Consider the following 71,672-nt stretch of genomic DNA (forward strand, 5'->3'; position numbering starts at 1 on the left):
ACTCCCGGGTGAGAGTCACGTGCGCTAGCCAGTCAGCCAAAGGGACATCCTCTTGGTCAAGTAGCCAGGGCGCATGATCAGTCAGGATACAGTGACAGGACACTCACACTGTCACAGTAGGATATATATGGTGTTCTTTGGTTGACTTTCCTTCTCTGAGGCTCTGAGCCTGAAGATCTTGACATCATGCACAGACTCTGGCCATTTTGCCACTATGTTGGAAATGAGCATGTCTGCATTGCATACCAGCTGAAACATATCAGGAATTGATGGTGACACACAAGAGTTCTGTAATGTGGGTAAGAGTTAGGATGACTGTAATGTTTGAAGAATTAAAGGGGGCACTACATATACTTTAATTTTGATTGTAGTTGAAAAAAAGGGCATTAATAATATGTGATATGATGTTCTCCATGGGCACATGAATCCCTGGTGGTGCCCCCGGAAACACATCCATATTGGTACAATTTAAAAAGGAAAATCATGATGATTAACAAGGCTGCCCAGACGTTTGCATCCCACTGTTATTCTGATGAATATGGCTTACAGCTTACGTAAACCCCAAATTCTAAATCTCAGACAATTAGAATATTTTGAAACGGTTAAATATTCTAGGTTCAGTGTCACACTCAAATCAGCTAAATCTTAAGCTTAATCCACAACATAAGCAAAGGGTTCCTGAGCCTTTAATTGGTCTCAGTCTTGGATTACTGAGATAAATGGACCTTTACACCATATTCTAAATGTTCAGGTTTCACCCCACATCAGTAACTATTAGAATAATGCAGGACTTGAGGCTGGACAAGAATGATATAAAACTTGAGGATAGGCTGAAATTGTGAGGAAGCAGGGGTTAGATCAGAACAATTTGTAGAGATGATCAGGTTAATAATTCCTGACATGTAAAACCTTGGACCTGACATCTGACAAACTTTGTTTTGCTGTATTTTTCGTTTAGTTTGTCCTGAAGCAGAGGGAGAGGTGAGGTCACATAGATTTGGTTGACAGTGTTGTAGACAATGTAGATAATAAACTTTCATCATCTCTCTCAACATGTTGTTTACATAACTTCTTGTATTTCATGTCATAGAAACAAGCAGTAAAGTAATCCTCTGTGGCTCAGAACAACTTAAGGTGTGAAAGTCATTAGCCGAGATGATGATCTCCTGCTGAAGGCAGTTTTCACACCTGTGGTCTTTTGTGTCAGGAGAAGACAACAGTGTAATTAGAGGTGCTAACTGCAAGACAAAACAATATTAGGAGTGATGAAACAATTTCTAAAAGCATTTAGTTTTTCTTAAAGTTAATAGTTTACTGACAAAGGTCATTCATCTTGCCCCATACAACTATTGTGGTTTTCTGTAAATTAAAAGGACCATGAACAGTATCATACATCACAAAGGACATTATCTTCTATACAACATTAAAACTCTGAGCTGTCATCTGATTCTAATATGTAATGTGTGTTTTTCAAATAAAATTGTCTCATTTATAAAATACTTATTTTCTATTGATTACATTAGTACTATAATCCCAACAGGCCACTAATGCATTCTGTGAAAATACGTTTTAACAGCTTTATCTCAGAGGGTAGTAATGATAATGATAATGACCCGCACTTGTATAGCGTCTCTCAGATTAAGGACTCCAAAGAGTTTTACACTACAGTGTATCATTCATCCATCCACACACTCATTCACACACTGATGGTGATGAGCTACGATGTAACCACAGCTGACCTGGGGTGCACTGACAGAGGCGAGGCATGTAATAAAAATTACACGAACAAGATTTCTTTTCTGTCCAGAGTTTTGTCTTCAGCAAGTTAAATTTCCAGTCACTGTGGCTGAGATCAGATGACTGACTTTGCCATTTGCCATTATTGCATTTGTTTGCTTTTAACTCATTCACTGCCAGCTGTTTTCTGAACAGAAAGCCCGACTGCTAGCGTTTCAGAGCATTTTTACTGTTTTTTGAGGAGTCTGAATGTTGTGCTCTATGACCATGTAAACACCAAAACCACCAAAAGACAGAGTAGACTCACTTCATACGCCAGGAAGAATCAGCGTGTTTCTTTTTCAGTTCTTTCATCTGTTGTGGAAGTGTGAGCTGCAAAAGCTTTTCCGGTTTGTGCCTCGCTTTTTTAATAGCGGCGTCCTGAAAAGATCTCCTAAGTCAGGGGTGCCCAACCTTTTTGGAATCAAGAGCTACTCTTTCTCTCGGCAGTCTGCTGAGAGCTACCATTTGGCCCGAAGATGTGAAAATTAGAAATGAAACTATTGGTCTATTTTATATGCAAACATACATCAGTTTACAGATACATAAAACTTATTACAGGTACTACCTTTGTGGGACTTCTGACACTGGGAGGTTGTAGCTAGTTTCTCATAGTCAGGGCAGTAGGAGCTGGTTGCACGCCTTAGGCAGGCCAAAAGGTGTCCATCAGTCATGGTAGATCTGTACTTTAATTTGATGATCTTCATGTGGGAGAATGCAGATTCACACAGATAGGTGGATCCAAAAAGCGCTGTCAATTTGAAAGCACATCTTCTGAGCTTGGAATATTTTTCCTCCAGGAGTGTCAGGTTCGTTGGCAGATCTGAAGCGTGACTGAGAGTTCTGTTGCCCAGATGCGGAGAGACGGAGATAACCAGCGTGGTTATTTCCTGTAGGTGTAGCTTGAGGGTTTAGAGGGCTGGTAAGCCTGGAGACTCGATGCAAAGTCTGGTGAGAACGATGACTGAGCAATGAATGAAACGCCGGCACTTCCTTAAGTAGTGTCGGCGTGATGACGTCAGTCGCCACGTTAGTGGCAGGAATGAATGGAATGCAGTCAGCTGGAGGAGTTCGTGACAGGACCCCCCCCTCTAGGGACGGCACCCGAAGTCCCAGGACGGCGGGCCCAGAAGTCTGTTAGCAGGGCAGGATCGACAAACGAGCTTGTGGGCTCCCAAGAGCGTTCCTCAGGCCCGTACCCCTCCCAGTCCACGAGGTACTGCCAACCTCGTCCCCGGCGGTGGGCGTCCAGTATCCTGCGGACCGTGTAGGTGTGATCCGCCTCAACACCGCGGGGCGGAGGCACCCGGACCGGTGGAGGGTGGAGAGGAGAGGAGATCACCGGCTTAAGCTGGGAGACGTGAAAGACCGGGTGGATCCGGAGAGTAGCCGGGAGGCGTAGACGGCAGGTGACTGGATTGATGACCTTGAGGACAGGGAACGGACCCAGGAAGCGAGGAGTGAGCTTCCGGGAGCCAGCCGGCATCCTCAGGTTAGCGGAGGAGAGCCACACCTGGTCGCCAGACCGGAAGACGGGGCCAGGCCGGTGGCGGTGGCGATGCTGACGGGCATACTCCGTGTTGGCCCGGGTGATGGCCGCACGGGCCCGGATCCAGGCGAGCCGACAGCGGCGGACCAGCGTCTGGGCAGCAGGGACCTCCACCTCGGGCACCTGATGATCAAACAGAGGAGGCTGATAACCGTAACAGGTCTCGAAGGGAGACAGACTCGTGGCAGAGGAGGTCTGGAGGTTGTGTGACAATTCCGCCCACAGGAGGAAGCGGGGCCAGGTGGTCGGCTGGGACGAAGCGAAGCAGCGCAGGTAGCGTCCAAGCTGCTGGTTAGCTCTCTCTGTCTGACCGTTTGTCTGCGGGTGGTATCCAGAGGACAGACTGGTGGAATTACCGACCAGGCGACAGAACGCCTTCCAGAAGCGTGAGACGAACTGGGGTCCTCGGTCGGAAACCACGTCCTGAGGGAAACCATGGAGCCGCACCACCTGTTCCAGGAGCAGTTCGGCCGTTCTCTTGGCAGTGGGGAGGCCGGCCAGGGCCACTAAGTGCACGGCCTTGGAGAAACGGTCCGTGATAGTCATTATAGTGTCCAGGTGGTCGACCACCGGCAGTCCCGTGACAAAGTCCAGCCCGATGTGTGACCACGGCCGTTTGGGCACAGGGAGAGGCTGCAACTCTCCAGCGCCGGGTCGGTTGGAGGACTTGGAGCGAGCACACACATCACATACAGCTGTAAACTCGCGGACGTCCTTCCTCATGGACAGCCACCAGAGAGCCCGACGGAGGAACTGGAGGGTACGGGCTTGTCCTTGATGTCCCGCGAGCCGCGAACAATGCCCCCACGTGAGCGCCTCTTGCCGGCAGGAGGCGGCAACGTAGAGACGGTTCGGTGGGGTCTCCGGCGGCGCTGGATCGCCAGGAAGTGCCGCCTGTATGGACTGCTCCAACGGCCATTGGAGGGAGGCCAGGAAGCGTTGAGTCGGCAGAATGGTCCGAGGCTCCGGGGGGGGCAGCATCTGGTGCAAAACGCAGAGAGAGAGCGTCCGCCTTGAGGTTCTTGGAGCCGGGCCGGTAGGCGATATGGAAGTGGTACGGCTCGAAAAGGAGGGCCCACCGAGCCTGACGTGGGTTGAGCTGGCGGGCAGTCTGTAGATGAATGAGATTCTGGTGGTCGGTCCAGATCAGAAAGGGATCGGTGGTCCCCAGGATCCACTGCCTCCATTCCTCCAGCGCCCATTTTATTGCCAGCAGCTCTCTGTCGCCGACCCCGTAGTTCTGCTGTGTGGGGGAAAACTTCCGGGAGAAGTAGGCACATGGGTGGAGTTTAGAGTCTGGACCCCGTTGCGAGAGAACGGCCCCCGCTCCCACATCTGAGGCGTCCACCTCCACGACAAAGGGCCGGGTCTGGTCCGGGTGGAGGAGGATGGGTTCCTTAGTGAAACGTCCGACCAGCTCATGGAAAGCACGGACAGCCTCTGGAGTAAGGCGAAACGGGCGAGGCTGATTGGTGGTTTTGGTGAGTGAGGTCAGTGGTGCTGCGAGGGAGCTGAAGTTGCGTATAAACCTCCGGTAAAAGTTCGAGAAACCCAGGAAGCTTTGCAGCTGCTTCAGGGTCGTGGGTAGAGGCCACTGAGCTACGGCCTGAACCTTCTGGGGGTCCATCTTCAGGCCCTGGGAGGAGATGGTAAAACCCAGGAAGGAGGTGGACTCCTGGTGAAACGCACACTTCTCCAGTTTGCAGTAAAGTCCATGGTCCAGGAGGCGAGACAGAACCGCTCGAACATGACGGATGTGCTCTTCGGCCGTGCGGGAGTAGATGAGGATGTCATCTAGATAGACAAAGACCCAGCGACCCAACATGTCTCTCAGCACATCTGTAATGAACCGCTGGAAGACGGCGGGGCTGTTGCAGAGTCCAAAAGGCATCACCAAATATTCATAGTGGCCAGTGGGTGTGATAAAAGCGGTCTTCCACTCCTCACCTTCCTTAATACGGATGAGGTTATAGGCGCTGCGCAGATCCAGTTTAGTGAACACTGCGGCTTGTGTGATGGCGTCCAGAGCGGTGCCCATGAGAGGGAGAGGGTGACGGTCCCTGATCATTATTTTATTTAACCCTCGATAGTCTATGCAGGGCCGGAGATCCCCCTCCTTCTTCTTAACAAAGAAAAACCCCGCGGTCCCGGGGGATGTTGAGGGTCGGATGAATCCCTTCTGCAGGGCATCAGTTATATAATTGTCCATAGCCCGGGTTTCTGCCGGAGAGAGGGAGAACAGGCGACCCCGAGGGGGGGTGGTGCCGGGCTGGAGCCTGATCTCCATGTCGTAGGGTCGGTGAGGAGGTAACCTGGTAGTGGGTTCTTTAGCGAAGACCTGAGCGAGGTCGTGGTATTGAGGAGGGATGAGCGTCAGGTCTACGTCTGTGGGAGTAGCTGCTCCAGTCCGAGGTGCAGGGGAGTCCCGGTGGTTATGGCAACCCATGCCCCAGGCCAGGACTTTACTGGTGGACCAGGAGATGTGAGGCTCATGGCGGCAGAACCAGGAATGACCCAGGATGAGTGGCGTGGCCGGAGCCTGGATGACCAGGAAGTGGAGGGTCTCCCGGTGTTGGTCAATAGTCATGTGGAGACCCTGAGTTCGGTGGGTGAGAGGGTACGGCATGATGGGCCGGCCGTCCACAGAGGTCACGGGAATGGGTCGGTCGAGGGTGGTGAGGGGTATCTTGAGCCGAGTAAACAGTCCGTGATCGATAAAACACTCCGCAGCCCCAGTGTCTAAAAGTGCCTCCAGTCTGGTCGGGCCTTGGTCCAGGTGGAGGGAGACCGGGAGAGTGGTTCGGTGTGGAGCCGGAAAGGTGGAGACTCCGGGTGGGACAGCTCCTACTCCGACCCGGAGGGACCTTTTCCCGGTCGTTTTGGGCACGTGCCACGGTGGTGACCCAAATCCCCACAGTAAGCGCATCTTCCCTCCTGGTAGCGCCGTGCCCGTTCCTCAGGGGGAAGATGTCCCAGCTGCATCGGCTCCTCCGTCAGTTGGTGAGCCGGCCGGCGGGGTGACGTCCTGGTGTGTACGGGGGCTGACATGGTGCTCGGCCGGTTCAGGATGCAGCGGTCCAGTTGGAGAGCCAGATCCACTGCCAGGTCCAGGGAGGTTGGGACCTCGTGCCCGATCATGCCCTCCCGGATTCTCGGTGACAGTCCCTCCAGGTAAACGGCCTTTAGGGCGGCGTCATCCCACCTCAACCGAGCTGCTGTCGTCCGGAAGCGAGAGGTGTACTGAGCCGCCGTCTGGGAGCCCTGGCGAAGCTGAAGCAGCCGCGTCTCGTCCGAGACCTCGCTGCTGGGGTGCACAAAAGTCTTTTTCATCTCCTTTACAAAAGTCTCATAGTCATTGCAGGCAGGAGATTTCTGATTGTAAAGAGCCGCCGCCCATTCACCGGCTCGACCTGTCAGCAGTGAGGTCAGCAGGGCGACACGAGAGCAGAATGTGGGGTAACGTGCCGGTTGGCACTCGAAAGTCATGGCCAGGGTCGCCAACATGCCCTCCGGGGATCCCCTGGTTCCGTCCCACTTCTCTGGAAGGCTGAGGCGTGGTTCCATCCTGTCAGGAACAGCTGCGGTCTGACGTTGCAGAGCGGTGGTCAGCTGGAGTACTAGCTCGGTGAGTGACTCGATCTTAGTTGTTTGGCGATCAGCTACGGCACGGAGCTGGTTCATTTCTGCCGTATGCTGATCCAAGGTTGCGCGCCGTTGAGCCACTTCGGCACGCAGACGCGCGAACTCCGCTGGGTCAACTTTGGGCTCAGTCATCCTGTCAGGTTCGTTAGCAGATCTGAAGCGTGACTGAGAGTTCTGTTGCCCAGACGCGGAGAGACGGAGATAACCGGCGTGGTTATTTCCTGTAGGTGTAGTTTGAGGGTTTAGAGGGCTGGTAAGCCTGGAGACTCGATGCAAAGTCTGGTGAGAACGATGACTGAGCAATGAATGAAACGCCGGCACTTCCTTAAGTAGTGTTGGCGTGATGACGTCAGTCGCCACGTTAGTGGCAGGAATGAATGGAATGCAGTCAGCTGGAGGAGTTCGTGACAAGGAGAAGGTTCCAGAAGTGTCGGCTCATACCAGATGCTGCACTGGATTTAATTACAATGTCATTTGTGAGTGTTAGAACCTCATTTTCCACAGCAGAGCTTTCTAGGTTGAAAAGGGTATCTATTTTGGAGAGCATCTCTACAATATCGATATTTCCATTAAATGGAAAACACAAGAAGCTAGCAACAGGTTCGATAGATGAAAAATCAGTAAATTGCCTTTCGAACTCAGTCAAGATGTTCTGAACTTGCTGATGGTATTGTTCAGTGTCAAGTTGTTTGACATCCCTGCTCTGTCTTTGTAGCTCAGCTTGCATGTAAAGGAAAGTTGCGTAGGTCACAGCATTGGAGTCTGTTAGAGAGCAGTTGTAACTCGCTTTTAAATGTGGTCACAGAGCTGATCATGTTTATTACGTCTTTACCTTATCTTTACCTTGTAGTTCTGTGTTGAGCTTGTTGAGCAGACTGGTTAAATCAGTAAGAAACGGCAGCTCCACAGGCCACTGGTGATCTTCAAGTTTTGTAAATTCTGCATGCTTTGAGAGCTTCAGAAAATCCTTTATTTCAGTCAAGAGCTCAATAAATCTTGCTAAAAATTTGCCTCTGCTTAACCACCTAGCATCTGTGTGCAGGAGCAGATCTGTGTGTTCTGCGCCTGTTTCCTCTAAGTAAGATCGGAACAATCTCCTCTGCAGACTTCTAGCCCGGACAGAGCAAACAATCTTCATTGCAACATCCATAACATCCTTCATGGTTAAAATCTTCCCACAGAGAGCTTGCTGGTAAATGATACATTGATAGTTGAGGAAGTCTGGAAAAGAGTCACTTTGCCTGCACAGTGCTATGAAGCCATTGTTGTGGTCCACTATTGCAGGAGCACCATCAGTGGGAATGGAAATCAGTTTGAAAAGCCCGCTGCTCTTCACAAAATCCATAAAGACTTTAAATATGTCTTCGCCTCTTGTTTTTCCTTTCAAAGGAAGGATTGTCAGCAGCTCTTCGCTTGCACTCATGTCTCCAAAGAACATTCGGATGTAAATGCACAACTGTGCCACATCCATCATGTCATTTGACTCATCAAACTGAAGAGAAAAACTCTCACACGTGTCAATAGCATTCTTCAAATGTTCCTCCATGTTTTCTGCCATTAGCTCACATCGCCGAGTTACAGTGTTGCGTGACAACTGCATGTCCTTAAATAGCTCAACCACTTCATCCTTGTTTTTTAAGTTGTGGAAAAGCGAGTCTGCTGCCTCCAAAATGGGCCTCTTTAAATACTTCACCGTCTTTGAAAGACTTCTTGTGTTTAGCAAGAACATGACTGACACGATAAGATGCAATGGTAGAAGTTTTATACAGTGAGGAACATAAGTATTTGAACACCTTGCGGTTTTGCAAATTCTCCCACTTAGAAAGCGTGGAGGGGTCTGAAATTCACATTGTAGGTGCATTCCCACTGTAAGGGACAGAATGTAAAAAAAATCAGGAAATCACATTGTATGATTTGAAAAGAATGTACTTGTTTTGCACTGCTGCACATAACTATTTAAACACCTGAGAAAATCAGTCTTAATATTTGGTACAGAAGACTTTATTTGCAATTACAGAGATCAAACGTTTCCTGTAGTTCTTGACCAGGTTTGCGCATACTGCAACAGGGATTTTGGCCCACTCCTTCGCAAAGATCTTCTCTAGATCTGTCAGATTCTGGGGCTGATGCTGAGCAACACGGAGTTTCATGTATTATGACATTTTGAGCAACAACAACAACAGCAAATTAAAATATTATCACCACTGTAGGATCTATCGTTATATTTTGTCCATTTTGACCTTAGTTGTGAATATCGTGACATTTGGCTCATGAAAAAAACACTGTTCGTCCCATTTTTGTTCTTTATAAACTGGAGAAACAGCACGACACGACAAAGGTAAAATAACACCAGTCAACACTCACTCCCTCCCTTGGCTCTACTCTACACACACACACACACACACACACACACACACACACACACACACACACACACACACACACACACACACACACACACACACACACACACACACACACACACACACGTTGTCGGAGCAACCGACTGACCGATAGCTCCAAAATCCGACAGAGGAGAGGTTATATTGAAGTTAATCAGGGACATCAACACAATTAACACGACCAAAACTGAAAAACTCCACACAGAACATTTAATCTGTTACTTATTAAATTCACGTATTGATGTTTATTTTACAAATGCGATATTTGATGAAATATGCGTGAACAAGCCGTGGTTGATTAGTTATACAAATCCTGATGATTTGTCAGACAGGGTGAGTGGGTGTACAAGAGTTTTTTGTTGACAAACCAAAAACACGCAAAGCGCCGTGGCTGCATATGGAGATGCATTAGTACTTGTGATTATTATACGTATTTATCTTTGGGTCATAAATTTAACATGTTTTTTTGAGTTCGTTTTTCTTTTCTTTGTTGAGTTTCAGCTCCCTCCAATGATTTTCGATTGGATTTAGGTCTGGAGACTGGCTAGGCCACTCCAGAACTTTGATATGCATCTAACGGAGCTACTCCTTGGTTATCCTGGCTGTGTGCTTCGGGTCATTGTCATGTTGGAAGACCCAGCCACGACCCATCTTCAATGCTCTGACTGAGGGAAGGAGGTTGTTGCTCAAAATGTCATAATACATGACCCCATTCATCCTCTCCTTAATACAGCGCAGTTGTCTTGTCCCCTTCGCAGAAAAGCACCCCCAAAGCATGATGTTTCCACCCCCATACTTCACAGTAGGGAAGGTGTTCTTTGGATGCAACTCCTCCTTCTTTTTCTTCCAAACACGGCGAGTGAAGTTTAGACCAAAAAGTTCTACTTTGGTCTCATTTGACCACATGACTTTCTCCCATGCCTCCTCTGGATCATCCAGATGGTCATTGGCAAACTGCAGACGGGCCTGGACATGTGATGACTTGAGCAGGGGAACCTTTCGTGCAATGCATGATTTGAAACCATGACGGCATAGTATTCTACCAACAATGACCTTTGAAACTGTGGTCCCAGCTCTCTTCAAGTGATTGACCAGCTCCTCCCATGTAGTTTTGGGCAGATTCCTCACCTTTCTTATCACCAGTGATACCCCACGAGATTGGATCTTGCATGGAGCCCCAGTCCGAGGGAGACTGACAGTCATCTTTAGCCTCTTCCATTTTCTGAAAGTTGCTCCAACAGTTGATCTATTTTCACTAAGCTGCTTGGCAATTTCCCCGTAGCCCTTTCCAGTCGTGTGGAGGTCCACGATTTTGTCTCTGGTTTCTTTTGACAGCTTTTTGGTCTTGCCCATGGTAGTAGTTGGAGTCTGACTGACTGTGGGGTGGATAGGTGTCTTTCAAGAGCTCAGACAGGTGCTACTAATTAAGATTACTAAGTGGAGTAGAGGTGGACTTCTTAAAGGCAGAGTAACAGGTCTTTGAGAGCCAGAAGTCTTGCTGATTGCCAGGTGTTCAAATACTTATGTCCAGCAGTGCAAAACAAATAAATTCTTTACAAATCATACAATGTGATTTCTGCGATGGACTGGCTCTCTGTCCAGGTGTACCCCCGCCTGGTTGCCAGTTGGCCGCTGGAGATAGGCACCAGAGCCCCCCCCCCCCACCACCCCCCACCCCCCCGCGCGCGGCCCTGCGTGGATGGAGGAAATGGATGGATGGATGGATGGACAATGTGAATTCCTGATTTTTTTTTTTTTTACATTCTGTCCCACACAGTGGGAATGCACCTATAATGTGGATTTCAGACCCCTCCATGATTTCTAAGTGGGAGAACTTGCAAAATCGCAAGGTGTTCATATACTTATGTTCCTCATTGTATTTCAAAGTAGGCTTGGTGAAAAGGAATTGCTGGGCTATTAGCTGTTGTTTTAGCTCACTGACCTTTTTGATGCGTTGTGGAGAATTGGGAGGGAAAACCATCTCATACTGCTTGTGCAGAGTCTTGAAGTGTCGCTCCAAGTTACCTTTCTTTTGTATAGCAATGCCGATTTTGCAGATCAAACATACTGGCTTTTCATTTGAATAAACAAAAAAAAATTGTCCTCCCACTCCGAATGAAAATGATAGTTTTCGTTTTTTTTCGCTGCTGCCATGTTACCGCTCTTTTCACTCACTTCTAATAAAACAGCTGCGACACTTAATTTAGACACGCCCCAGTGCAGGGGCTGTGATGGACAACAAAAATGTGACAGACTTGCGGATGAGTTCAAGGGCATCATGTAAAGTTATTTTTTTTAATACTGGATAGGCAAATTAAAATATTATCACCACTGTAGGATCTATTGTTATATTTTGTCCATTTTGACCTTAGTTGTGAATATCGTTACGTTTGGCTCATGAAAAAAACACTGTTTGTCCCGTTTTTGTTCTTTATAAACTGTCAGGAGAAACAGCACGACACGACAAAGGTAAAATAACGCCAATCAACACTCACTCACTCTCCCCCTTGGCTCTACACACACACACACACACACACACACACACACACACACACACACACACACACACACACACGTTGTCGGAGCAACTGACTGACTGATAGCTCCACAATCTGACAGAGGAGAGGTTATATTGAAGTTAATCAGGGACATCAACACAATTAACACGACCAAAACTGAAAAGCTCCACACAGAACATTTAATCTGTTACTTATTAAATTCACGTATTGATGTTTATTTAACAAATGCGATATTTCATGAAATATGCGTGAAGAAGCTGTGGTAGATTAGTTATACATATCCTGATGATTTGTCAGACAGGGTGAGTGGGTGTACAAGAGTTTTTTGTTGACCAACCAAAAACATGCAAAGCGCCGTGGCTGCATATGGAGATGCATTAATACTTGTGATTATTATACGTATTTATCTTTGGGTCATAAATTTAACATGTTTTATTGAGTTCGTTTTTCTTTGTCATAAATAAAGTTATTAATAACTTGGATCTTCATTAATATTTTTATCTGCTGGTCAAACAAGTGGAACGGCCCATCTCAGCCTCCTGGCGGCCCTACTTCCGAAGCTACATCCGTGATCTAACAAAACGTTCCTCAGATCGACTGGTTGGGCAGACCTGTCCTAAGTCATGAATTGTCTGCTTCCTGATCATGTGACGTGTGACACACATTGGTGAAGATCAACTTTAGAGACGTTAAGTCTACTCTAAAGGTGCACAAGCTCATTCCCAAGCCCAGCCCGTTAAAAAACCCATTTGAGGTCTTCAGTCATTAATGGCAGCAAGCAGTTAGATTTAGAATGGGGATTTTAGTCGTCAATAGCTGTGAATGAATTAAGAATGTTCCGGGGTGCTTTTGCTTTGTATTTTTGGTCTTCATCCAGCCAGTGCTAGTTTTGTTAAGTTTGACTAAATAGCTTCAGCTCCATAAATTAGAGGGATCTTGGAAGGTGTGTGGGAGTTCGCCAAACCAATCTACACGTGTGTTGTGGATTTGGAGAAGTCGTTCGACGTCCTCTGGGGGACCTGTGGGGGGGGTACCCTGGGAGGATGGGGTGCTTGGCCCTCTGATACGGGCTGTTAGGTCCCTGAATGACTGGTGTCAGATCTTGGTCAGCATGGCCGGCAGTAAGCCTGGCTCGTTCCCAGTGAGAGTTGGATCCCGCCAAGGCTGCCCTTTGTAACCGATTCTGTTCATAACTTTTATGGACAGGATTTCTAGGAGCAGCCAAAGTGTTGAGGGGATCTGTTTTGGTGGCCTGAGGATCATGTCTCTGCTTTTTTCAGATGATGTGGTCCTTTTGGCTTCATCAGAACATGATCTCCAGTTTTTGCTGAAGCAGTTTTCAGCAGAGTGTGAAGCGGCTGGGACGAGAATCAGCTCCTCTAAATCTGAGACCATGGTCTGGAATTGCAAAAGGGTAGAATGCCTTCTCCGGGTCAGGAACAAGGTCCTGCCTCAAGTGCAGGAGTTAAAGCGTCTCGAGTTCTTGTCCACAAGTGTTACCACCCATGGCTGTCTGATTTTTTTGTTGCAACCCCACTTTGCACCCCCATGTGCTCAACAATGTCTGCTCCAGCACCTAGGACCTCTACAGGTACGGCTTCCCACGCCGAGACCTCTATTTTGGTCCACGGTGACCCATCTGAGACCGAGGCTCAAGACGCTCTGTCACAAGCATCTCCAAAGTCACAGTCCATGAAGTAGTATCTGGGGTTGAAGTATCCCAAACCTTCTCATTTCAAGCACTCCCCTCTGCTAAAAAATTCAGTGAGTACTAAAAGGAGCCCAAGTTTTGCATGTTGAAGCTTCAAAGGAAGGGGGGTGGTCCCACTCAGGTGACCACCGCCCTCGCCCGAAGTTTTATACATGATACAGTTGACTCTGTCTGAATTAATATGAAGTGTTAAGGATTGGCTACATATGTATTAAATGATCAATAAGATGTGATGTTCCAAACAAATATGAAATATCAATCTGATTGGTCTTTGAATGAAACTTTAGTTTGTTTTACTTATTCATGGAACATGCACACTTCATATTAATTCAGACGGAGTAAAGTATATACACGTAGTTTTTAAAAATGAATTTATTTCTATTTCCCGAAAGTAATGATTGTACAAGGCAAGGTATGAATGGTGTGACAGCTGCCCTGCTGTCACACCTCAAGTGTTGTGGTGGATGGCTGCTTATACTGAGCCAGGATCCTCTGGAGGTTTCTTCCTGTTAAAAGAGAGTGTTCCTCTCCACTGTCGCTAAATGCTTGCTTAGTATGAGGATTGCTGTAAAGTCACTGACACTAGTCAGTGACTTGATGCAATTTGCTGGGTTCCTTATATATGAAATATTTTTTTCTGATAGGCTTAATGAACTGACCTGGATTGGAATGTTTATTATGTGAAGTGCCTTGAGATGACTCTTGTCGTGATTTGGCGCTATATAGATAAAATTGAATTGAATGTTTAAAGTGACAGTGTGTATTTTTCCTGGTGATAGGGGGCAGTAGATACCTAAGTCGTTGCAAGCAAGCAAGCAGTATTTTTGTGTTGGGGTAAGACCTTTCCAACGGATGCCCATTAGGGTCAACAACCCCTAGGGAGTGCAAACTTCAGCAAAATGACAAGCACATCAGACTCCCTTTCATCACTGGCAACAAGTGAAGAGGTAAATGTGTGAAACAAAAATATTTAAGAATGACAAACGTTTTGTAACCGTTTCTTACAAATCCAAATGCATTTTGTCCTCACGGCCTCCTGTAGAAAGAAACATGGCATCTAATAAGGCATCGTTCAGATACAGACATGTTCCCATGTATTTTGGACCTGATTTTTGTGGTTATATGTTACAAAGCCGCTAATAGTTTCAACAACTCGGCATTATTTAATTCATTTTCAACAACATTTTGATAGATATTTCCAGAAATTAATGGTAAAAACTACACATTGTCTGTTTAAGGTCTTGGGCATGACCCAACCGGTTTTGAACCAGATCTCCCAGTCCCAGGGTGGACACTTAACCACTAGACCACTGAGAAGAGAACCTTATGGTAGAACCAATCATAGTTAACTCAGAGTCATTCATCTGTGTTACTGTAGTTGTTGTAGTGTAACAAAACTATGCTTCGAAATGAAAAATGTCATCCAAATTTGTGACATTTTTAACATAGAAAGAATTAACATTTCTTTCATAATGATTAGAAATGTCAAATATCAGAACATAGAAAAAGTCTGAAGATAGCTAAGATACTTCATAATAATAATAATTCATTTAGAGAAAAGTTTAACTGACACCAAAGCAATAGAGGGTGGGTACAGAAAGAGTGTGACGTGCAGCCAGAGGAGGAAGAGGAGGGATTGTTGTGTATAAAGCTACAGGACTGAAGATTTCAGCAGGCTCCTCTCTGGTGATGGAAACTCTGAGAGAAATGCAGCTCTGTGTGCCACACCTAAACTCCTCCTGCAGGAAGCCCACCCACCCTCACTCTGCAATTCTGATGATATACATTCTGCTTTCGTGCATTTCTTTTATCACCGTGGCTCTAAACCTACTGGTCATCATTTCCATCTCTCACTTCAGGCAAATACTAGAATCATTTGTTTAAATGACAGAATCTGTTTTTGTCTTTTGTTTGTCTTTTTCTGATGCATTTGATCACCTGAAATTCAATTAAAATTAAACTAAATGTTTTGACTTTGCGATAACTGCATGTCTGTTGATTGCCTTTTCCCTCTCCAGGCAGCTCCACACTCCCACCAACATCCTTCTCCTGTCTCTGGCTGTCTCAGACCTCCTGGTTGGCCTCTTGCTGATGCCAGTTGAGATCATCTACATTGAGATCTGTTGGTTTCTGGGTGACATCCTGTGCACTCTGTATTACATTTCAGATTACGTCATCACCTCTGCTTCAGTAGCAAACATGGTTCTGATTTCCCTTGACCGTTATTTAGCCATTTGTTACCCTCTACATTATGCCACCAAAGTTAACAAGAACCGAACCCAGATCAGTGTCAGTCTGTGTTGGATCTGCTCTGTTGTATACAGGCTTTTCCTTTTGCATGATCACCTGGAAGAACCTGGTAGGTCCAACACCTGTTTTGGTGAGTGTGTGGTCATCGTCAGTAACATTGCAGGAGTAATTGATATGATTTGCACCTTTATTTTACCCATTGTTTTCATCATAATCTTGTATTTCAGAGTATTTGTTGAAGCCTTATCTCAGGCGCGTAGGCTGCGTTGTAAGGTTACAGCTGGCAAACTGGCTTCTGTAACCATCAGGAAACAAGAGATGAAAGCTGCCCTGACTCTTGGGGTTGTTGTAGTTGTGTTTTTGTTTTGCTTTTGTCCATACTATTTTCCATCTTTGGAGGGTCATGACACTTGGGTAAATGCTTCATCTGTAGCCTTTGAAATATGGCTGGCACATTTGAATTCCTGTTTGAATCCTTTCATCTATGCCTTTTGCTACCCCTGGTTCAGAAAATCCATTAAGCTCATTTTGACACTTAAAATACTGCAGCCTGGCTCTCGTGATATCAAAATAATCCACTAAAGACAAAGTGACTAAAGAGAGTGTCTCCAGACTTTTAAGTTGACCTGAAAATATACATTTATTATTTAAAAAACATAAATATTGACAGCCATTTGCGACTCCCAATGTTTCTTTAAGTTAGACATATTCATTTTGAGACTAGAAAGCACTTTGTCACCAACATAGCATGTACAGGAGAAACTCAAAGTTAAGAATAGCATTCAAAAGTTCATTGATTTCAGTAATTAAACTTAGAATGAGAAACCATCTAAAGCACAGGTGTCAAACTCAGGCCCTCGGGCCAAATTCGGCCCACAGTCTATTTTTATATGGCCTGCAAGATCAAATATATATTTAAACTGGCCCGCCAGCTGATTTTGCCACAAAAACTACAAATCCCATAGTGCTTTGCAGCATTAGCACATCTGTCTAAGCGCCCCATCCTTTCTGTTTACAGTCATTAGCATCCACGCAACTACTCGGCGTCTGCAGCGTTACCTCCTCACTCTGGGACAAACTGAAAACATTCCTCTTACTCAGCGCCAAGTTTATTCAGCTATTTGCCAACTTTGAAGACCAGAAATGGATTTTAACTGCTCACATATAAAAAGCGCCAACCAACTGCCAGACCGAGATGATTTAACTCCGGTTTAGCAACACGCTCAAGTCAGTATGACCAGGGGCGCCTCGATAAAATTTTGATGGGGTGGCCAGATGGGGCCAAAGAAATTTTTGGGTAGCATGGCCACACCTTGGGGGCGCCATTGAGTACGACTCTGTAGCTGCTGCAATTTTTGTCTTTCCTCTCTGACACACTGACAAAACAGTGTGGTCAAGCTGCTCAGACTCTCCACGTTCAACAGCACATACCTATGTGAGCAACTGTTGTCTGTGATGAAGATGAACAGAACAACACAGGAGTCTCACTGTTGAACTCCTTCCTGAGCTCAGAACACAACCCCAGAGACGCAGGTGTCTGCCTGGAACAGGTGAGCATCACAGTAAATCGGAGTGGAGCAAACTGAGCTTGAATTATTGTAGTTTTTACGCACTTTTTCTGCTCCAAAGCATGAAAGTTAATAGGTGAGATAATGCATTTTCATTTAAGAAAATTATATGTATTTTTTTTTGTTGGCCTGTGATATATTTAACCCACTTCAAAACAGTAATTGGAAAGACTACAGATAGATGAATTGAATAGAAATAGACTAGAAAATACCTTTATTGTCCCTCAGTGGGGAAAGCTTGGTGTGACAGCAGCAATACCATTCATTACAAGAGCAAAACCGGAGAGTAAAAAATAAGAATAAAGAGTAAACAACAAGAAAACAGAAAAACTTAAAAGATTCAAAATATTTTAATAATAAATAAATGCTGTGTATATAAACAATTTAAGGAGTAAAAATCATTTTTAAAATGAGACACCGGTAACAAATACCACTGATGTGTGCTTATTTTAAGTCGATTTGCTTGTGTGCAATTTGGTTATTTCACATTCAGTGTTACTGCAAAAACGAGTTTGTTCCCAAATGAAAAGGTTCAACCATACATACCTGTAGATAAAGGAAAATGTGCATATATTAATAAAATCTAAAATACTGAGTTTGGCCCACAATTCGTCCCAGTTTTTCTTTTTGACCCATTGTTGAGTTTGATATGAAGGCTCAGGAACCCTTTGCAAGTATTTTGGATTCATTAGCTGATTAGAGTGTGACACTTTGAGTCTAGAACAGGGATATCCAAACTTTTCAAGACAATGACCAAAATCAGGAAGTTGAAACTCCTCATGGGCCACAAAATAAAAAAATAAATATTTGTAAAAATGCTAAGTATAATTTTATATATTTCCTTTGCTCTGCTCAAAAACATCTAAACTATATATATTAGTAAACATTTAAACAGAAATAATAAAGTATATGAATTTATATCAACAGGCTCCTGAAGAGACTTAATTCCACAATTCTAAAAATGCTAACAAGGGCAAAATCACTCCTGGGGCCACACTTTGGACACGCTTGGTCTAGAATATTGAAACTTATCACAATATTCTTACTGTAACAAATAAAAAGCTTGAAATATCTGGCTTTGCATGTAATGAGTCTTTTTGTGTCTCAAAGGCCTTGGGCTCTCTTAACTCTCAGAACTGCTTTTAACAGAAGAACCCCTCGTGGGCTCTGCGCTCCGTTGGCAGCCATCTCCTGGTTATCCCTAAAGTCATCCCTAAAGTCAAGACACATACTTATGGAAAAGCATCTTTCCAGTATGGCCCTCGCCTCAGAATCAGGCTGCCAGAGGACCTCAGGACCACAGAGAATATTCATGTTTTTAAGAGCAGGCTCAAGACCCATCCTTTTAGCTAAGCTTTTAACTGTTTATTTTATTATAATTTGATTAATTGCTTTGCATATTTTGATAAATTACATTTTATCACATTCTACACCTACATAATTGTAATATTTATTATAATTTAATTAATCATTTATTTACTTGTACTGTCATATTGGCTTCTTTTATTTTTATATTTTGTTCTCTTTCTTAACATTCGTTTCGATGTCTCACTATGGGATACGCCCCTCCGCGGATTCCTCAGAAGCACTTATCTCAATACGCCAATCCTGATTGGCCAGTGACCGTGACGTACGCGTCCCCCTGCTACTATAAGTAGCAAGCGTCCCAACGCACGCACTATTCAATCACCTCTTCTCGCTTCGGTGGTCGCTTATCTCTGAGGTAAGTTAGCTCAACTGTTCACAGACGGAGCCTTCTAATATTCTCTCCGTCGCCGAACGTTAACTTACCGTCCTTCTGTCCTGACCTTCACCATAGGCTCGGGGCATAACGAGCAGCTTCACACTCCAGTGCATCTGTTCGTTCTATGCTAACACACCAGTTAGCCAACATGGAAGCCGCTCCTCCCACCAGAGGAGTCGACGGTGCAGGAGCTCGCCTCTGTACCTGTGGGAACAAAATCTCAAGCAAAGACCCGCACAGGGTCTGCTCGAGCTGCCTCGGGCTGGAACACGCCCAGCTGGCATTGGAAGTCCCCGGGTCATGTGAGAGCTGCGCTTGCTTCACCCTGAAGAGCCTTCGCCGGCGGCTAGCGCGCCAAGCTAGCCTGTCGGGGAAGGACCCTTGCCTGCCGGCCCCTGGGCCACCGCCTGGGGACGCCAGCGAACATGTCCTCCCGGAGCCGGAACCGTGTGCCGAACTCAGCTGGGGCTCACAGCTCGAACTGGCCGGTCCGAGCCTCCCCGCCGAGGATGTGTTGGAGTTGGACTACGGAGACGACGAGGACACCTCGGAACTCCTCATTTCAGAGGAGGACGAGGAGGACGACGTCTTTCTCCCCATCGCTCAGGCCTCCATGCCTAGCTTTCCGTCCTCTCCCAGGGATGGAGCGGTTTCTCCAGCCGCCCACCTGGACATGCAGTCAGTCTGCCGACGCGCTGCGACCAGGCTCAACATCCCTTGGCCCACCGTGGTCACTGAGGCTGTCAGATCCCGCTACAAGGGAAAGAAGCTGCCTCAGGCCACGAGGGTGGCAAAGCCCCTCCTCCCCGCCTTCCCGGAGCTACTCAAAGAAGTGGGGTCCTCCTGGGACAAACACCCGTTCAGCTCCAGGTCTCCTGTCCAAGGAGCCTCCTCGCTGGACTTCGAAGGGATGGAGACGGCTGGCATGCTTCGCATGCCGCCGATGGAACCGCTGGTTGCAGCCCACCTGCACCCACGGCTCTCGGCGACTTCCTCCAGGCCTCCCGCTCTCCCTGCGAAGGCGGACCGCTTCCAGTCGGCGCTGAACGAGAGGGCGTACAAGGCTGCCGCCATCTCGGTCCGAGCTTTGAATGTCTCCTCCATGCTCTCGGCGTACCAAGCCGAGCTCTGTGAGGACATGAATACGAAGCCGGACCCGGAGGTGCGGGAGGAAATCACCGTACTGACCGACATCTGCCTGCGTGTGCAGCGCTGCGCGGTCCATGCTACGGCTAAAGCTATGGGCATGATGGTGCTTCAAGAACGTGCACGATGGCTGAACCTCACCAACCTCTCTGAGAGAGAGAAGGAGGACATTTTGGACATGCCAATCGTGCCTGAAGGCATTTTCGGCTCTGCCCTGGCATCAATGCAGCAACGGTGTGCGGCTAAAAAGAAAGAGGATGAAGCCCTTCATCTCTGCCTTCCCCGTAAACCCTCACAGGCGCTGCCGGCTCGGCCGAACCTGCCTCAGGCAGCTGCCCGAGCCCAGCCTCAGTTCCGGATCCCAAAGCGCCCGAAGCCTCAAGCTGTCCAACCAGCTCCTTCGGGCTCAGAGCCTCGACCAGTTTGGCCTCAGGGATCCGGCAACCAAGCTGCTCCGCCACCGGGACAATCCACCAGACACGGCGGTCAGCAGGTGAGGAGGAAGAAGTGGGCAGCCTGTCGGAGTTCTTCCCTCCCGACGCTGCAGCTGGCGGTTCCCCGTTCGCCAGCTCCTCCTGTTGGATGTTGCCATGGTGCTTTCTCCCCCCCCTCACGGAACCCCTCCGGCAGAGTTCCCGAGCGGTCCAGGGTGGGGCCAGGACGTGCAGCCGGCGGTGCCGGCTCAAAGCACACGTCACAAGCACTCACATTGTTTTTCACAAACATGTCACGCTCAAGGAGCATTAAAAGGTTCGCTGTCGCATCCAGACAAGATGTCAAGGGCGCAGCAAAAATCAGTATAAATGTCACCCATGAGCGGTTCCAGGCGGGGGCGGCGCCACGGGTCGTCCCCGTAAGCCTGGGCCGTCAAAGCACAAAGCCCCCGCGCATGCGCAGTGGCTGCCACGAGCACCGCTGCCCCACAACCTCTGGAGGGAGCTGGTGCTCCGTGTGTCACGGCTGTGTCACCGCTCTCCACTCACAGGGAGGAATGGACAGCGGTTTCTGCTTCACGTTGGGTGCTGAGAACAATTTCGAGGGGTTACAGGCTCCAATTCGCTTCTGTTCCTCCTCGATTCTCCGGCGTAGTGTTCTCCCACGCCCAGGGGTCGTCAGCTCACATCCTTCAGGGAGAAATCTCCTCCCTGCTGGAGAAGGGAGCGATATGCATTGTGCCTCCCGATCGGTCTCAGAGCGGTTTCGACTCCAGGTACTTCCTGGTCCCGAAACGGGGAGGGACCGGGATTCGCCCGATCCTGGATCTGAGGGCCCTGAACCGATGCCTCAGAAAGTACAGATTCAAAATGCTCACGCTCTCATCCCTTTTGCGTCTGATTCACCAGAGCAACTGGCTCACCTCAATCGACCTGAGGGACGCATACTTTCATGTTCCCGTGTACCCTCCACACAGGACATTTCTGAGGTTTGCCTTTCAGGGAGTGTGTTACGAATACACCGTGCTCCCATTCGGCCTCTCGCTGAGCCCGAGGGTGTTTGTCAGGTGTACGGAGGCGGCGATCGCCCCTCTGAGAGGGAGGGGCATTCGGCTGGCCACGTATTTAGACGACTGGCTCCTGCTGGCACGGTCCAGAGAGGAGACAGCGTCAAACACGCTGGTTGTGATCCCTCCCTTGTGTGGTCTGGGTTTCAGAATAAACTGGCAGAAAAGCGCTTTCCTCCCCTCCCAGAAAATAACCTTTCTAGGTCTGAATCTGGACTCAGGTGCGTTCACGGCCCGTCTCTCGGCACCGCGCGTGAACGCGCTCTCGTTCTGCCTGGCGCGCTTCCGCCTACACAGTTCGGTGCGGTTTGCGTTATGCCTCAGGCTTTTGGGTCTCATGGCGTCGGCTATTTCAGTGGTACCACTCGGCCGTCTACACATGAGAGATTCTCAACGCTGGGTGGCTTCTCTGGGTCTCTCTCCAGTACGCCACAGAGCGCGCAGGGTGACGGTCTCTGCAGCGTGCGTCACGGCGCTCCGCTGTTGGCGTCACCCTTCCCTCTTGGCACAGGGGGTGCCTTTGGGGTTGGTTCTCGTGAGGAAAGTGGTCACGACAGATGCGAGCCTGTCAGGTTGGGGGGGGCTCCTGGAGGGTCGCTCTGTCAGGGGTGTGTGGAGCAGAGAGCTCTGGGGGACACACATAAATTATCTGGAACTCCTCACGGTCTTTCTAGCCCTGAGGCGCTTCCTGCCTTTTCTCTCCGGCCATCATGTCCTAGTGAGAACAGACAACACCTTGACTGTGGCTTATATAAACCACCAGGGGGGGCTGCGCTCCGTGCGGTTACACACGCTGGCACGCAGACTGATCCTATGGTGCAGCAGGCATCTCCTCTCAATCAGAGCCACCCATGTCCCGGGTGTTCTGAATCGGGGGGCGTATCTGTTGTCCAGAGGGACACCCCTGTACGGGGATTGGAGCCTGCATCTAGCAGTGTTGGAACAGATTTGGATCCGGTTCGGCACAGCCGTAGTGGATCTTTTTGCCTCCAAGGAGAATGCTCACTGTCCTCTGCGCGACCGAGACGCTCCACTCGGCGTGGACGCGCTGGCGCACGACTGGCCACGGGGACTGCTTTACGCTTTTCCCCCAGTGGCCCTGATACCACCCACCTTGCTGAGGGTACGAACCCAGCTCCACACTCTCATTCTGGTGGCCCCATACTGGCCAGCTATGCATTGGGTGGCGGACATTTTCCAACTCCTGGAGGGCCAACCTTGGAAACTTCCGCTTCGCAGGGACCTGGTGTCCCAAGCGGGAGGCTCGATCTTCCACCTTCGTCCAGAACGGCTGGCCCTGTGGGCCTGGCCCCTGAGGGGTGCGGGCTAGTGTCAGCAGAGCTGCCCCAGGCGGTCATTCGAACCATTCAGAATGCTAGGGCCCCCTCCACTAGGTCCCTATATGACTGTAAATGGAGGGTGTTTGAAGCCTGGTGTCAGGGCAGGGAGGTCTCACCCTTCCAATGCCCGGTGAACGTCATTCTGTCTTTCCTGCAAGACTTGTTGGATGGGAAGAAGGCTTTCTCCACCATTAAAGTGTACCTAGCAGCCATTTCCTCCCGACACTTGGGTTTTGGGAAGAAGCTGGCAGGTCAACACCCCCTGGTGTGTAGCTTCATGAGGGGCGCGCGCAGGCTTCTCCCTGTGTCTCGACCCCTGGTGCCCTCATGGGATCTGTCCTTGGTGCTGTCGGCCCTCTCCGGGCCTCCATTTGAACCTATGGACGGCCTGGACCTTAAGATCCTGTCTCTTAAGGTGGTGCTACTCCTGGCTTTGGTATCTGCAAAGCGAGTTAGTGACTTACAGGCTCTCTCTGTGCACCCATCCTGCACCCAGTTTGCACCCGGTGACATGAAGGTGTCCCTGAAGCCCAACCCTGCCTTTGTGCCTAAGGTGGTGGGCTCCTTTTCTCCTATTATCCTCACAGCTTTCTACCCGCCACCCTTCTCCTCTCCTGAGGAGGAGCGGTGGCACAAGCTGTGTCCGATTCGCGCGCTCAAGGAGTATGTGAATCGGACGGAGAACCTTCGCAGGGGGGACCAGCTTTTTGTGTCATGGGGTGGGCCTCGTAAGGGGAAACCCGTCACAAAGCAGAGGCTTTCCCACTGGATTGTGGAGGCTATTTCTATGGCTTACTCCTGTCAGGGCATTCAGGCACCTGTTGGGCTCAGGGCCCATTCTACTAGGGGCCTGTCTGCTTCTTGGGCCCTTTTTCGGGGGCTGTCAATCCAGGAGATTTGTGCTGCAGCAAGTTGGGCTTCTCCACTTGCATTTGCACGCTTCTATAAGCTTGATGTTTCGGTCCCTGCAATGACTCACACGATTCTGAGTGTGGGGTCTTTGGCGGGCCAAGACGTATCCCTGTAGGTTGGTGATCGCTGGATAAGCTGTCTGGCAATACGGGAGTCTCCATATCCCATAGTGAGACATCGAAACGAATGTTAAGAAAGAGAACTTTAGGTTACTGTCGTAACCCCGGTTCTCTGAGTAACATGAGTGAGATGTCTCACCAGACAACCCTTCTTGCTGGGCGAAGCGAGAAGAGGTGTTTATCTTGAATAGTGCGTGCGTTGGGACGCTTGCTACTTATAGTAGCAGGGGGACGCGTACGTCACGGTCACTGGCCAATCAGGATTGGCGTATTGAGATAAGTGCTTCTGAGGAATCCGCGGAGGGGCGTATCCCATAGTGAGACATCTCACTCATGTTACTCAGAGAACCGGGGTTACGACAGTAACCTAAAGTTTTATATTATTCCTTCTTCCAGTGTTTCCTGCGTTGGGGGCCCTCTGCTGCCTTCAATGAAATTATTATAGATATGTGAACACAAGGCAAAATCTGTACTGGCTGGACAAAGCTGTGTAAAAATTTAGAAATTAGTATTGGTCCAAAAAATCTGAATCAGTGCGTCTCTTAAACAAACCCAACATAAATGCTAAATCCCATTTCAACAGTAAAAGAAACTGAGAATCTATTGACATTCAAAACAGAGCTGGTTTTTAATTTATTTTAGCAATTATATGGTACCTCATTAAAAAAAATTATTTGTGTTGTGATTATTAGTCAACGAATAATTTGTAAGCTTTTACTTACTTTTTGGATTCTTCAATAAAATTCGTAAATATTTGCCGATTTTATTACGCAATTAGGATATCCGGAGATATGCCTCGGGGCACCACCCTTTTTAACAAGGGAAAATGAATCCAAAACCTCTTATCAATTTATCTGAAGTTAGTAAAATCCGTAACGAGCTTCAGTTCATTTTATATCAACACAAACAAACTCACTTGAGACAAATGCTTAATTGGCAATAACATTTATTAACTAATATACCCACTTCAGCTCCTTCCAAAGTGTTAGCTAATTAATATCCGCCAACTTATTTTATCAAATGAATAACAAGTAATTAAACAATGGAATGATAATATGAAATACTAATCTGATAGGTGGGGTAACAAACTGGAGGTAGTTGAAACAAAATGGCTGGTCCCTTTGTCTGAGGGAGCAAGGACCCGACCATGTATGTGGGATGTGTGTGTCCTCCCAAACACTGAAAACCAGAATACGTGTGTGTGTGTCCCCCCAAACACGGAAAACCAAAATGTGTGTGTGTGTGTGTGTGTGTGTGTGTGTGTGTGTGTGCGTGCGTGCGTGGGCAACTTTCACTTTAAACTTCCGAAGCACGTTCAATCACAGTAAAACTTAACAAACTTCAAAACCGCTTCACAAAGATCAATAAACAAAACAAAAGATAAATCATAAATGAAATATCTAATAGTTTGTCAGCCTGGCCACAGCATAAAACTTAAGATATTAGACAATGACAAAAACAAAACAGCTTACTCTTAAGATGATCCGATGGCGTGTTTTGGTACGGAAGAGAGACCGTATTTTACTTTGAAAGCAATCGCGCGGTTGACTGTTTATTCTTTTGGGCTATAAGAGTGATCGGGAGAGAGAGAAAAGAGAAAGGAAAATAAACTCTTGACTCATCAAACCCGAAGCATCCCTCGGAGTTCAAACTAACCAGATGGCGGTTCCGTTGCTTTTCCGCGGCTCTGCCTCTTGTCGTGTCCGGAGCTGTAGCAGAACGAGCATCTCTTCAAACACCAGCTGAAGCTGGACACAAAGAGAACTAGGTTTAGTTTTTGTCTTTCTTTTATAAACTCGGCTGTCTGGCGGCCTGGACTCTGTGAGTTCCAGCTCATGCGCGGAACTTGTGTTCCGGGGTTCGACGCCGCTTTGGTGACGTCATCACGTTGCTTCCGGTAGCAGGGAATCATGGGAAATGAAGTTGTTGCTGGCGCTGATTTTTAATATGCCTATTTATTCACGCTCCAGGGCGTTTTTGGCACAGTCTTTTGGAGAAATTACTGCATAGTAATTTTCTCATGAGGGCAGACCCTCAACATTTGTTTCATATGATTACTGATACAGCATGTTTTTCATGTATTGATGTAGAGCAGCTTGGTATTTGGAATTAATATATATATTATTATACAATACTGTGCAAAAGTTGTGTGAAATATGCTGTAAACAAAAATACTTTCTGAAATAAAAATCATGATGATTAATCCTCTCAGTCTCAATAAGTTTTGATAAAAGGACGAACAACTAAGTCCTTCCGGGGCACTTCTGAGTTTAAAAAAATGCTCATGAAATACGTATGTGGAGTAACCAGGTAGGTAGTTTTTAACGTTGCAAATCTGCAATGCGCTCCTCCAGAGGGTTCATTTTTCAGTTTACAAAATACAACATGAGTGACCCCAAACATCCAGCCAAAGTCATCCAGAACTATCTTAAGTGTAAAGAAGAACAAGAAGTCCTGAAAGTGATAGTCTGGTCGCCACAGAGCCCTTTTTTTATTACCATGGAGCGTGTCTGGGATCACAGACAGAAGGGTGTGAAGAAGTCTACATCCACAAAAGATCTCTGGCTACGATGGTTTGGACCCAGGAACATTTTATTTAGATTTGTCTTTGTTCATTCACTGCTTATTGTTGATTGATGAAAATAAAAGATTCATACTTATTTTTGAAAGCATTCTTTGTTTACAGCATTTTTCCACACCTGCATAAAACTTTTGCACAGAACTGTATATTGCGATCACTTGCTAGTAGTATTTCAATTTTATTTATTTATTTTTAGTTTTCTAAATCATCAGTGAGAAAAGTGTAAACAAATCAAGTATTTGCTAGCTTAATATTTGAAATGAAAATCAGTGTATTAATAATTTTTAACTGTTCTGACACATGGTTGAAGTGGTAGGATCTTGTTATTGTTTTTGAGTAGCAGCTATTTGAATTTAATTATATAAACCTTTACCATCCCACAGATGAGACATTGAGGTATAACAGAGCTCTAATAACAACAAGAACAGAGGACAACACAAATGTTTCTCACTTAGGTTTATTGATTGGTTGTAGACCTGTCAACAATTATTACTTGTTTGTCTTGTAAAACGTAAAAAATAACACTTATTGTTTCATATCCCCCACCTGGTCCGTATTCTGAGTTTTGTCTGAATTTTCAGACTGATACTGCTGAAGTGGTTAAAGTTGGAGAGTAACAGCTTAATTAGTGCTGTCAGTATTAGACTATTAAACTAAATTGTTCTGTTTCATAATGTTAACAAACCAAATATCTCTTCATCATCCTCGAGACAGCACTCAGAGAAAATGTGTAATTTTTCGTTACAACCCCATCTTCTCCGATTGTTATTTAATTAGCTTTGAGTTAATATTGAGTGACTTCACAGAGTCAAAGAGAACATTTCATTACAGTGGATGCTGTAACTAAACTTAAAGAATAACTTCTTCAGGCCCACAGGGCAACAGTGATGAAAGAGACCAAAATTGGACTTTTTCACAAACTGAAACCAATCCAGACAGTGAACTCGTGTCTTTTTAACTTTGATTGTAAAACGTTCTGAGCTTTTTTACAATAAAAAAAAAATCTGTCTAAGGCTAATAATTGAAGTGCAAAATGTTATAAAGCAAACAACTTGTTAGTGGATAGAACAATTTTGCTATCCGTTTCACTCTACTGCAGGTGTAAATCAAAGGATTTAGAATGCAGAACCTGACATGTAAAAATGACTTTGACAGCTCGTCTGAACCACGGGTAGAATAAAGCATAAATAAGTGGATTTAACAAAGAGTTGGAATAAAGTAGCCAGAGTGCAAAAATTGAAAGCTGGGCATTTGTAGACATGTCCTCGCCCACAAAAGAAGGGAAATAATTAGGACTGAAACATATCACAAACATCACCACAACAACACCAAGAGCTGTGGCTGCTTTTCTCTCTGACTTCTTAGCAGTTACAGGAACTGAACCCCTCAGAGTGACAGATGCAATATGAGACCTCATGGCTCGAGCCTGAGACACCGCCACCACAAATACTCTCATGTACAGAACTATGATGATTGTGATGGGGCCGATAAAGGTTAACATGACATCAAAAACACCTGTTAAAAACTCTATTAAAAGAACACACTCCCCATAGCAGGAACTATATCTGTCTGGGTGCTTCAGGTGGTCCTTCAGTATCACTCCATTATAAAGCACAGAACAAAACCAACACAGACACACACACACTTTAATTCTCCAGTTGGTGACTTTGGTTTGGTAACGCAGAGGGTCACAGATGGCCACATATCGATCAGCTGATATGAGCACCATGTTTCCTACTGAGGCAGAGGTGATAATAAAAGATAAATAGTTAAACACTCCACACATAAAACTACCCAGAACCCAACAGCCTCCTTTCTGAAGGATGCGGATTGGCATGAGCAGGAGGCCAACAAGGAGGTCTGAGACAGCCAGAGACAGGATTAAGAGGTTTGTGGGTGTGTGGAGCTGCCTGGAAGAGAAAAGTAAAATTAAGTTGAAAATCATATTTTATGTCAGCTTAAAGGGTGTGTGCTGTTGGCAGTGTTGTGGCTTTTCAGCAAATAGGTTGCTGGTTCAAAACCCAGCTGTGGCCTTTCTGCCCTGAGTTTGCATGTCATCCCCATGCATGTGAGTTTTCTCCAGGCATTTTGGTATCTTCACTCAGATCAAAACATGTTGCAGTTAATTAGTGAGTCTAAATATTCCCTGTGTGTGCATGAGTGTGTGAATGCTTGCCTGTTTGTGTCTGTAATAGCTTGACGACCTATTCAGGGCATCCCTCACCACTTGTCTGATAACTGATACGGCACTCAAAAATAAGTGAATATGTCCAAACAGTAGCAAAGTGTTAGGGTTAGTTGCCATTATCATTAACTTCTGAAGAGCAAGACAAGCTTAGTTCATCAGTTTTACATTCACAAGGGACAAAAACAAATAAAAATGTCTTCAATATTGTCAAAAATTTCATAAAATATCTCATAAAACAGCAGTTGAGAAGATAATGTATCAATAACACACTGGATTAAAAAAGCACCACACGTGTATTGTTGTTTTGCAGCAGAAGAAAATTCATGTTAAAGTTGACCTACCAAAACTTAAAATCTAAAAAATGTACCTGAAATGGGAGATAGAAATGATAACCAGCAGGTTGAGAGCCACAGTGAACAAAGATATGCAAGACAGCAGCACATTGACAAAAATATTCTCAGCATGTTGCTGCAGTGGCTTCCTGCAGGAAGTGTTAAGTAGTTGTGGGAAACAGAGTTCAACATCAGGCAGAGTATTCATAATCGGAGAGCAAAGCAAATGAGAGGCTGTTGAATCCTCACTGCTGTCTGATTAAAGTTATGGATGAAAATGCTGAGTCATCCTTTCCTGTTGATCCACTCCAACCACACAAACAAAAGAGCTGAGACAAAAAGTGTTTTCATTAAACAAATACATCAATCAGTTACATTGTTGACAATTCCCCTTCACAATTTAAATTGCTTAAGTTGTGATGTGTCTTACTGCTGGTGTGTTTCAGTGTTCATCTATGTTTTTATTTTAACTGTATAACACTTTGGTTGACAGAGTTTGCTATAGAAATAAAAGTGGAGTGGAATCACATTTCTGGACTGGGCTGTTAAAATAGTAATTAAAAATCAATGTTCTAACTAACAACAATTAGCTTGAGTTGTGAAATTCAGATAGTAGAGAATAAACTACTGGTTTTACACCAAAAGTTGGTAATTATTGTGTACAATTATTGTAACAATTGCCTTGTATCAAACTGATTTTTGCAGTTCCCAGTATTCAGTTCAATTAAGTTCAGTTCAGTTTCACTTCATGGTCAAATCTGCCACATGTGTACAGACAGAATTGAAAACGTGTTTCTTCATTTTCCTGGTGCAAACAGCACTATACGTACTGTACAGACCAAAAGTTTGTACAAATCTTACTCATTCAATGTGTTGTCTTTATTTTCATGACCATTTACATTGGTAGATCTCACTGAAGGCATCAAAACAATCAATGAACACCCATGGAGTTATGTACTTGTAGCCTCCGGAAATGGGCTGTTTTTCAATCTACAGGTCACCTCTTCAGTATCGGGTCATTTGGAGACATAAGTCTTAACTGGTGCTTTAATCTGCAAGAAGATACTGTTGCTTCAAGGTCCTTCCAGGCTCACTCTTATATAAGACTAGTTTTTATTCACAGCACAAGACAGATGAACTTTCAAAATTAAACCATAATGAACAAGATGAGTAAATAATCATTTGGTTGAATGAACAATAATGGTTGAAGAAGAATAACAATGTTTTGATTAATCTGTGCTTAAATTACTGTGGTTGAAATTAATATTATTATGTTAGGTTCAGTAATTTTAGATTTAACAAGTGAATCACTATCTGCTGACAGCTCACACACTCAGACACGTAACGATGACAAGGTTAAGCTAATATCCTGACACATTGCTTCTGTTCCACCAATCAGAACTCCTGTATCTGTCGCCAGGCGTCTTTTCTGAGGTTTGTTGGTAAAACTCTTTCTGCATGTCAAATTCTGATTTGTTAGTAAATCAAAATATGATGATTATGAAAACAGGACTCCACCGTGAGTCAGTTCTAGTTTTTGTGAGTTCTTGAGAAAGCTACGGACCGGCCATCCGGAGCAAACCTCTTTAACCCAGAGCATCTTTTGACAGGCTGTCAAAAGCCTGTTGCACACTACCGCTGACTGCAAGCGGTTCCTTCAGAATAAAGCTGAACCAACTTCAACTCCTTAAGAGTTATTCCCAATGTGCAAATAACAACTGTCGTGACCTGAAGACAACTCGAGACCGGTCTAGTCTGCACTGTGGTTGCTTCTACGGACTCTACGTACCTCTGGGGTCCCCGGACCTCAACATTCCAGATCTACCATGGGGGTCTTCGATCAGGGTACATAGACTCAACAGATTGTGCCTAATGTGCTTTTGATAAGAACCAACTTTGTTAGTTTAATGCAAACCAAATTCACTCCCACTCAGAGCTCAGTTTCTTCAGATACGAGAGGTTCTGATAACATCACATTCACACGTCAGCACACCTCACATTCCCAAGGGCGTCAGTTTGTTTTCAGAATTGCTGGGGACAAAAGCCATACACTTGAGTGGGGTTTAAAAATTGCTGGGGACAATAAAGTAGGCTAGCACAGGGGTCGGCAACCCGCGGCTCTGGAGCAGCATGCGGCTCTTCCATCCATCTGATGCGGCTCTCTGTGCTTGTAAAATAATGAATGGATATATAAATAAAATGCTTTATATTTTACTGCATTAATTTTACATCTGTATGTCAATTCTAAATGTAAAGATTTTCTGCGTAAACCTGAACATTTCCAACCTGGTCTTACTGTGAGACCGGGTTGACGCGTCACGCTTGTGCGTAATCATATGCGCTTCCTGAGCTGAAGACGATGTGAGATTCTGGGCTTCTCCTCAGACAGGCTCCTGGATGTGTCGCCACATTGGAGACAGGAACAAGCTATTCAGCCAAAGTTTCATAATCAGGGAACATTTTCTAAGTGACAAGTCTCGCTTCAGTCGGAGGAATCTTCCCGCATGTGCTCTGGTTCTGCGACGCGCTCCAAGCCCCTCTGCACATCTTCAGCTCGCTGTGGACCTTATGTAGTGCATGCTGACAGCGAGCTGCGCTGAGCAGTGTCCAGCTCAGATGTTCAGATGGGAATCTTTTCTTGAGTGATCTGCGATTTAAGTGGGATAAAATGTCAGTTCGTCTGCATGCATCGGGGTAATTCTTTCTATTCTTTCTCCGTCAAAATAAACGGTCAAACGGCCAAAACGGGAACTATCCGGTCAACACAAGCCCTGCTTTTAACTGTTCTGTTTTCTTGTGAAAATTGTTGCAAAGAGATAAAATTAAACTTGATTAACACCAGAGCCAGGCGTACTGCGCCGTTATCTCCGTCACTGTAAATGAGGGAAAAACAAATTGATCGGATCCTTTTCTGACCTTCCCCAGTTTAAACTGTTCAGAATACAAATCCAGGCTCTGTCTCGTTAGATTGGTGCAACTACTGAATGAAACTACATTAAACCATGTTGAAAAGAAAAGGATCTGATTAAATCGTTTCCCCCTCATTTACAGTCACGAAGTACAGCTTATACGCGTGGCTCTGGGGTTAATCAAGTTTAATTGTTTCTCTTTGCAACCAGGGACGAAATTTTGATTTCAGAAGTGGGGGGGACACAGCAGGCTTGTGCGGATTTTGGGTGGGGGGTGTTATGTAAAGACCCCTTGACACGTCACGTGCCCATCTCAATAATTTTTCCATCCTCTATATATATATATATATATATATATATATATATATATATATATATATATATATATATATATATATAATATATATATATATCAAAGTTAAAAAATGTACAACTCTATTATTATTTTTATTTATTATCATTATTGAAGTGCAGTTTTGGCTGTTGACAATGGATAGGCCATTGTATTTATTGTTTTGGGTCTTTTTTTTATTGTTTTTGGTGCAACATTTTCTAACAGGGAGTGAGATTCCTTTTTTATTTAATTTTTGTTTGTTATTTTTATTCATTTAGAAGTTCTGGTTCTGGACATTTCAATGTTAAATGAAGGTTTATTTGTTGCATTTTAAAGGGTGTACTTGCATTATTATGATATATTAACATTATATTAGTGGTTATTTTGGTCTAGATAATGTTGACAATGATTGATATCGTTTATCATCAACAATTTGTTGGACAAAATATCGTCCAGCAAAATGTGTTACTTTCCCAGGCCTAGTCAAAAGTATAAAAATTATTTATACATAAACGGTCCCTCCTGAGATCTGGCCGTTTGTTCATTTGCTGTGTTAGAGGACATGCTGAACTAATGTTTTACACATGATCATCACCCTAACATTTGAGTGTATAAAAGCATATTAAATATGTTTTTTTCCCTTAAAAGTGTTTAAACAGTTGTTGCATTTCAACACACAAAAAATAAATGGAAAAAATAAGATAAATCTAATGAAAAGTGTACATCTTTGACATTAAGCTTAAAAAAATCTGTTGATGATGATGATACTGTTCATTTTTCAGAGCTTTTTAATGTGAACATATACATTGCAATAGATAAGTTTACAATAAAGTTAAATGATAAAAGTTTTGAAGTTACACTTCTACTACTACTAGTAGTAGTAATAATAATTATGATGATAATAGTAATAATAAAAAAAAAATTATAATAATACGAATAAATTGTGTCCGAGGAGTCAGTTATGTGGAGGAGATGCGTTTGTAAAAGTTAGTTTTGAGTATGTTTGTGAAGGAGGAGGTGAGTCTGAGCTTAATGCAGGGGTGTCACATGTTCCAACTTACGTTTTGACTTTGAAAGAAGTCTCTTATATCCACTTTTCGTTTTCTTGACATGCTGCCTCCTGGCTGTGCCTAACTACCAAAGACTCACAAATGAACACTTATTCAAATGTTATGTAATGGAAGCTGAGCTGAGCTCTGATATTACACAGCGTCTAGTTGACGATGTGACTCAGTACCGGTGTTCCCTAGCGGCTCCAAACTAGCAAAACAACGTGAGCACGTTCTGACTGTTTACAATTTGGAGTGACAGCAGCAACAGCCAATAATACGTTAGCAAGTATCAGCAGAGCCAATAGATTAGCTTTTGGGCGGGTCTAATAGGAAACCGGTTTCCGTTTCGGTCCTAGTGCTCAACCAAATCCATTTAATGGAGCGTAATATTGTTTTTGGACGGAAAAAAGTGCAGGGGACCAAAACTGCCTTTTGAAAAAGTGGGGGGGGACATGTCCCACCCGTCCCCCCCCCAAAATTACGTCCCAGTTTGCAACAATCTTCACAGGAAGGCAAAACAGTTAAATGGCAGGTTTCAGATATTTACATTTGACTTTTATTTTGACGGATAAACTCAAGGATGTTGGTTGTTTTGAAAAAATTACCCCGACGCGCACTGATGCACACACAGATGAGCTGCTTTAATCGTTACGCACATCGCGGAGGTAACTAAATCCACCAAGAAATGATTCCCATCAGAACATCAGAGCTTTATACTGGACACTGTGTTCAGCGCGGCTCGGAGCGCCCATGGGGACAGTGAGCTGAAGATCTGTAGAGGGGTTCGCAGAGCAGTGCAGAACCACGGCGCATGCAGTAAGATTTCCTCCCACTGAAGCGGTCTGGAAACCTGGTCTCTCTGAGGGATGTGTCACTTGTAAAAATTTTCTTTTTATGAAATTATGAAACTTTGGCTGAACAGCGCTTGTTCCCGTCTCTAATATGGAGACGCATGACGCATCCAGTCTGAGGCAGAATAGCCTCTTCAGCTCAGAAAGCACCTATAGAGACATTTGATCACGCACAAAGTTCATGTGGAGCAGACGCGGCCGGGCCATGGCAGGTGAAACGTTCCTAGCCTACATGAAGTGAAACTGTTTAATTGTAACATTAATACGTTACTGGACACGCTGGTCTGGTTGGTTAGACCAGTGTTTGAAGTGGAAAACACACACACACACACACACACACACACACCAATTAAAATAATGCTGATAGCGTGGACTAGAAGACAGGTGATGGTTTACGTATTTAAATGATGATCAGGCTGCTGTAAAATGTAATCTCCATCCACATCCAGACAGAATTATCCTCTATTCTTTCTCTATTTGCTCTGCTCTTGTCTGGGCTGACGTACCTGACGGTGCGGCAGCGCGCCTAACTAGCGGCTGATGCACATTTTACGCATTTGGAGAGTAGGGCTGGATGCTTTGCTTTTACTGGAAGATGGTCCACTTAACGCACGGTTGTAGACTACATATTAATGACAAATGAATGAAAATTAAATTGTGAGTTTTTACTTCATATTTTATAAATAAAAATGACGGGGGAAAACATTTATGACATCTTTTTAAACGAAATTTTCTAGCACGACCTGCCTGCTTCACTTAAGTCACTGCTTATTAAGGTCCGTCCAAAATTACCGTGGGAAATGGGTAATAATGGCTCTTTGATGGGAACAGGTTGCCGACCCCTGGTATAAGATCTGAGCTGGTAAAACAAAAATCCTCATCAGCAGGCTTTTTTGAAAGTGGGGGGGACACAGTTGCCAATCATAAATTTTGCCGGGGACATGTCCCCGGCGTCCCCGGTTAAAATGATGCCCATGCACATTCCATCCACTCAAATCCATTCATCACATAAAGTGTCCTAGTTGTAATGTTTTAATTGTTTAGAAAATACATTTATTACTTTTTATAAACTTGACTCTCTTCTTGAATTAATATGAAGTGTCTTACAATCCCTAAATAAAAAAATAATTATAAATCTTCTGGTTAAACATTCAAAGACCAATCAGACTGGCTTTCCATATTATATGGAAATTCACATCAAATTGGTCAAAATGTAGTGTAGAATATTGAGCTTTAAAAGCACCCAAAATACATCCATATAATACTCCTGCATACTTGACCAAAAAAGGTGAAATAACTGAAAACATGTTTTATACTCCATTCTCTTCTAAATAGCCACTCTTTGCTCAGATTACAGCTTTGCACATTCTTGGCATAAGTTTCAAGAAGTAGTCACCTGAAATGGTTTTCCAACAGTCTTGTAGGAGTTCCCAGAGGTGTTTAGTACTTGTTGGCCCCTTTGTAAATGGTCTTGGTCATGAAAAAAAAAACCACATTTAATTAGAAGGTGTGTCCCAACTTTTGTCCTGTACTGTATGTACAAATATAAAGATAAAAATATGCAATAGTGGTACTGGTGCAAACTAAAAATATAAAACATATAATCAGTTTAAAAAAAACATAGGAAAATACGTCAGCTCTAAGTAGAAATATTGTACCTGCTTTAGACTGTGGTAATAATTTGTAGACTGAACTAAGCATGTTCTGCCACCTTCTGGTTGGTGTCCAGGATTTATGGGGTAGAAGTCAGAGAATAAAGAGAAGGGAGAATGTTACCCCAGTTTCACACTGGAAGCATCAGCGGCACAAAATGGCAGTGGAACGGTTTACTCGTGAACTTCTATGGCGTCCTTTTCACACCAGAAGAGTCTTGGCAGCGGTGCTCTTCACTGGACTCGCGAGATCACACGATCCCTCGAGACTTCACGTCACAGTTTGTTAATGCAATCCGTCGTTAAACCAAAAAGAAGGAAATCACGTTAGATATCACTGTTTTATGTCATATTTGATGTTGTTCTTCCCTACTGCCAGGAATAAAGCCATGAAAAATACACCGCTGCACTTCTGGAACAATGCTGTGAGTAAATAAGTTGTTGGGTCACACGTAAATCTTCATAAATATGAAACTGCTTCTCTGCAGTACTTTTATTTTGAAAATTATCAGGGATTTTACATTGAAACCGTGTGTGATTTCCCGTCTAGTCCTATGTTAACTGCGGAAATTGACGCATTTCAGAAGCACCTCGCTGCACCTCTGAAATAACAATTCTGTCCCATCACGGGGGAGGGGAATATCCAAGAAAGGGAGGACCCAATGTTACCTGCATGTCTTATGTCTTACATATTTTGGAAGTTGTGTAAATGCAGGGATGGGAGTAGATATTCTGCTGGGGTGGGGCTGGGTTGGTGCCCTCGGATTCCGTGGGGCTCTGCGATGCTGCTGCTTTGGGCCCTGGCGAGATAGGCTGGGGTCTCCATGCCCTGGGTGGAATTTTGAGAATGGAGGTGCCTATTGGGGCCCGTGGGAGAGCTGGCTCCCTGGAGCACTTAGCCCAACCAGCCTTTCTTCCCCATCCCAGTACATTTTTCTCCTGCTCCCTCACATCATCACACAAACATTTACACAGGACCTTGGGGGGTGGGAAATTCAGGGGGTGCGGGTATGGATCCCATTTCCACATTCCTGTGGCAGCCTGCCCCCCAATATTATTTGCACATTACACACTTCCACCAACAACATTCCACGCAAACACACACTAAGAGCCTTAGGACTGAGCACACTCAACTGCATTTGGCAAGAAGAAGAAGAAGAAGAAAAAGAAGAAGAAGAAGAAGAAGAAGAAATCATTTCTATAGCGCCTCTCAAGATAAAAATCACAAGGCCCTTCACAAAAACAAAAAATGTAAAAACACAAAAAAGCATTTAGAAAATGTTTAAAATATATATTTAAAATGAGCAAAAATAGACAATTGTGATTTAAAAATGTTAAGAAAGAGAGAGAGTGAATAGGAAAGAGGGAAATCAGTGGTTCTTTAGGAAGGTGGAATAGGTGGGGAGAGCAGAATAAAGAGAGAAGGGTTGAAGAAGGTCACACAAAAGCCAGCTTGAACAAGTGAGTCTTCAGCTGCTTTTTGAAGGAGTTCACTGAGTCCACTAATCTCAGGCTGAGGGAGAGAGAGTTCCAGAGTCTGGGGGCCACAGCAGCAAATGATCTGCCACCTTTGGTCTGGCAAGGGGATCTTTCAGCCTCATCCCGAGTGCCGGTGCCCACTTCCAATTTTAAACTGCACTTAGACACAGAGGGCTGTGGGGGGAAGTGGGGCTCTGTGGTGGCATCAGCTGGCGTAAGCCAGTTGATGCCTGCACTGCCTGGTCATCCCAGCCATGGAATACACCTCATCAACACGCACTAACACTGTATTGGAGCAGGCAAAGGGAGACTAGCGGGGGGTCTTAGCACATCTCTGTTGTCGCTTAAGCCCGGCGTACACTGTGCGACTTTTTCACTCGTAGCACTAAGCTTAAGCTCAAACTGTACGACTTCCTCGCAGAGCAGATCTCACGAGTCATGTGCTCACACTGCACGACCCAGTTCTCGCATGCGACCTGACTGCTCACACTGTACATCTGGTAGCAACACGTGGGCCCTAAAAATATGCTAAAAATAGCAGTTTTTACTCAACACGTCAGACTTTTTTGTCTTGTTTTGCCTGTTGTCCTTCAAGAATGCTGCAGGAGGACACACAGGGATTTATGGGGGTTGGATGAGTAAAACGAAATAAAGAAAGTAAATCTGTGTTTAGTGATCAGTTTAATTTGACATGAACACGACAAACATGCTTTCTTGACAATCTTTGTGAGTAAAAAACGTGTAGAAACAAAAACGAACAGCGTGTGTTATTAGGGAAATAGCGAGCAGTGTTGATGCAGGATTGCGCATGCGCCGTGAGCGGTTCTGATACTTTTTGGGTCGCAGCTGCTCGCAGCGCCGCTTCAACAGTGCGATACCCTCACAAGAGACGAGCAAAATATTAAACACACCAGAAGTCCGTGCGACCTCACGACTGCTGATCGGCAGCTGGTCACGTGGTGTTAATCGCCTCTCGTAACCCCCTGTACACTACACGACCGCTCGGCGCAAAACTTGCCCCGATGTCGTGGATTCTCGCACGACTGGAAAATCGGCTCAAAAAAGTGAAAAAGTCGCACAGTGTACGCCCGGCTTTAGCTTCCCGGGGCTGGAGGCTGGGGGGGGGGGGGGGGGGGGGGGGGGCAGGCCGTCTGGTTGGGGTCTGGGGTGGTGGGTTGCTTTGCTCGTCATTGGGCGGGGATGCTTGCTCATCATCACCCCAGCAGAAAGGGGCGAACTCTAGGAACCGGTGATGTTTGTATGCTTTGTGCAGCAGTACTGGGACCAGAGTGAATCGGTTGTGTATGGGGCGCGTGAGTGGTTGTCAAGCGTTCATTTTTGTAAGTCTTAGGTTGTATGTGTATGTGTGAGCATGAGGAGCTCACACAGATGCTCACATGGTGCTCTCATAAGTATGGACTTGGGCACTTTCAACATGTCTTAAGGCTGTGATTGACACTAAATGCACTGTGATTTACTATCGTGTGACTGTTCACCAAAACATTGTTGATTTTACATGTCGTCATTGGGTTGATGCAGAGATAGCTTGCTCTTGTTGTATTGTTGTGTGTCGCATTTTTTTAAATCAAATCAAATCAAACTTTATTTATATAGCACTTAATCATACAAAGCATGTAACTCAACGTGCTTAACACATTAAAAAGGCCCCGCACACCCACATTCCCTCCCATCCCCAGATTTTAAAAACAGTCTGGGAATAAAAATTCTTCACAATACTCATCCTCCAGCACGCACACACACACACACACACACACACACACACACACACACACACACACACACACACATGCACATGCACTCATACACCCCCACCCCCACCCACCATGGAAAAAACACAATGGACTGAGTTTAGATGAGCCAGACCAGCTAAGATAAGGAAACACCATCAGGGGAGCCATCTGCCCCGACAGCAGCAGATCCACAGCAGCAGCTGAGGCACCGACACAGGGCACCCAGGGCAGGAAGGGCGGAGACCCCACCTCCACCTAGGCACACCTGGAACGCGCCCAGGCCGCCACAGGTGACCACCACCCCAGGGCAGAGGGCTCCCACAGATGAAACACTGGAAAAAGGTTAAATTAAGGTTAAAATATAAAAGAATAAGAGCTCAAATGAAAATTGTAAAATAAAAAGTTCTATAGACATTAAAACGTTGATCATAAATCTATGATTTAAAATAATATATATATATATATATATATATAATCTGTTTAAAAAGAATACATAAAATAAATAGATAAATAAATAACCTAATTAATTCATTTATTTATTTAAAAAAGTGATAGTAATCAGTTAAATCTATGCTAACAAGATGGGTCTTGAGCCTGCTTCTAAAGACATGAACGTTCTCTACGGCCCTGAGGTCCCCTGGCAGCTCGTTCCAGAGGCGGGGACCATAGTACTGGAAGGATGCCTCGCAGTGAATATGAGTCCTGACTTTAGGGATGACGAGGAGACGGCTTTCTTTGTTTGTTAAATTTTCTCTTTCTGCATGTCGAGAATCAGACTTGTTCATCATTGATTGTTTATTTTTGTGGAACAGAAGCTTTGTGGCTTGTCAACATGTAGTTTGGCATATTCCAGTGTTGCTTTTAATTATTTGTTTTCAACAATGGTGTCCTATTTGGTTGTCTCTCATCTAGTGCACTTTGGCTCAAACAGTGACGGATGGTACAAATGGACATTGATCTTCTTTGAGCTTGAAGTTCACCTTGGATCTCTTTTAAATGTTTTCTTGGCCCCTTTTGTTACTATAGAGCTCCGGGAGTCGACGTCACTTCTCCCGACATGCAACAGTTCAAATCGAAACGGCGCCATCTTGGCAGGCAGAAGCCCTTAGCTGGACTATTTGTTATTGTCAGAAAACTCAATCAGACAGGAAATATGGTAGATTCCTGTTGTGTCCCAGGATGCAGAACAGACACGGACCACATAAGGAATGAGCCATCTACAGGATTCCCCAAGATCCCGAGCACCGCAAACGTTGGATCATTGTAATAAAACGCACTAGTGACCGGGCTAAAATTAAACTGTGGGATCCCGAGAGTAAAGGTTTTCGCTTATGCAGCGACCACTTCATATAAGGTACTTAAACCAACATTTCCTCAACTGTGTATGGTATTTATTTTAAATGCTTTTATTACGATTCTTAGTGGGCTTCCTAAACTTATTTTGGCGTAGCTTTTTCTGTCTTATTACTCATAGCAACAAGTAAACATCATGTAAATCGTTGCCTCGTGATTTCTGCATGCTGCCGTTTACGTGTTTTATGATCACAGCAATTAACCGGCTAAGCTGTATTTAATTTTTAAGCAATGATTTATCAATTGTCAGATCACACATAAAAAGCACTTTGGATTGCTATTATCTGTCTCACCGAGACAGATCTCAGACAGATCCTGAGGTGCTCCTGCCTGACATATTTATTTTATTCACGGAAAAAAATCAAACTAGTGGTTTCTCTTGGCGTTCAGTTTATACATTCAAACAGCACAGCACTCTATTTAAACTACTTACATGTAAATCTATGTTGTTTGTCCATCCATCCATCCATTTTCATCCGCTTATCCGGAGTCGGGTTGCAGGGGCAGTAGCGTCGAGAGGCCCAGACTTCCCTCTCCCCAGCCACTTGGGCCAGCTCCTCTGGGGGAATCCCAAGGCGTTCCCCGGCCAGGTCCGGTAAGAAGTCCGCTCCGACAACTTCTGGTGTTTTTAAAAAGTATCCTAGGGGCACAGTAAGGTCGGAGATGTTTAGTCTATTTAATTTCTGACTATATAAAACGATTTCTTCAGTTTTAAAGTGTGAAGTAAACTCGGACGAAGTATAATCCAAGCCGATCCCGTTACTTTTGTTTACCTTTGTTGCCTGTCAACATGGCTTCTACTCTCTGAGAGTCACGTGTTGTCCGGAGCTCTATTTAGATTACTTGTCTCTTTAATTTGTCATCAATTTTCCAGGGACTTGGTGTTGTACTTGATGCTTGCAGACAAGCTGGACAGGGGCTAGTATTGCCGATACCGATACCAATACCGATACTTTTTACTACTAGTCTAGAACATCTAGTTGTGGGATTTAGTAAGATAAATAAAGGATCAATGAAACTTGAGTTTTCAGACAAGATTCTCATATTGATGATGTATCATCAATATGAGAATCTTGTCTGAAAACTCAAGTTTTATTGATTACTTAAATATTTTGTAATTTTTCCTTTAATAAATCATGTGTATGACTATTATAAAATACAGGGAACATTTTCAGGCAAATAAAGTTTTCATTAGGAAACTCAAAATGGTTTAAAGCTCAAGAATTTTTTCTATTTGAAATCTATAAAGCTGTGTAAAAAAATTCCAAATGACGCTCCTTTTTCGGTCTGCCATCACGCAGCCACAACAGTGCTCTCTGCTGTTCTGTGCTTGTCTCGTGCTGGCGCGCTGTTTTACTTTTTTTTATGTAACGGCGGACTGCCCCGTTGACTGACATCCATGGTGTTCCAATCACAGTGCTTCACTGGTTTGTTGGGCCAATCACAGCACTCTTTTAGCGAGGTAGGCGGGATGTCCCTGCAAACAAACATGGCTGCCGCTTGAAACAGTCCAATCACAGGTATCAGCCAGGTAAACTACAAATCAAGATGGCTGCCATTCTGTAGTGGTCCAATCATGGTGCTATATAGATTTCATGGGCCAATCGCAACACCAAAGTAGGTGGGATGTTATTGGAAAAAATAAAAAAAAAACTGCCATGAGCCGGGGTGAGTACTCGCCTCATCTTCTCACGATCTCTGAGTGCTTGGTTTCAGGAGAGGGAGCAACAGCTGTTCCTAATCAGCTGATCAGTGGGCCGGCTTATAAGGAGGAAGGTGGACATGACTCGACGCCAGATGATTACTACATACTGGTAGTCTCTAGCCTTCGCTTGTCTCATGTTCTAGTTCTCTCGTGTGTTTTCTCTCGTGACTTAGATTAAATTGTATTTTTGGATTTACTCACCTCAGGTCTGGATTCTCATCAGGATCTTCCTCAACGCTGCTTTGGATTTTTATCTGGTTTACCTCCTGGTTCACCCTCCTCCAAGTGCCAACCCAATCTCCTCCACCTCTCGCTCCCTCTCCAGAACCACACCGGCCCGGTCCCCTTTCCACCATTCACCTCTACTGCTATCCATTCATTCCCTGGACTCTACCCCGGCTCACCCCTCCCACACACTTCTCCTCTTCCCAAGCCGTAAGTTCCTCCGTCAGCATTTCCCCCGTCATACTACAACTCCCATACTCACCTCTGTCACTCTCCCCTCTAGACGCTGCTTCCCGTTTCCGCACCCGCTGGATTTCCAGTGCGCCCTTAGTTCATCGTTTTAATAATTATTGTTATTTTTCCATACAATCTGACTCTGACTCTGATTCTGCATGTCTTGGGTTAGACTCTTGCCACAGAACATGACAGAATCATCCGGCCATAACACTAACCCCGCGGAATCAGTTCTCACTAACATCTCCCACCGATTATCTCAGCAGGAACAAACTCTTCCTTTACTTATGGAACAACTTACAGCAGCTAACCAACAGTATCAGCAATTGGAAAATATGGTTCGTCAGATTCAAGAAACCCTGTCCCATTCACACCAGCCACCTCCTTCAGCGGAACCTTCATCAGCAGGTCAGGTTGCCGCTGGAAGTCCTGGACCGGAAACAGCAAGGTCCTGGAAGGAGACCCACTTCTGTGTCGCTTCATCCCCGCCATCAGTCACCTTCGATGGTGAGTTTGAGGAATGCCACAGTTTTCTACTACAATGCCAACTAGCGTTCCAACGTTGCCATACAGCTTTTTCCTCAGACTCTGCTAAAATCTCCAACATCGTGGGGTTGTTGAGAGGAAGAGCCCTACATTGGGCAGAGGATAAAAGCCATAATGACTCTTTTTTGAATGGAACTTTCTGTGATTTTATATCTGATTTTAAACTGACTTTTGGGAGCTTTGAGTCTATTTCGGACATAAGAAAGAAATTATGGACTCTATCGCAAGGCAGGAGATCGGTGGCGGACTTGGCTGTGGAATTCCGGATCCTTGCAGCGCGGACAACATGGAATGAGGACGCCCTCATCTGAGCTTTTACTGAAGCCCTAAACGACAGAGTTAGAAACCAGCTGGCATTATGCCAGGAACCCACTTCTCTGCAGGAGCTCATCCGTCTGGCTATTTCCATCGACAAACGGCACCGTGAGTTGAGAAGACGTGAGCCGGAGCCCATGGCCCCCTCCTCGCAGGAGAGAGTGTCTGGGGCTAGAGGACGTGTACAAATGGACTCCCCTTCAGTGGAGGAGCCTATGCAGATGGGGAGAACTTGTCTCTCTCAGGAGGAGAGAGCACATCGGATCAGGTCAGGACTGTGTTTGTACTGTGGGATATCTGGACATTTTCAAAGTCATTGTCCTGCTCTGTCAAAAGGGGGAGCCCACCGGTAAAGCCGGGACTACTGGTGGGTGGTAATTCAGACTCTGCTAGCTCTCGGTGTTCGTTTCCTTGTATGTTGTTTATTGACTCTACACAGATCTCTCTCGAGGCCCTCCTTGACTCTGGATGTGAGCAGTCACTATTAGACCCTCAGCTGGTGACCAAATAGAGAATTCCCACCACCAGGTTGTCTAATCCTCTAACTGTCTCCTCACTGGATAACCGCAATCTGTCTACCATCACCCACCAGACTGTACCCATCCGCCTGTTGGTGTCAGGTAATCACTCAGAGACATTGAGTTTTTATGTGTTCCCTTCTCCTCAGTCGCCACTGGTTCTGGGACATTCATGGTTGGTTCGCCACAATCCCATCCTGGACTGGAGAGAGAATAAGATTTTAGGATGGAGTCCTGAATGTTCCCAACTGTGTTTAAGATCTGTCTCCTCGCTTACCCGCAGTCTTCCTACTCCTCCTATGGAAGAGATTGATCTGTCCTCTGTCCCTCAGATCTACCACGACCTCAAGCTGGTTTTTAGCAAGGACCGCGCATCTTCACTGCCTCCCCACAGGCCTTTCAATTACCAGGTTTCCTAGCAAACAAAATGAGAAGGAAGTTGGGACATCACATTTCAGATACTTGGACAGGTGGCCTCTGCTCTACACCAGATTCCCTGAACAGGTGGACAGGACCACAGTGCATAGATTTAATTGCCAGCAATGTTGTCTGTGCAGTGTATACAGGTGTCAGACTATCATGAATCCCAGCTCCTGACTCAATCTCTCCCCCCAAAGCAATCTGAGAACTCCAATGCCCAGCAGTCCTATCACCAGCTCAGCCAAACTCTACATATGACAGTTCTTCCCGCCAGATCAGCGCTCAGTCATCAGTTGTTTCAAACCCAAGCTTACAGACCCACCAGCCATCTAGGTTGACAATCATCAATCCACGCTGTCTACTCTCAGTAAGTCAGCCTTTCCGTCTTTCCAGAACCGCGACTCAGTCTCGGCACTGCCCAGCACAGCGTTGCAGTTCCTAAATAAAACTATGTGTTCTGTCAAATCCAGAGTCAGCTACTTCGCGCTTGGGTCATACAGTCACGGCACAAGCTTCCTCCCGTTCTAAGCCTTCTCAGCCTCCCCGATCCTGACACAGATGGCACAAACCCCATCCTGAATATTCAATGGCCTGTATAGTGTACTCTGTGTAGAATTTTGTATTAAATTAATTGTAAATTGAAGTAAAAGTAAAAGTCTTTAAACAAGTTTGAGACCAGAAATTCTGGTCAAAGCTGACTGATAGATCCACCTCCCATTTTTCTATTCGAATTGCTATAGAATTATTTATTTTGGATGGTGTCTTATAGTGGTTTTGGGTGATTGAGATTAAAGAAGACTAGTACCCTTGGTGGTGTTTTTAATTCTACTTTATTGAGCTTAATGTTGTGTTTAACTACAGGTTTAATTTGGTGATATTCTAAAATTGTATTCATGTTTATCCCATATTGGGAGATTATTCTGGTAAATGGCATGAAATCCAATCCTTCAAATGTGTGTTCCAGGTATAGGATTCCTTTACACTTCCAGTTGGGAAGGTTCATCATTTTATTGTGTTGCAAAATGTCTGGGTTATTCCAGATGGGTGTGCATCTGCATGGGAATAGTGAAGACTCTGTAATTTTAAAATATTTCCACCATTCTGTCGGAGAGGTGCTGATATTAATACTTTTAAAGCTTTCGTGTCTTCTTATGTTTGAACTAATGAATGGTAGGTCAGAAAGCTTAATCTCATTTCAAATTGTTTGTTCTAACCAGGACTCATCTAGTGGCTTCTCTTGCAACAATCTTGGTAAATGCTGGAGCCTGTTGGCTAAGAAATAATGATAAAAGTTAGGTAGATCCAGCCCTGGACCTGGTTCTGAAGATGGACGCTCGGGTAAATGGCACAGTCCTGCTTCTACCACCTTAGGCGAATATCTAAATTAAAACCCACCATATGTCTTCAAGAGTCAGTGATCCACGCCTTCATTGCATCCTGGCTAGACTACTCGAACTTCCGCTTGTAGAGCATTAGTAAGATAGCTTAGTCCAGACTTCAGCTAGTCCAGAATGAAGAAGCAAGAATCCTGACTGGAGCTGACAGAAGACAGCACTTTGCACCCATTCAAATATCTGCTTCTTGCATTCAGATCGTTGCTCCCTATCTGAACAAACTATCTGAGCGAACTCCTCCATTTCTACTACCCTCTCTTAGGTCTGTAGATCAGCTCTTCATTACCATCCCTAAGGCACATTTGAAGACCCACTGGGAAAGGACTTTTTCTATCTGTGCCCAAAATCTTTAACTCACTACCTCTTCAGGTTAAATCATGCCTGAAAACACACTACTTTTCTCTGGCCCTCAATTCCAAAACCAGAAAACATTTACTCATACCTTGTCATCCTTCTTTCTTCCTTGGTTGTTCAATTTTAAAACTCATGGATTGAATATTGTGGTTCCAACTTGTTTGTTTGACTTTACTTTGTTGTAAGGTCTTGTTTAAATTGTTTTTTATGACATACATGACTCTTTCTGCCTGCGTTGTGGGGTTCTGTGGAGTGCTTTGGTTAGTTGTAATGTCATGCTAAAAGTGCTCTATAAATAAAATGGTATGGTAATCTATGGTAGCTTTTAGCTGAGAACAATGGTGGAGTCAGATCTTTTAACTTGTAACATGTTTTGTAATTTTAATTCTCATTTGTAACATGTAACTTTCAGTATGTAACATGAAACTTTGAAAAAAGTAAACAAGTTTCAAATCACAACTCTCCTAACACATTCAGTCTACATTTACAAAACTCAAGTCTACAGTTACAAAACGTAAACCTATGTGTTACAAAACATTTTGTCCCAATTCCATTTTCCTTTCCCAAATAACCAATGACAGGCTTTGTCTGACCAGCCAATCATGAGACATAGATTCCTGTCCAATTATAGAAAGAGGGCAGAGGTCTGTTGTAATATTGCTTGCTTGTTATTTTATGATTTTATGTTTTTATCTTACTTTTATGCCCAGGTACTGGGAATGTTTTTATGATGATGCTGTTCAGCACCATGGGCTTCTGATAACATTGTGGAAGGTGCCCTACAAATAAAATGATTGATTGATTGATTGAGTGATTGATTGATTGATTGATTTCTTGTTTTGTAACAGGAAAAATTCATTTTGTACATGTATTTTTTATTTTGTAAAATCAAACTTTTATTTTGTACATTTACTACTCATTTTGTAAAATATCATCGTAGGCTTATTTTGGTACGAAGAGGTTAGCTAACGCTTCACAATGCAACAAAATGATGACATTTCATCAACTTACCGGAGAAAATCCTTTCAAAACACCGAAAATGAACTACGGTCAATGCAGCAGCGGGGGCTGTTTGGAACTATTCGAAGCTATGTGAACCACGTGACTTCCACATTCCATTCTTTCTGTAGGAGTCTATTAAGCCCCCTTCAGACAGGCCATGAAAAACGGAAATGTTCCGGAATCTGTCCGTAAGACCTTTCTGTCTGAATACAAACATCCGGATAACGTGCTCCGGAATTTATCCGCACGAAGCCCCTAGTAACAGGTCCGGACTTGTTACGGACAGGGTGGCTGCTTCAGACTGGTGAGGTAAAGTTCCGGACAAGAGGGAGGGGGAGGAGGAGGGGACCGGGGGACGCTGTGCGCACCTAGATAGCCCGCTGCTGTAGCATGCGGCGAACCACGGCAGCTCGCCTCCTACGGTACCGCCTAGACGCGCGACGGAGCGCTTCACACCGCTTCAGTGATTCCTTTAACCATTGAGCTTCATCATCCAGGTCTCCTATGCATCTTCGTGTGCGCAGAATTATGCTTAAGCGCCTCGTGATTTTTTATCTTGAGAGGCGCTATAGAAATGATATTTTCTTCTTCTTCTTAACATAAGTCCGATTCCCCACCCCCCCGCCGCCGTCAGACTTCTGGAACTTTTCCCTGCTGTGTGAACGCAGCCGAAAGGACAAGTTCCGGTACAAAAGTGGTGTGTCTGAAAACACAGTTCCGGTTAAAAACCGGATTGAATTGTCCACAAATGTTCCAGAATGTCTGTCTGAAAAGGGCTTTGGAGTATCGTAACTCTCTACAGCTCTGACAGAACCCTGCCCTCCTCTCCCAATGATTGGACAGGAATTCGAGAAACATGATTGGTAGCTAAGACTTGTGTTCTCATTGGTTCCACCCAAGTTCCTCCCACCGACGCTAGAATTGAGACAAAATGATCTGTAACACTGTAGATTTTAGGTTTGTACCTGTAGAATGAAATGTGTGTTTTGAGAGTTTTGATTTCAAACATGTACATTGATTTTGTTTATTTTGGAAGTCTGCTAGGTAAAAACTGAAAGTTTCATGTTTCTGAATGAATGTTTGATGTTACAAAATGAGTAGTAAATGTACAAAATAAAAGTTTGATTTTACAAAATAAAAAATACATGTTCAAAATGAAAATTTCTTGTTACAAAACAAGAAATATATGTACAAATTGAGACTTACAAGTTGGAAAACTAAAGTTACAAGTTACGAATCCAAAGTTACATTTCATGAAAGATGTTCCAAGTTACAAAACTTGGTACAAGTTACATTGAATATTGTCCCAATCCTAGCTCCATACACTCGCTGCTTCACCTTGGCGTTCCTGGGCAATTGGATCCAAGCAGTGTGCCCTAAGGCTCCACACTGCTGTTTTGTTAACCTTTCTTTTAATATAGTATTTTAGCCCGCTGCTGGGCGGGGCTGCAGAGTGTTTGGTTGCCAGGGCAACCACTGGATCTCCCACACCGGATATATTTAATGGAGCCAGTTGGGGGATTTATTTAGGTTTTTCCTGTTTTTAACATAACTGACCTGTGTAGCACCTCCTTTTTTATTTTAGTATATTTGTATCTGTATGTTTTTAGATAAATTGTTAAATAAAGGCCATTGTATTTAAGAACACCAGTCTGTTCCTCTGTGGGTGCATGGACCTATATCATTTTAGATCCCTGGAGCCTACCGGCTCTGGGGTGGCGCTGTTGCAAAATTTTAACTTAACATTCTACTTAGTACGGACCCATTTTGCCACACAAGTTATAAAATGAAAGCTTCATGTTACATACCAAAAGGTGCATCTTCTAAAACAAGAATTACATTCTACAAAACAAAAGCTACATGTTACAAAGCAAATTTTACGTGTAACAAATCGTGAATTTCATGCTACAAAACAAAAGTTACATATTACAAAATTAAAGTTACATGTTACAAAATGAGAATTACGTGTTAAAATGAAAATTATGCATAACAAAACGTAAATTTCATGCTATATAAAAAAAGTTATGTGTTACTAAACTAGAATTACATGCTGTAAAATGAAAGTTACAGTTCCAAAAAATGTTACAAGTTACTAAACTTGGTACGATTCACATGTCATGTTTCAATCCTAGTTCTACTACTACTAGTGATTAATGATCAACCACTCTATGCTTGCAACTCTGAGAAGTGGGCATTAAAGAGACTGTGTTTTTCATGGCGTAGGGGGCAGTAGATACCTAAATTGTTGCAAGCAGGCAGTATTTTTGTGTTGGGGTAAGACTTTACCAACGGATGCCCATTAGGGTCAAAAAGCTCTAGGGAGTGCAAACTTCAGCTAAATGACAAACACATTAGACCCATTTTATCACGGGCAACAAGTGAAGAGGTAAATGCATAAAATAGCAACATTTAAGAATGGAGAAAGTTTAGTAACTGTTTCAAATCAGTAAATGCATTTATCTAATATGACATCGCCCAGAGACTTAGACCCGCTCCCATGTATTTTAGACCTGATTGTTATGGTTATATGTTACAAAGCCTCTAATATTTTTTAACTGGGCATCATTTAAGTCATTTTCAAAAACATTTGATTATCAGAAATTAATGGTAAAAACTACACATTGTCTCTTTAAATCAGGTAGAGTATTCATAATCAGAGTGCAAAGCAAATGAGAGGTGTTTAATGTCTACATCAGGAGCAAGAAGACATAGATAAAAAGTTGTAGCCCCCCCCCCAATTGGGCGATGTAGATTGTAACATCATCACCGCCATATTTAATGAGTCACTCACCCTCCATACCCAACTGTAAACTGTAAAAATAAATACTTTTTACATGTTTTCATGAAATTTTATTTGTATATTGGGGCGGGTTAGAGGGTTAACTGTACCGTACATGATTCAGAATGCAGGACCAAATGGGTAAAAATCAGTTTAACAGCCTGTCTAAACCATGGGTAGAATAGAACATAAATTATTGGATTCAAACAAGAGTTGGAATAAAGTAACCAGATTCCAAAGACTGAAAATGTCTCCGTAGACAACAAATCATGGCCTGCAAGGGAGGGATAAAAATAAGGACAGAAACATATTAGGAACACCAGCACAAATACACCGAGAGCTGTAGCTGCTTTTCTCTCTGACTTCTTAGCAGTTACAGGAACTGAACCCCTCAGAGTGACAGATGCAATGTGAGACCTCATGGCTCGAGCCTGAGACACCGCCACCAAAAATACTCTCATGTACAGAACTATGATGACTGTGATGGGGCCGATAAATGTCAAAATTACATCAAAAACTCCTGTGAAAAAGTCAGTTACAAGAACACACTCCCCAACACAGGAGTTATATCTATCTGGATGTTTAAGAAAATCTTTCAATATCACTCCATTGTAAGACACAGAGCAAAACCAACACAGACACACACAGATTTTAACTCTCCTGTTAGTGACTTTAGTTTGATAATGCAGAGGGTCACAAATAGCCACATATCGGTCAGCTGATATGAGCACCATGTTTCCTACTGAGGCAGAGGTGAGAATAAAAGAAGAATAGTGAAACACTCCACACATAAAACTACCCAGAACCCAACAGCCTCCCATCAAAAGGATTCGAATTGGCATCAGCAGGAGTCCAACCAAGAAGTCTGAGACAGCCAGAGACAGAAGAAAGAGGTTGGTGGGGGTGTGGAGCTGCCTGGAAGGATAAAAAAGACAAAATATAAAAAATAAATTAACAATATTCAAGCTCACTGAGTTGATTTATTTTAACGGCCAGGAAAGAAAATGGAATAAATCTTAAATAATTATTTGTTGTTCAGCAAGAAAAGCATATTAACTTTAAACTTAACAATAAACACAAACTCAGCTAAATTGTACCTGAAGATGGAGATAGAGATGATAACCAGCAGGTTGAGAGCCACAGTGAACAAAGATATGCAGGACAGCAGCACATTGATAAACATGTTCTCAGCATGTTTCTGCAGTGGCTTCCTGCAGGAAGTGTTAAGAAGTTGTGGGAAACAGAGTTCAACATCAGGTAGAGTATTCATAATCAGAGAGCAAAGCAAATGAGAGGCTGCCGAATCGTCACAGTGGTCTAGGATGTTCTTGATGAAAGTGCTGACTCACCTTTAACCGTCCTGGACCTCCCATGCCAACCACACAAACTAGAGAGCTGAGACAAAATCAAGTGTTTTTTCCTAAACAAATGGAGGTAACCTGTATGAATTGCACGAGGCTTCTGAGGGAGTCCAGTGAGACTGTCGGGACACAGCATCTGTCAGCATTCCTCCTTTCGTGGGGGTGTGTTGATGGCAGCCTTGGAGGCTGCCTTGGCGTCATATAAGGATAAACATGACTTTGTTTAGGGCAGGCAGAGATAATTTTCCTCTCTGCCTTGGAGTCTATAAGTGGTCATTCATGTCCACCAGTGAAGCCACTTATATGTTCTTAACATCCCCACACTGTCCGGCGACCCTCTCTGAGATGACATCCATCTTGCGCACTAACACAGGCAACGCCGCGAGGACATTGTCCAGCTTACGGTTCACCTCGAGTAACGTCCCAGTCTGTGAGGTCACCGCACGGGCGGCACATTCCGTGGGTGCGGGTCGCACTCCAATCGCTCCCGTCTTCCCAAATTTCCAGAGAACCAGATATCCTCCCACTCCAATCAGAAGAAATCCAGTGATCATCAGGCCGAATATCCACAAATCTTCCACGTCCTCAATGGACAACTGAGAGAGGCACACTATTCGCCAGACCTCCCAAGAATCGAGTGCATATCCCGCTGCGAATGTCCCCTCGGGACAGGTGGGAGCCCCCTTCTCCGTTCTCATCGTAGAAAAAAGCAGTTTGTTTTGTATTCTTGTTTTTATTTGACTAGTTTCATGTCCTGTCTATCTGTCTTCCTGCATCTCCTCTCAATCTGTGCAACCGCGGCAGCGTGGTGAGGTCACCGGAGCATGGGGGAGGTTAGGCACGAATAAATGACAGAAAGTAATAGAGAAAATGAGCAGACATGAAAAATCGTATGTTCATTTTACTTTTTGGGTGGCACAATTTTGAGAGTTTTACTGTGGCCGTGCACAGGACGTAGCTGCCTGGAGTGCAAAAACAATTAGCGTTAAGTTAAAAAGTAATTAGTTATAGTTACAGATTACATTTTCCTAAAAGTAATTGAGTTAGTAACTCAGTTACCGAACTGTAAAAGTAATTAGTTGCCTAGGAAAGAAACAGTATTATTACTTTTAATCTGAAATAAGATAGTATGAATTTACTGACAGACTATAATCACATAGACAGCTCAGGGTTTGGCAGAAAACTAAAAATTCTAGTTTAGTTTTTAGTAAAAACAGAACAGCACAAAAAGGAACTACAGGATTTCCCATAAAATATCTTTCAGACTAATTTTCTGGAACAATTCCCAGCATCTTCTCCAGGTCAGCGTTGCAAGCGGGCCATAGTTCCTCCTGGCACCACCTCCAGTCTTCTGGTGAGTCAGGTCTCGACAGGTTCTGCGCCCTCGCCTCAAGGTCTACGTGCATGGCCTGGAGTCCCCCTTCCTGACGCCTGCTCACCTCCGGAGGGTACATGGGGTTCTATGCTACAGCTCGGCCCCAAGGTTTCGCCTTCCCCTATGGATGTGCCTAAGGCTCCGTCTGTCCAAGAGATTATGCCTCCTCCTGTGGCTGTGCCCGAGGCTCCGCCTGTCCAAGAGGCTCCACCTCCTCCTGTGGCTGTGCCCGAGACTCCGCCTGCAGCGGCTCCAGAGACTTCGTCCCCGCCTGGAGCGCAGTGGCGGCTGGTGGAAAATATTTTTGGTGGGGCTTGTGCTTTCTGAGCTTTGTGCACAACTTCACTATTTCCTGAATTAAGCACAGCTCTTTTATTTCCTGTCTTACATTATTGGACAAACTGATTAATCCAGGTGTGTCTGACTATTGGCACGCTGCCTTGCGGACCAAGGTTGAAAAATACTGCATTAAATTGCACATAAAATAACATGATCATAAATGGTAAATAGGCAATGCAAAAGGCAAGTAACAAAAACATTTTGTTTAATTTCAACATTTGAGTGAACACGAAAAATTATGAGCAGGTCACTGTTACAGTAATGGTAGTAAACACTACTTAGACAAAATGCCAGAAATTTACACTGTTAGGACTTATGGAAAGTGGAAACACTTTCATAGGAAATAATGTCATCAGTATCCTCTTACAAATGTCATATTTCCCACTTTTTGGGACAATAAAACATTTCTGGTTCTCAATGAGATGTTTTTACTTCAAATGTAAAAACATCTCATATATATATATATATATATATATATATATATATATATATATATATATATATATATACATATATATGTATATATAAATGATTTATTTTTGTTACAAAACACACAATTAACTTAGAATATGTGATTATTGTTAATTTTATTTATTTATTTTTTAAAATAAAAATTAAAAACACAGGGGAAAGTGGGAGGGCGGCGCCCTATCGCCCTCTACTGGCCAGCCGCCACTGCTGGAGCGGCTCCAGAGACTTCGTCCCCGCCTGCAGTGACTTCATTTCTGCCTCTAGTGACTTCCTCTCCACCTCTAGTGACGTCGTCCCCGCCTCCAGTGACCTTGCCCATGCAGTTTTCAGCTCCAGTCCCACTCTCAGGGGGCTCTCTTGTCAGACCGCCTCTTCGCCCCCTTCCTGCTGAGTTCCCCTTTATTAGATCTCCCCTTTAAGTTCTTGTTTTAAGTTTATGAGCCTCCCTTTCCTTAGTATTGAATGTTCAGAGTAGTTTAGTTTTACCCTTTCAGTACTTTTATTTTCCTTCCCCACTTGTTAATTAGTCTCCCCTGCCGTTCCATGTATTTAGTTTTGTCCCTCCATGGGTCATTAGTTTATCTTTGGTTCCCCTGTGCCCTTATTCTTCTGTTAGGTTTATTTATGTATAGTCTCACAGGTTATGGTTTATCCCCTCCTTTGCATTGTTTTTCCTTCCCATTAAGGATGTGTGTAAATGGTAATAGTACAGTACAATAGTACAATTGTCAGTAAAGCGGTAATTACAATGCATTTTTAAATCCGGAATGAAGATGCGGGTTTCTTAAAAATTCAAATTGCAGGAAGCCTGAAAAATATCCAGTATCTACATATATTATGTCATTTATGGACTCAGCTTTGCGGGCATTCTATGAGTAGAGAGGACGCAGCGCGCACCGGTAATGGCTCATTTATTCCAGCTGCGTTCTGCGCGCGGTCGCTCGCTCCACCAAAAGAAAATAAGTCACTTGTGACCATTCATATCAGCCCATATTCTCTGGTGCTTTATATACTTTTCTGATGTGCTTTGCCTCAGCTGAGTTCATAATCTGTGCCTTGGTGATTTCAACTCATTGCTGCTGGAGCGCAGCACATATTAAACTTTTTTTGCATTCGGTAGCAGGCTCACGATTAAGCCGGGTCCCAAAAGAACACAATGGTCGTGAAACTAAGAAAATCTAAACTCTGTAAGTGGAAGAAAAGTCCCCACAATCCTGTTTATTTATCCTGTTTAAGCTGTCTGCAGCGCTATGGAGCAGAGCCTCTGCAGTCAGGTTGATGGTCTAAGTCTGTTCTGTTAAACACCGCTGCAGGTGTATGGCAAGCCACTGTAGCTAAATGCATGTATCTTTGAACATAATTTAAACTGGATTATTGCTAACATACATTATAGACACGTCACCATTACATGTTTAGCAGTAGAAATTAAATGTTGCATTTCCAATAACTTACTACTGAACATGGTATTGAAATACAATAATATTACTTGCCATAGTTTAAAGGGCTCAAGACTCATGTTTTTAGCTTAGCTTTGACCTCATATCTGTTTTTAGCTGTGTAATTGTTTAAACAATTTGTCAAGTCTTAATTGGTTGTAAAATATATTATTTTGTTTATAAACCTGACTGTTTCTTGAGTCATTACGAAGTGTGTACGATCCCTTAATAATTAAAAGAATCCTAAAATCTTCTGACTAACCCATTATCTCCCTTCCCTGTCCAAACGGAGGTGATGAGCACTGCTTATCGCGGCTGCACGCACTGAAGTGAGAAGAGTCCCAACCCTACCTCCCCACCTAGTGGACACTTATGTTGTGTAATGTCTGAAGCCTGTGTGCATTTCTGTCTGAGGTGTTTTTTTTTTTGTTTGTTTTTTTTGTTTTTTTGCATAGCAAAGCCACCCTCTCTCTTGAGGGTAACACTGAAGTGCCTTTTTTCCCCTCCCCCAGACTCTATCCTCCTATAAACCCTCTTGATCTATTACGGTAGCGCGACTCGGGTTGCGAATGACCACAGTCACCAATTCTTGTCATGTGTCTATGTATGTATGTCTGATCTCAGAATTATGTGTACTGAAACTCTAATTTCCCCCTGGGATTAATAAAGTATTTTTTAACTTGAACTGAACTGAATTATAAATATATAATTAAAAAGTGCCTGTGGGATACTTTATACACGTCTAGCTCTCAACTGTGTGTGTGTGTGTGTGTGTGTGTGTGTGTGTGTGTGTGTGTGTGTGTGTGTGTGTGTGTTAACGGACAGCTGTACCAGAGAATAGGCACTAAGGTTAAAGTTTGACAAGAATTAATACATTTATTTGCATTTAATCTACTGATTTGTGTTTATAATTTCTCTAGACAGCTTGAAGTGAGTTAACTTGTAAATATTTACAGGAGGACAAATATCGAGATATATATCGTAAATAAGAATTCAGCAAAAAGACATTGAGATATAAGTTTTGGTCCATATCGCCCAGCCCTAATTCACACTAAAGACTACAGCTTTACTTTAGAAAAATGAATGAATGAGACTTTTATTTCTAATCCTATAATTAAGGTTACGGCTTATTTCTTTTGTGATATTCCTAATTCTCATGTGAACTTCTTCAGTGCAAGTGATTTTAGTTTGCTTATGTTTCAGTCAATAAACTGAGTTAACCCTTATACGACCTTAGTGCATTGTTTTGTGCTCAAAGGACAAAAATGTTAGAAAATTAAAGGGTTAATCATACTAAGACCAAGCAAGGTGGTCTCTATGTTTATATAGAGTATCATGGCTTCGGTCACAAGTGGTGGTAATAATATAAATAGCTGTTAATTATCATTATGGTGGTAATAATATAAATAGCTGTTAATTGTCATTACAGCTGCATTTCCTGTTTTATTAATTAACTTATTTATTTTAGTATTTTCATTTTAGTAGTATTAAACATTTTTGTTAGTGTTTTATTATCTATTTAATCAGTTTTATTAGCTATTATTATTATTGTTAAAATAATTTATTTGTTTTAGTTAGTTAGTTAGTTAGTTAGTTAGTTAGTTTTGTTTAACTTATTTTAATCATACCAGTGTTTCATCTATGGGGCCCTCTGCCTCAGGGGTGGTGGTCGACTGTGGCAGCCTGGGCGCTCCTAGGGTGTGCATATGCAGTGGTAGGGGTTTCTGCCCTCCCTCCCTGGGCACCCTGGTTGGCTGCTGCCATTGATCAACTACTGCCGAGGCAGATGGCTCACCTGATGGCGTGTCATTCATTACCTAACCCATCTGAACTCTGCCTAGTGTTTACTTATGCTATTTTTTAGGTTTGTGTGTGTGTGTGTGTGTGTGTGTGTGTGTGTGTGTGTGTGTGTGTGTGTGTGTGTGTGTGTGTGTGTGTGACGTGTGCGCCTGGCAAATGGATTGTGGGACGGGGGTGTGACTGGCACAATTGTTTTTATATTTGTGAGGAAGGGATAGGAATATGGGTTATTTTGGGCCATTTTAATCTGTTAAGCAATTTGAGCTGCATTTTCTTTTGTATGAAAAGTGCTATATAAATAAAGTTTGATCGATTGATTGAAATATGGATATATTTAAGTCATAGCATGTTGTTTTGTATGCTATTGAACTGTTTTCTAGTCATGTTTTGTTGTTAAAGTAAAGGAAGGAGAGAAAAAATGTTTCCCTAGCCGTTTTAAATGTTTCAGTTTAATCCGATTAACCGATTAATCAAGTCAAGACCCCATCCGATTCATCGATGATCCAAATAATCGTTTGTTGCAGCCCAACTTGAGACACCAAGAGAAAAAATAGAATTAAAAATATTTATAGAATTCTGCATAGTGCTCTCTTATTGGTTCAAGTAATCACCCATCCATCCATCCATTTTCATCCACTTATCAGGAGTCGGGTCGCAGGGGCAGTAGCCTAAGGCGAGAGGCCCAGACTTCCCTCTCCCCAGCCACTTGGGCCAGCTCCTTCGGGGGAATCCCAAGGTGTTCCCTGGCCAGGTGAGAGACATAGTCCCTCCACCATGTCCTGGGTCTACCTTTAGGTCTCCTCCCAGTTGGATGTGCCCGGAAAACCTCAACAGATGCCCGAGCCACCTCAACTGGATCCTCTCGATGTGGAGGAGCAGCGGGTCTACTCCGAGCCCCTCCCAAATGACAGAGCTTCTCACCCTATCTCTAAGGGAGAGCCCAGCCACTCTTCGGAGAAAACTTATTTCGGCTGCTTGTATCCGCGATCTCGTTCTTTCGGTCACTACCCAAAGCTCATGACCATAGGTGAGGGTAGGAACGTAGATCGACCGGTAAATCGAGAGCTTCGCCCAGAGGCGGAGATGGCCTAAATGGCGCCCTGTGTGAGATCCCCCTGTGACTCATTTCCCGATTCCAAAAAGAAAGGCGAATGGCGCAAGAAAGCAGGACAACTTGCCGTGGTGAATGATCAATACTAATATCGATGTATTTCAGCAAACTTCTCGAAGACTCATTTTTATTTGATAGCGTTTGGTTATCAGCCTTTCGGTTTTCCACTCTTAGCTTTTCATAAAAGCTAATTTGACAAAGAAAAAGCTAGCAGTTGGAAGTAGTTCTAAATACATGCAACGTAAGAAGCTAGCAAAAGACATTTGAAAGGATCATCATAGCACCATGCAAAACGTACAGATTAGAAGATAGTTTATCAATAAGTTGGGGGACAGGCGGGAAAAAAACCAACTAAATAATAAAGACACTCATACCTGCATCTTTTCCTCGTTCCTCCTCCTCTTCTTTTCTTTTTTTTTTCTAAAATGGGCACCAGATGGCTTCGACCGTTTCTTCTCCATTTTGTTTGTGAGTGGTGATATGTGAAACGGTACCTGTATCCCTCCACCATCATTCTCCGAGATCCCTCCGCCCCCACCTGACGAAGGGCGCTATAGAGCGCACTATCCCACCCTGCATCCACAGAGGCGCGGCTGACACAAGGGGGCGCAATAAAATCACAATATATATGCAAACAATGACTTTGTTGTGCTTTTATTACAGAAATATTATTATTATCATCACTATTATTATTAAGAACATGCGATTTCTATGTTTTGTTCATGTATTGGTTGATGCTAAAAAAAATTTTTTTTAGAAAATAAAAAAAAAATAAAGGAAATTAAATGCCGCCCCCTGCAGACTGCCGCCCTGTTTGGCCGCACATGTTGCACATATCAAGCTCCGCCCCTGGCTTCGCCTTCTGACTCAGCTCTCTCTTCACCACGACAGACCGGTACAAAGCCTGCATCACTGCAAATGCAGCACCAATCCGCCTATCAATGTCACGCTCCAGTATTCCCTCACTCGTGAACAAGACCCTGAGATACTTAAACTCCTCCACTTGGGGCAGGACCTCATCCCTGACCTGGAGAAGGCATTCAACCCCTTTCCCAATTAAGACCATGGTCTCAGATTTAGAGGAGCTGATTCTCATCCCAGCTGCTTCAAACTCGGCTGCAAACCGCTCCCGCGAAAGCTGAAGATCACGTTCTGATGAAGCCAACAGGACCACATCATCTGCAAAAAGCAGAGACCTGATCCTCAGGCCACCAATACGGATGCCCTCCACACCTTGGCTGCGCCTAGAAATCCTGTCCATGAAGGTTATGAACAGAATCGGTGGCAAAGGGCAGCCTTGGCGGAGTCCAATTCTCACTGGGAACAAGCCCGACTTACTGCCGGCAATGCGGACCAAGCTCTAACACTGGTCATACAGGGACCTAACCGTCTGTATCAGAGGGCCTGGTACCCCATACTCCCGGAGTACCCCCCACAGGGCCCCCGAGGGATGTGGTCAAACGCCTTCTCCAAATCCACAAAACACATGTAGACTGGTTGGGCAAATTCCAACGCACTCTCCAGGATTTCCCTAAGGGAATAGAGCTGGCCCAGTGTTCCACGGCTAGGACGAAAACCACATTACTTGTCAGGAACTGAACTCTGAAGACCCGTGAAGACGCCAAACACAGTAAAAAATGGATTAAAAAGTCTTTGTTTTTAGCAGGGTCAGAGACAGGCAAGGTCCAAATGGCAGGCAGCGAGCAAGGCAGGGGTCAGGAGAAAAAAACCAAGGTCTGGAGATAAAGATCAGGCAGGGTGGATTGCTGGAGAACTACTGGCAAGGCTGTAATAATCTGGCACCGGTTGGAGAGCAGGCTGGGAGTTATATAGCAGGAGGAGCAGGTGTGTGTAATGAGCTGATGAGGTGTAAATTAGATTGCTGTGGGAACAGGGTTTGGCTTGAGCGGTGGCATGAGGGAGCCAGGTGTGATGCATGAAGGTGATGAGGTGCTGACTGGGGTTGCTATGGAAAACAGGGCTTGGCTGGAGCTTGGTGAGGGGACCAGGTGAGCTGAATGAAAGTTAAATGAGGGTGAAGGATGGGAGTCATGACAGAACCCCCCCCCCCCCCCCCCCCCCAAGGGTGGATTCAAGACGCCCACAGGAAACCAGAGCAGGGCGGGAGGAGGGGGACCAGGAGGGAGGGCCAGAGCAGGGCGGGAGGAGGGGGACCAGGAAGGAGGGCCAGAAGAGTCTGGGGGGCCATCGACGGGGAACCAGGAGCCGGGACAGCGGGAGTCTGGGGGGCCGGCGACGGGGAACCAGGAGCCGGGACAGCGGGAGTCTGGGGGGCCGGCGACGGGGAATCAGGAGCCGGGACTGCGGGAGTCTGGGGGGCCGGCGACGGGGAACCAGGAGCCGGGACAGCGGGAGTCTGGGGGGCCGGCGACGGGGAACCAGGAGCCGGGACTGCGGGGGTCTGGGGATAGAGGACACTGGAGGACGAGGACTAAGAGGGGACTCCGGACTAAGACTAAGACCAAGAGGGGACACTGGACTAAGAGGGGACACAAGGGACGCTGGACTACGACTAAGAGGGGACACTGGACTACGACTAAGAGGGGACTCTGGAGACTGAGGGGACAGAGGAGACACCGGACCACGACTAAGAGGGGACACTGGACTATGACTAAGAGGGGACACTGGACTACGAGGGGACTCTGGATACTGAGGGGACAGAGGAAACTCTGGACTATGACTAGGAGGGGACTCTGGGCTAAGGCACTGAGGGGACACTAGAGGACGAGGACCAAGAGGGGACACTAGGCTTAGACCAAGAGGGGACAATAGGCTTAGACCAAGAGGGGACACTAGAGGACGACGACCAAGAGGGGACACTAGAGGACGACGACTAAGGGGGGACACTAGACTAAGGCTAAGACACTGAGGGGACTCTGGGCTAAGAGGGGATACTAAAGACTGAGGGGACAGAGGGAACTCTGGGACTGGTGGGAACATAGACTCTGGGACTGGTGGGGACATAGACTCTGGGACTGGTCGGGACATAGACTCTGGGACTGGTGGGGACATATACTCTTGAGGGGACTCTTGAGACTGGGACACTTGAGGGGACTCTTGAGACTCGAACACTTGAGGGGACTCTTGAGACTGGAACACTTGAGGGGACTCTTGAGACTGGAACACTTGAGGGGACCCTTGAGACTGGGGGACTTGAGCACTTGTGACTGGGGGACTTGAGACGGGAACACTTGAGACTGGGGGACTTGAGGCGGGAACACTTGTGACTGGGGGACTTGAGGCGGGAAACCTTGAGACTGGGGGACTTGAGGCGGGAACACTTGAGACTGGGGGACTTGAGGCGGGAACATTTGAGACTGGGGGACTAGAGGCGGGAACACTTGAGACTGGGGGACTAGAGGCGGGAACACTTGAGACTGGGGGACTAGAGGCAGGAACACTTGAGACTGGGGGACTTGAGGCGGGAACACTTGAGACTGGGGGGCTTGAGGCGGGAACACTTGAGACTGGGGGACTTGAGGCGGGAACACTTGAGACTGGGGGACTTGAGGCGGGAACACTTGAGACTGGGGGACTTGAGCGGCGTAGCTGCAAAACCTTGCGTCTGTGAAGGCCATGAATTAGTAGAAGGTCTCCGGGACTGCCACTGTTGCGTTGTCAGGTACACGTTGCGCAAGATGGCCGCAGCAGGCCTGGACGGAGGAGTGGAACCTCTGCGTGGCTGTGGCCTGATGGCCAGCCGCGTTCCCCAGAACGGTGACGCCTGCTCCTTCTCTAGTTCCATGAAGTCCAGGAGCGTGAAATACTCCATGACAGGTATGAAGAGAAAAAAAAATACTCCCAAGTGCTGTGTCGGCATAGAATCAGAATCAGGCCAGATTATTCTGTCACAAACTGACCTCTGAAGACCCGGGACGATGCCAAACACAGTAAAAAATGGATTAAAAAGTATTTATTTTTAGCAGAGTTACCAGAGTAGGGCGAGGCTGAGGCAGGGTCAGAGACAGGCAAGGTCCAAATGGCAGGCAGCGAGCAAGGCAGGGGTCAGGAGAAAAAAACAAGGTCTGGAGACAAAGATCAGGCAGGGTGGATGGCTGGAGAACTACTGGCAAGGCTGTAATAATCTGGCACCGGTTGGAGAGCAGCCTGGGAGGAGGAGCAGGTGTGCGTAATGAGCTGATGAGGTGTAGGTTAGGTTGCTGTGGAAACAGGGTTTGGCTTGAGCGGTGGCATGAGGGAGCCAGGTGTGATGCATGAAGGTGATGAGGTGCTGACTGGGGTTGCTATGGAAAACAGGGCTTGGCTGGAGCTTGGTGAGGGGACCAGGTGAGCTGAATGAAAGTTAAATGAGGGTGAAGGATGGGAGTCATGACATTGCTGCTCTTGAATCTGAGGTTCAGAAATCTGACGGACCCTCCTCTCCAAAACCCCTGAATGGACCTTACCAGGAAGGCTCAGGAGTGTGATCCCCCTGTAGTTGGAACACACCCTGTGGTCCCCCTTTTTAAATAAGGGGAACACTTCTCCGGTCTGCCAGTCCAATGGGACTGCCCCCGATGTCCACACGATATTGCAGAGCCGTGTCAGCCAACACAGCCCCACAACATCCACAGCCTTAAGGAACTCCGGGCGGATCTCATCCACCCCCGGAGACTTGCCACAGAGGAGCTTTTTAACCACCTCAGTGACCTCAGCACCAGAGATTTGAGAGGCCAACCCCAAATCCCCAGACTCTGTTTCCTCACTGGAAGACGTGTCGGTGGGATTGAGGAGATCTTTGAAGTATTCTGCCCACCGATCCACAATGTCCTGAGTAGAGGTCAGCAGCACACCATCCCCACTATAGTGTTGGTGGTGCATTGCTTTTCCCACCTGAGGCACCGGATGGTGGACCAGAATCTCCTCGAAGCCGTATGGAAGTTTTGCTCCATGGTCTCACCGAACTCCTCCCATGCCTGGGTTTTTGCCTTAGCGACCAACCGAGCCGCGTTCTGCTTGGACTGCCGATACCCATCAGCTGCCTCTGGAGTCCCACAGGCCAAAAAGACCTGATAGGACTCTTTCTTCAGCTTGACAGCATCCCTAACTGCCGGTGTCCACCAGCGGGTTCGGGGGTTGCCACCATGACAGGCACCGACGATCCTGCGACCACAGCTCCAGTCGGCTGCCTCAACAATGGAGGCATGGACCAGGGTCCATTCAGACTCAATGTCCCCCGCCTCCCCCAGAAAATTTTGGAAGTTTTGTTGGAGGTAGGAATTGAAGCTCCCTCTGATAGGAGACTCTGCCAGACGTTCCCAGCAGACCCTCGCAATACGTTTGGGCCTGCCTGGTCTGACCGGCATCCTCCCCCACCATCTGAGCCAACTCACCACCAGGTAGTGGTCAGTTGACAGCTCCACCCCTCTCTTCACCCGAGTGTCCAAGACATGCAGCCGCAGGTCAGATGAAACAACAACAAAGTCGATCATCGAGCTGCGGCCTAAGGTATCCTGGCACCAAGAGCACATATGGACAACTTTATGTCTGAACATGGTGTTCACTATGGACAATCCATGATTGGCACAGAAGTCCAATAACAAAACATCACTCAAATTCAGATCAGGGGGGCCGTTCCTCCCAACCACACCTCTCCAGGTCTCACTGTCATTGCCAACATGAGCGTTAAACTCCCCCCAGCAGAACGAGGGAGTCACCGGAAGGAGCGTTTTCCAGCACCCTCTCCAAGGTCTCCAAAAAGGGTTGGTAGTCTGAACTGTAGTTTGGTGCATAAGCACAGACCACAGTCAGAACCCGTCCCCCCAACACATAGGCGGAGGGAGGCTACCCTCTCATTCACTGGGGTAAACCCCAACGTACAGGCACCAAGATGGGGGCAACTAGTATGCCCACCCCTGCTCTGCACCTCTAAGTGGGAGTGACTCCAGAGTGGTAGAAAGTCCAACCCCTCTCAAGGAAGCTGGTTCCAGAGACGTGCGTTGAGGTGAGTCCGACTATATCTAGTCGGAACCTCTCAACCTCACACACCAACTCAGGATCCTTCCCCACCAAAAAGGTGACATTCCATGTGCCAAGAGCCAGCTTCTGTAGCTGAGGATCAAACCGCCAAGGTCCCTGCCCTCGACTACCACCCGTCACACACTGCACCCAACCCCTTTGGCCCCTCCCACAAGTGCTGAGCCTATGGGAAGGGGGACCCACGTTTCCTCTTCGGGCTGCGCCCGGCCAGGCTCCATAGGTGAAAGCCCGGCCACCAGGTGCTCGCCAAAGTGCCCCACCTCCAGGCCTGTCTCCAGAGGGGGGCCCCGGTGACCCACGTCCAGGCGAGGGAACAAGGTTTTCATTTATATAATTCATCATAAGAGGTCTTCGGGCTGCTCTTTGTCTGATTCCTCACCTAGGACCTGTTTGCCATGGGTGACCCTACCAGAGGCAGAAAGGCTCAGACAACTTAGCTCCTAGGATCATTGAGATACTCAAACCCCTCCACCACGGTAAGGTGGCAGCCCAGGGAGAGAGAAAAAATGTTTCCCTAGCAATAAATGTTCCTGTTTAATCCAATTAACCAATTAATCAAGTCAAGACCCCATCCGATTCATCGATGATCCCAATAATCGTTTGTTTCAGCCCAACTTGAAACACAAGGGAAAAAAATAGAATTAAAAATATTTATAGAATTCTGCATTCTGCTCTCTTATTGGTTCAAGTGATCACTTGAGGAAATAATCACAAATATGTTTAATTTGTATATTTTGTGCAAGTTTCCTTTAAACACTTGTTGTTTAGAGGAAATTTTTTAATGAGCTGAGTTTGAATCTCCAAGGCTTAATGTCTGAGATGTTTATATTAGTGCTTTTAAAGAGGGAGGATTGAGATAAAACAGCAGCATTAATGACAGCATTGGCAGAAACTCATCAGAGCTCATGAGGCTCTGATCAGCTTTCCTATAATTATGGCCATTTTGGGAGGAGCTGAACTCTGTTTTCCACAACTCATAAACATTTCCTGCAAGAAATCCATGCAGCTTCATTCTGAGAACATTTTCGTTTATGTGCTGCTGTCCTGCATCTCGTTTGTGACCGTGACTCTCAACCTGCTTGTCATCATCTCTATCTCCCACTTCAGGCATAAAGATATACTAAAATGATGCATTTAAATGCTAATGATGTACTGTGTAGTGCCCTTTATGCAATTCCTAATGTATTTATTTTCTGCAGTTAGTACATATAATACTAATAATATGAACTGTGTCTTGTTCTTTTATAGTAAAATACAAAAGTGTAATACATTTTTTCCTGTGTTTGTTTAACAGATATTTAGTAATAATACTCTATCATTTACAGAACATTTGTGATGTTGTAAATGGCATTAGTTATTAATTTCATTTTTTTTTTATATTTAACTATGTGTTTTGTGTTCTTTTTCATTATCCACAGGCAGCTCCACACCCCCACTAACATCTTTCTCCTGTCGCTGGCTGTCTCAGACTTCTTGGTTGGACTTCTGCTGATGCCATTTCGGCTCCTCCTGACAGAAGGATGCTGGGTTTTAGGAAGTTTAATGTGTGCACTTTTCAACTTTATATCATTTATCATCACCTCTGCCTCAGTAGGAAACATGGTACTGATATCAGCTGATCGGTATGTGGCCATCTGTGACCCTCTGCATTACCAAACTAAAATCACCAACTGGAGAGTTAAAATCTGTGTGTGTGTGTGTTGGCTTTGCTCTGTGTTTTATAATGGAGTGATACTGAAGGACCATCTGAAAAATCCAGACATATATAATTCCTGCTATGGGGAGTGTGTGCTTTTAATTGAGTTATTGATAGGTGTTTTTGATCTCATTTTGACCTTTATTGGCCCCATCACAGTCATCATAGTTCTGTACATGAGAGTATTTGTGGTGGCGGTGTCTCAGGCTCAAGCCCTGAGGTCTCATGTTGCATCCGTCACTCTGCAGGGTTCAGTTCCTGTAACTGCTAAGAAGTCAGAGAGAAAAGCAGCTACAGCTCTCGGTGTTGTTGTGCTGGTGTTTATATTAGGTTTTTGTCCTTATTATTATCCTGCATTTACAGGACATGAGCTGGTATCCAGTGAAGTGTTTTCAAATTTAGGAATCTGGCTGTTTTATTTCAACTCTTGTCTTAATCCAATTATCTATGCATTTTTCTATCCTTGGTTCAGGAAGTCTCTTAAGCACATTGTTACACTTCAGATTCTGCAGCCTGATTCCTGTGATGCCAGTATATTGTAGAAATGTCAGCTAAGTCTTCAAAAAGACACAAACATTTGTTGTTAACTCTTTACCATTGGACTCAACAGATTTAATTAAAGGGCAAATAAGATAACTCTTATTTATCAACACATATTTGAAGTCAGTTGTCACAATATTTTAACTTGTTTTACTTGTTAGGTCTCTTATAAAACTGAGAAGTGTGTTGATTGTCTTCATTGGAGGCAGAATGCAGAGGCAGAACAATAAACTAGCAGTTAGGCAATTAAGAAAACTAATCTAGGAAGCACCATCAACGTATTCAACACAAAAACAGAGACATTGGAGAAAATGAACACTAGCACCACAATAAAATCAGTAGAATTTGCAAAGAGGGTAAAGAAAATCTGTGAGTAACAAGATGAGTTGATGGGGAAAGGGAGACAAAGGAGGAGAAATGCATAGGGACAGCCATAAATGTAATACTTACTTGTTGCTTAAATGTAAAGCAACAACACAAACTGCCAAATACCCGTCAACTGAATAATGCTTTTGTTTATTTATATGCTTTCATCAAAGCATCTTACAATTGTTGTGCTAATAATGAGGTGAATAAAACCTAAAATGCATGTCTTGGGACGAATTATTAGTTTCAGGGGAAGGTTATTCTTATTGGGAGCTGAATTAAGGACTAAACCTAAAGATCATTCAGTTCAGTCAGTTACATAAAAAACACATTCTATAGTAATATAATAAAAACATGGAACTTGACCTGGAACTGATTTAAAAATGTCTAACTTGTCAAAAAGAATAGAGATGACTCAGATGAGTTATGGACAAAGTTAGAAAGAATAATTCTGAACTGGAGATTTAAATCTGATTTGGGGTTTTATGGAGGAGGAAACAGAAAGTTAATTTAATATATGTAATATACATGTATTTAAAGTATGTAATCTATTATAATTTGACTCAGAGTCCAGCCAGAAAAAAGTGTTTCATTTATTTCACCAAGAAACAAGCTCCCACTGTGGACAGAGACTATGATGCAATACCACTAGTGCTAATCATCAGCTCAGGGGAAATGATAGGTGGATCAAGAAAATGTAGGTCACCAAAAGTTCCATCTGCTGTCGTTCAGGAATGGCAGCAGTTTCCCCCAGCTGATGTCTGTGGAGGCCTTGGTCATCCAGACATGTCAGAGGAGGTTCTCAGACTAATGAGTTTAGACAAACTGATTTTGTCCAAACACAAATAGAAAAAACACAAATACAGCTGGGGTTCCTTTACAATCTGTTGTAACATACAAAATAGCTTGTATGACTTGTGAACAATGTGACTTGAAAAAAATGAAGTTGCGATTTTTACGTGTGGTTTCAAACATTAATAATTGTTGCTGAGAAGTCTAAATAAGTCATAAACAAATAATTAAAAGCAGGAACTAGACTGACTTTAGTGAAATTGTAACAGTTTTCTTATATTATTTCATTTTATATTTCCCTTTGCTTCTCACTTGTTTCCTGTTAAAAAAAAACCCAAAATACTCCAGATTTAAATCTCACAGAAGAACTGGTGCTCATCCCTTTGGTGAGGGGATGTGTGTAAACCAGATCACAGGAAATGTTTGAATACTTTTATTAGGTTGGGTGAATTTCTGTGAAAATAAATCTAATTTAATCAAATTAGGTGATTGGGCGATTAAGGCACATATAGATGACTTGGTGAACAGGTGATTCAACCACTGACTAAGGTGCTGTGTGTAAGAACTCAGTAATAGTGACATCCTGTGGTCAAATGTGTTTACTACAATGTCCTTTGTATTGCCAGTTAGAGATAGGAAACTAATGGGCCATTCCCATCTGTACCGGGTCGGCCTGGGCCGGGTAGCCCCAGTCGGCCCCAGCCTGGCCCGGTTGATTCCACACATCCTTGTCTTAAGCCCATGTGGGCTGATTCTACCCACCAATCAGAGGCTTGTTCTAATGGAAGGTGTGAATTTGCTGTCAGCAGTGGGTGTGTTGGCCCTGGTCGGCCTGAAGCAGACCCCCTCGAGAAGAGGGCTGAGAATGAGCCTTGGTTGGCCCGGAAAAATACCAGGCCACCCAGATATGTAAACAACCTACGCTACCTGGCCCGGGCCGACCCGGTACAGATGGGAATGGCCCATATAGTTTGTATGCTTTCACAATCATGAACTACTTTTAAAAAAACAATATAGTGGAGAACAAATATGGCAAATTTTGAATCACAAACCTAAAAAATGTATACAACCAGCATTTATTTACATCAGGACATGGCTATTATACAATTACTAGAAGGAATCATTTCACTCAGAGAATCACAACAAACATAATGCACATACTGAAATTGTAAAAGCAACCATGTATGAAAAAATAATGAAAAAAAAACAGAAAATAACTGAGAAGTCCATAATTTGAAAATTTGTACTGTGAGGAGCCAAATGATGGACTATGTTTCCATGTTGGCCTGGAGACCCAAAAATTCCCTCACAGAAGCTGGCAGAAGCACCCACAATAAAGAAAGTCTGGTCTTCTTTACTTGGACTGCTTCCCCAGCCTGACCCTCAATCAATCAGAAGAGGATGGATGGATAAATGGCAGGTATCTTTATTTTGTCTGGAATGCTTGAACTGGATGGGATAGAGCAAACAAAAAATGATCATTTCACTACTTTACATCATAAGAATGATCTCAATAAATTCTTCACAGCCACAATTTATTTGGAAGATTATAAAATAATTTCAAGTACGTTTTGTGCAACAAAATGATGAAATTATCTTTGATGATGACTGCATGTGTGACAAGTTAGGAATATTAAAATAGACTTATTATCTAAATGCTTTTTTAGATAACCAAACCAGTATTTATAACATATATACCGGTAATTTGGACATGTTTCAAGTGTATATGTCACGTTTAAAAGATGTAGTTAACTTCACTTACCACAAACACTGATGCACACGCCAATCATGAAAAGTTCTTGTCAGCTGTAGATGTTATTGGCTTGACATAATGTAGTTGAAAGTGATAATAATACAAGCACAAATATCCAAACATATGACCAACAAAACACTGAAGCATAGAGCACTGAGCTGCTGCGTCTGTGCACGCCACCATTAGTTAGTAGTTGCAAATAAAAGAGTCTCCAATGTTTATCCTCATTTTATTTGTTCTGTTGTCATTCAGTTTTTGGGAGAGGTTTTGTGGCTTTTTATGTTTAGAAGAAAATTCTTTTGTGCTGCTTCGTTTGTTGGCTTCCATTCTATTCATAATGCTGTTTCAACTGGCCAGAGGGGAGAGAAGTTTCTGGCTGCAACTTCTTGCAGGGAGTGGGGAATGGACGTGAATAACAAATGTCGACATGATGTTGGCTCTGCAAACTTTTCCCAAGATGGCGCCGCAGATGGACGCCCTGGTACTTTGGTGCGCTGTTTTGGCTTTGTTTTTGTGTGCTTGTTCTGTGTGCGCACAAAGTGGTACAAGTGATAATGCTGCTGGAATTCATAATTGTATCCTTCTTAGCAGCAGCACTGCAGGTGCCCTCCATGTCCAAAATGTGCGTAAACCAGGTCTTAGTCAACTTAAAGTTGCGCACATTTTTCCGCTAAGTTTTCTTTTATGAATCCCAGTTTTTGTGTAAAGTTGCTTACACAGTTTTCCGACCCCGTTTTGTGCATAAGCAAGCCCTATGAATGAGACCCCTGGTCTCTGCTTTTTGCAGATGATGTGGTCCTGTTGCAGACAGTGATCTCCAGCTTTCGCTGGAGCAGTTCGCAGCCAAGTGTGAAGCGGCTGGGATGAGAATCAGCTCCTCTAAATCCGAGACCATAGTCTGAAATCGGAAAAGTGTACAATGCTTTCTCCAGGTCAGGGACGAGGTCCTGGCTCAAGGAGTTTAAGCATTTCAGGGTCTTGTTCACGAGTGATAGAGAAATGGAGTGCGAGAACGATAGGCGGATTGGTGCTGCATCTGCAGTAATGCGGGCGTTCTACCGATATTTTGTGGTGAAGAGAGAGCTGAGCCAGAAGGCAAAGCTCTTGATTTACCGGTCAATCTACATTCCTACCCTCACTCGTTTTCGTAGAGCTCATTCTACTGAAAAAGCTCTTCTTAGGGTCTCTAATGACCTTCTGACTCACAGTGATGCAGGGGACTGTTCTGTTCTGGTCCTGCTGGACCTGACTGCAGCCTTTGACACTGTTGACCATCACCTGCTACTGGAGAGGCTCAGAGACTGGGTAGGCCTATCAGGAACTGCTCTGGAGTGGTTCTCCTCTTATCTCTCTGAGCACTCCTTTTCTGTGGCCGTCTACAAGTTTAGGTCCTCCACAACCTCCCTTAACCATTGTGTTCCACAAGGTTCTGTGCTGGGGCCTCTGCTCTTCCTCCTCTATCTGTTTCCTCTTCAGCACATCCTGAGCTCCTTCAAAGGAATCTCCTACCTTCTTTACACAGATGGCATCCAACTGTACATCTCCTTTAAGCCCCGTGAGATGTCTAAGCTGCAGCTGTTACACACCTGCTTAGACTCTATCAAAACCTGGATGGCTGGGAGCTTTCTACAGCTGAATGAAGATAAGACTGAGATCCTCATCTGTGCCCCAGACAAGCTGGTTCCCAAAGTCAGAGACTCTCTTGGTCAGCTTGCTAATCACACCAAATCTTCTGTCAGGAATCTTGGTGTGACCTTTGACCCAGCTCTCACCCTGGATTCTCATGTCAGTTCTCTTGTTCGCTCTTCCTTCTTCCATCTCAGGAACATTGCAAAGCTGAGTCTATATGTCAGGATCTGGAGTGAGTCTGCACATTCCTCTAATCACCTTTAGTCATTGCAGGTGGGTGGCTCCGGAGAGCGGCCAGCTGCGATGATTTCCCTCATCCACTACCTGTGTTTATAAGGAGCTGGAGATCACTTCACCTCGCCGGAAGATTACTCACTTTGGGTAGCTCTTGCCACTATAGTAAAACTACAGTTTTAGTCTTGCTTTATATTTGTCTGTCATTGTTGTTTTTTTTTTGATGACCTCTGCCTTCCCTTCACCAAGAATTCTCACCACGAACCTACTCTACAATAACCTGGTTTTCATCTCCAAGCCTGATCTCCCTCCTCACCCGAACCGACCCGCTCTCCCACCGCTCACCTCCCTTGGATTTTGGATTCTCGCTGACGTTGATCACCCCAGTCCTGGCTACCCTACCAAGCTCTAGATTTCAGCCCCCACAGTAAGATCCACTACAAACTGAGTCTTGCAAATTATATTCCCCGCTGCCCAACCCTGACAGTGTTTGTCTCAACAGACCCAGCCCCGGAGCTGTGCTCAACATCACCGCCACGTCTGGCGGTGCACCTTTAGTTCTCCTTAAAAATAAAACATTTATTTTTTCCTACCTACGTCTCCTAGTGTGAATTCT

The 71,672-nt window shown here is 44.6% G+C and overlaps 4 protein-coding genes across 4 annotated transcripts; 2 read left to right on the forward strand and 2 right to left on the reverse strand.

Moving 5' to 3' along the window:
* Nucleotides 1-15,198: 15,198 nt before the first annotated feature.
* Nucleotides 15,199-16,433, forward strand: LOC107390249 (trace amine-associated receptor 13c-like). Its single transcript, XM_015966860.3, has 2 exons — nucleotides 15,199-15,458; nucleotides 15,618-16,433. Exons 1-2 carry the CDS (start codon nucleotides 15,289-15,291, stop codon nucleotides 16,429-16,431), a joined length of 984 nt encoding a protein of 327 aa, XP_015822346.3. The 5' UTR covers nucleotides 15,199-15,288; the 3' UTR covers nucleotides 16,432-16,433.
* A 10,579-nt stretch (nucleotides 16,434-27,012) lies between these two features.
* On the reverse strand, nucleotides 27,013-29,522 carry LOC107390248 (trace amine-associated receptor 13c-like). The gene is made up of 2 exons (XM_015966859.3): nucleotides 29,316-29,522; nucleotides 27,013-28,670 (listed from the first exon to the last, which is right to left on the reverse strand). Exons 1-2 carry the CDS (start codon nucleotides 29,486-29,488, stop codon nucleotides 27,851-27,853), a joined length of 993 nt encoding a protein of 330 aa, XP_015822345.3. The 5' UTR covers nucleotides 29,489-29,522; the 3' UTR covers nucleotides 27,013-27,850.
* Nucleotides 29,523-49,412: 19,890 nt separating this feature from the next.
* On the reverse strand, nucleotides 49,413-51,423 carry LOC139070245 (trace amine-associated receptor 13c-like). Its single transcript, XM_070551971.1, has 2 exons — nucleotides 51,251-51,423; nucleotides 49,413-51,068 (listed from the first exon to the last, which is right to left on the reverse strand). The coding sequence occupies exons 1-2, from the start codon at nucleotides 51,421-51,423 to the stop codon at nucleotides 50,246-50,248; spliced, it is 996 nt and encodes a 331-aa protein (XP_070408072.1). The 3' UTR covers nucleotides 49,413-50,245.
* Nucleotides 51,424-64,980: 13,557 nt separating this feature from the next.
* On the forward strand, nucleotides 64,981-66,472 carry LOC107390258 (trace amine-associated receptor 13c-like). Its single transcript, XM_015966869.3, has 2 exons — nucleotides 64,981-65,153; nucleotides 65,465-66,472. The coding sequence occupies exons 1-2, from the start codon at nucleotides 64,981-64,983 to the stop codon at nucleotides 66,282-66,284; spliced, it is 993 nt and encodes a 330-aa protein (XP_015822355.3). The 3' UTR covers nucleotides 66,285-66,472.
* The last annotated feature ends 5,200 nt before the right edge of the window (nucleotides 66,473-71,672 follow it).

Source organism: Nothobranchius furzeri, chromosome 6, assembly GCF_043380555.1.
Source record: "Nothobranchius furzeri strain GRZ-AD chromosome 6, NfurGRZ-RIMD1, whole genome shotgun sequence".
NCBI classification, from domain to species: domain Eukaryota; kingdom Metazoa; phylum Chordata; class Actinopteri; order Cyprinodontiformes; family Nothobranchiidae; genus Nothobranchius; species Nothobranchius furzeri.

Bases quoted from the DNA above. Each gene is read 5' to 3' on its own strand.
- LOC107390249 (XM_015966860.3), top strand. From the start codon at position 15,289: ATGGAAACTCTGAGAGAAATGCAGCTCTGTGTGCCACACCTAAACTCC. The intron at 15,459-15,617 runs GCAAATACTAGA...TTCCCTCTCCAG, and splicing joins ATTTCCATCTCTCACTTCAG to GCAGCTCCACACTCCCACCA.
- LOC107390258 (XM_015966869.3), top strand. From the start codon at position 64,981: ATGGCCATTTTGGGAGGAGCTGAACTCTGTTTTCCACAACTCATAAAC. The intron at 65,154-65,464 runs GCATAAAGATAT...CATTATCCACAG, and splicing joins ATCTCTATCTCCCACTTCAG to GCAGCTCCACACCCCCACTA.
- LOC107390248 (XM_015966859.3), bottom strand. From the start codon at position 29,488: ATGAATACTCTGCCTGATGTTGAACTCTGTTTCCCACAACTACTTAAC. The intron at 28,671-29,315 runs GTACATTTTTTA...TTTCTCTTCCAG, and splicing joins ATTTCTATCTCCCATTTCAG to GCAGCTCCACACACCCACAA.
- LOC139070245 (XM_070551971.1), bottom strand. From the start codon at position 51,423: ATGAATACTCTACCTGATGTTGAACTCTGTTTCCCACAACTTCTTAAC. The intron at 51,069-51,250 runs GTACAATTTAGC...TTATCCTTCCAG, and splicing joins ATCTCTATCTCCATCTTCAG to GCAGCTCCACACCCCCACCA.